Source organism: Salvia splendens, chromosome 1 (assembly GCF_004379255.2).
Source record: "Salvia splendens isolate huo1 chromosome 1, SspV2, whole genome shotgun sequence".
NCBI lineage: Eukaryota > Viridiplantae > Streptophyta > Magnoliopsida > Lamiales > Lamiaceae > Salvia > Salvia splendens.
Genome location: NC_056032.1, coordinates 12,031,495 through 12,103,214, shown reverse-complemented (window position 1 = coordinate 12,103,214; position 71,720 = coordinate 12,031,495). Strand labels below are relative to the sequence as shown.

The window sequence follows — 71,720 nt, the reverse complement described above, 5'->3', positions numbered from 1 at the left end:
ATACTATTATTTAAATTTAAATAGATTAGAAGAATGACCAAATTTATGGTTTTTGATAAAATGTCAATATAGTATATAAAAAACATCAACGTGATTCCTTGAATATGTCAACACAATTTTGCATTGAGATTATATATATTATATTGACATATTTTGATACCTACAGTTACATTTATCTGATACGAAAATTAAAAAAAAATATTCAAATTTCGACATCGGAACATATGCAAGTGAGATCTCGTTAGAATCCTTATAAAATTATCTTTAATTTGATATATTTTGTGTAAAAAAATAATATAAATTGAGATAGTAATAATCATTTAAAGTTTTGAGATATTTTTTAAAAGTTGGTTACAACTAACTTTTTGTTATTGATATTAAGATGCATCGAGCACGTCCGTGCCGGCGAGCAGCCGTTGGCAATTTGATTTTTTTTTAAAATCAAATTTTAATTAAAAAATCTGATTAAAAATAAAAAAAAATGTATTTTCCCACTTCCCAAAAAATTATATCCGTTTTCTACCCACTTTTAATTTATTTTTCAATTTTTTTCCCCCAAAATGCACATTTTCTTCTATAAATACCTCCACTTCCACACCAAAAATTCACACCACACTACACTATTTTCATCTAAATTCTCTCATTTATATTCTTACAATTCTCAATCTTTCTTTCACTCACAACAAAAAAATGTCCGGCTCCGGCGATCACCCATCCGGCTCCCACGGTTGGAACCCCGATTGGTTCGGTTCACAACCATTTCCTAGTCCGGAAACGGAATATTCGGCCCCTCCTCAAACCCAAGGTTTCCGTTTCCTAGTTCGGAAACGGAATATTCGGCCCCTCCTCAAACCAAAGGTTCGCAAGTTCCGAGTGGCTACCGGCCTTACCCGATCGACGACCAAGATGCCCCCGAAGGGCAATACGGGGGGACACCCGAACCACCCGTACCTAGAGCGGGAGGGATCGACCCCTCTCAAACTCCTCCTCTTCCTACTCGTGGTGTCCGCACCCCGTACACTCCGGGGGAGATGGAACAATTATTCAAAGCGTACTTGTCAATCTCCGAAGATTCGGAGCTTGGCACGAACCAATCCGGTGACCATTATTGGTGGCGCATCTGTCCCTGGTACAATCAAAACCGGCCAGCTGGAACAATCAAGCGCAACGAGAGTATGGTGCGTAATGCCATATATACAGAGCCAACGAAGAAATCTAAAAGTTCCAGGGGTATTACCTCCAGGAAGAGCGGTCAGCGGGGAGCGGCCGGAGCGAACTTGACATCATCAGTTCCGCCTTGGCGACCTACCAATCCATGAACTACAAGCCGTTCAAGTACCTCAACATTTGGCAGGAGACGCGGGCGCATCCAAAGTATAGGGGAGACGTATCATCCTCCTCTAGCTCCTCCTCCAAACGGTCGAGGTCGGTATCCCTATCCGACGCCGGCTCCGAGGATGTGGCTAGCCAACTTGCCGGAGCTAACTTGGGTAGCCCCGATGCCGGCCCGAGCAGTTCCCTACGCCGGCCGCAAGGAAGGAAGAAGGCGGCGGCCAACCGCCGTCGCGCCGCGACTCCATCCGCCCCCGCTCCCTATGTGCCACCTCAACCCCCCACCAACTCGTTGTGGGGGATTTTGGCCCAACTCAATTTGGCCGATAGGTCAACTATGACCCCTGAGCAATTTCGACCGCATGTGGCGATGATACGGGGTCTCCAAAGAACATTGGGGGTAGAGCCGGAAGAATAGTCATCCACAAGGGTAATTTTTATTTTTTAAGTGTTTAATTATGTAATTTTTAATTTTTAGGATTTTAAATATGTAATTTTTAATATTTGTATTTTAATTATGTAATTTTTAGTTTTTAGTATTTTAATTATGTAATTTTTAATTTTTTTGTAATTTTTAATATTATTCCGGGTATTTTTAATGCATTTTAATTTTGTGAAAATGTTTTTATTTAAATTGAATAATTGAATGGTGGGACCCTTGAGCTTATCCTTGCGGAAGAGCACGGATGTGAGTGTTGTGCTCTTGCCTAAGAGTCGGGAGTAAAAGTGGGACCGGGCCCACATCCGTGTTCGTTGGCAAGAGCACGGATGTGGATGCTCTAATACCTTAATTGACATTTTTTTTTGCGTTGTATTGATATTCATGAATGAATGATCTTGTACCTTGATTTAGTGATCCAATGCCTATCATTTAGTTGTAGTTAGCAATTTAAGTGGGAGTTGGTAATATAACACAACCCAAGGAAATTAATATATATACTCCTTTGGTCCCATTAAATATAAAATATTTGTTTTTCAACTATAAAATTTTATACAATATTATTTTGAGTGTTAAGTGGAAATAATAAATTAAGAAAAAAAAAGCCGAGATGTCATTTTCATTTTAAGAAATATATAATTTCCAGTAAGTTAATGCTAAAAAAAATAATTCATTATTAATAGAACAGAGGGAATATTTTATTAAAAAAATATTATATGTTAAATATTAATTTCACACTCTCCATTTCTAGATCCGCCACTTGTATCACTCGATTCATGTCTATGTCGCGCTTAGGGTGTCCACTATAAGGTGGACACGCCCAATAGCCCCGCCCCAGTTTTTTGTCCATAGCCCCAATTTTTTGTCCATAGCCCCAAAATTCTATTTCCGCCACTATAGTGGACAACTCCAATAGCCCCAAAATTTTATAATCAATTTTTATTTTTAAATATTTTTTAGTTTCAATCAAGTGTAATTTAAATAATCACAGTGTAAATAACTAGAATACGAGGTAATTAGGCCGAATATTCGTTGTATTGCATACCGGTAAAATTATACAACGAATAATGAAAATAAAATACAACAACAAAACTCCGGCACCGTCTACTCGGTGTCGGAGTCGGCTTCCTCGTCTTCCTCTTCTTCTTCTTTTTCTCCTCCTCCTCTCTTCGTCTTCCTTTTGTAGAAAGTGGGTGTATGGATGTTGTGAAAATGGGAGTGGGGGAGGAGGGAGAGTGGTATTTATAGATATGAAAAACGAAAAAAAAAAAATCCGAACAATGCGGCTATAGCCACGGCGGATTTCCGCCACTATAATAGCCGCGGTTATAGCCGAGCCTATACACTACACGCCGCATCCTCGCCCCACTCGCGGCGAAGCCTCGTCCGCCGCCCTCCACCCCACCCGCCGCGTCCACCCTCGCGGCGGACACCCCATCCACTATAATCGCCGTGCCTTCCGCCCCGCCATCGCCCCGCTCGCGGCGACCGCCGCGTCCACCTTATAGTGGACGCTCTTAGAAAGGATATCCTTACAAATGCATGAGCATCCATTTGTGAAGTTTATTTTTACGTTCAGCTTTGGAAACAAATGCTCGCACTTAGAAAGGAAATGAATTTTCAACATACGCACATAAGTCATCTGTAAACAGCTCACTACGAAACTGTGACTTTCCTCTTCAACAGTTGTATGTACTCTGTAATCATGGAACCAAAACTTGTTCCACTACCTATTATCATACACAACACACTTTTACATTGAACATTTACATATGATATGTCACGAATCTTCGAGATGGTGATCTGTTTCATCGAATATCTCTTCCTGAAACCGAGGGACCAATCAATCAATTATTGAATCCAAATCTGTGGTTCCAACTTACTTGAATTTACCTGTAAGAGCTCTTCAATGACATCTTCCATGGTTATTATCCCGCCCGCCTCTTCCTCTTCGGGGTGCATTGGGAGTGGATTTTCATCTATCTGCAGGATATCAGAGTACATGTTTTTTGCCCACTTCTTGCTCCTTGGTGTACCTTTGAAGGAATTGCTTCCTGTGTTTGGTAAACTCTTCCATTTCTGCAGAGGTATCTTCGACACAACATTTTTATTCGATGAACCACCAATGTCGACTCTCACATCTTTGACTGCATCTACACCCACAAACACTTGGACAGTGTTGCTGAATTATAATGTACTATTGACATCGAAATTTCATCAGAAAACCAAAAGAAAATTACCTCCTGCGGCATCTGTGCTAGGAAGCTTGTCCACAACCTTGTTACACTGCCTAACAACAACAGCCATGTGACTATGCCCCTTCTGGAATTCATTCAAGATGTCATATAATGGCATAGTTTCAGGAACCCTAACAAGGAAAACAAAGAGAAGAACAAGTATCATCATGAGGTGCCAATCACCGAAAATTATGATGCATAATACATGTTTGCAGGTAAAGAATAGGAATTCAACTTCATGGTTGCCAGCATATAATACACCATGGTCAAGTAATAGCAATGAGTTTCATTACTTAAAGCTATTATATCCAGTTCCAGTAACATGCATTTATGTTCTGAAGCATCAAGATACCTTGGAATTCTGCGAATAGTGACACTTTTCACTGGGACTTCATCCTCAGGATGAATCGCCAACAAGTTTTTCGCCTACAAATATTAGGAAAAAAACAGATGTTTCAGATAATCCATTCCAACAGGAATTCTTGTAGCAAATATGAGCACAGGAGGAAAATTGACTGAAGGAACCTCTCTTTAAAAAATTTAGTAAATTAGAATTCATTAGGATAGCCTAGTGTTATGTTCCACGCAATACAGTTGTCCTGATGTAAGATCGTATCTGGACACCTTATTAGGCAAAGACAAGACATATAAAGCCCACCAATGCCTTTTGCAGCACTAGAGGAGCAAAAATGCTTATAATAAGATGTACCAACACCTAAATATAAGGGAAAACAGTCTTTGATTATAACCCAATGAATTGGATAGTTCAAAGAGAACTTGGAAATCTATTAACCGTCTGAGATAAACCTAACAGAGAATGTATTCAACTCAGAGATTATAAAAACAAATAACTAGTTTATTAATGGAACTGAACAGAAGATGAATACCAGAATAAGCCCAATGATATTTGTAGGTTGCTCGTAGTAGACAGGGACTCTGCTGTGTCCTTTCTCCAAAATTTCATTCATTAAAACCCTTCACCGTAACACACAAACAACTATTTCAGCATTTTACAATTTATATAAGGGCAAAAGACTACTAAAGCTGCTGATAGAACCTGTCGAGCTTAGCATTAATATCAATAGCAAAGATTTCAGATATTGGCGTCATTGCGTCGCTTGCTGTTTTGTCACCGAGTTCCAATGCCCCTGCAATGATGGTCGTTTCATCATGTGTGAGCTCTCCGCCTTTTCCAGCCTGCATATAAGCAGCTAGTGGAGTCACGGTACACATCAGAGCTTTTCCAATATATCATAATTAAACAGCAATACCCAAAAACAGCAAAACAAATTTACTAAAATTCTATACACACAGCTTCTGTAGAAAAAGATAAGAAAATAAAAAACCAAGATAATCATATGGAAACCAACCATTTTTTATTTCCTGTACCTCATTTCCATGTAAATTAACAAGGGTTTTCAACTCAGCACGTCGAAATAGTGCTCTATGTCCATGGCCAAGTAGTGAATCCAACAACTGGAAGTTGGACAGATATATGCATAAAAGTGTTAATGGAACCAGCCAAATTTGAATGAACAATAAACATAATTGTACCTTGCTTATGGGATATGCAACTGGAAAACAGATCCAGACAAGGACACGAACCACTGGGGCCACAGTCGCACCAATAGCTAGCCCATGTCTGGAACAAATGGACTGTGGGATGATCTGAAAATACAACATATCTGCTTTCATATCAATCTAGCAGATAATCATTTGGTCTTGCTTCCAATTTCCACATGACATGTAGCTACTTCGATTTATATTCAAATGCTCCTTCAAGTGTGTTTTGTTTGTCAACATGCTAAGAATGGGGCAAAGACAAAAGGCTTAAGATGTGTTTCTATCACGTCTGAGCTTGACCATCAAATGATTATGGGAGTTGCAAGCACCAGCCTTATATTCCATGTTGACATTTGAGCTATGTAATGATAGTTGCAAGCTTTCAATCTCTTGGGGCAATGAACAATTATATCACCACACAAACTACAACTAGATATACTATGTTTTATCACATGTACAGAAAGCTATAAAATGCTTTACATTCAGCCTTCTGTTTTGGTTCATATAATATGAATGAAAATCCAACTTCAAGTTTGTATATTCTGTGATTTCATACACTTTGCAACACTCAAAAGTAGTAAGATGAAATCACGTGCAAGGGGATACAATTTTTGAGGAACTGGAGAGGAAATATTAGATAGAAGCTATTCACTAAGATTTGATGCCATTCTTTGTCTGTCTCCGTGAATGGACAGTGTGGGCAACATAAATTGTGAATCATCAGCAAAGCAAAGTTGTATAATAAGGGGTTGTCGAGGAATTCTTTACCTCACCAAACAGAAGTATCAATGTCACGGAAATCAGGATTGCCCCCCAAGCTGAGATGAGACTGTCAAGGAAAATAGGAAGAGCCTGCAAGGTAAAGTATCCGGCACTTTAAAATAAACTTTGCAATAACTAACTAGCTTTTGAAAGTGTAACACCTCAACTTATCATTACCTCCATAGCAGCAGCATTGCAGATAAGCAGTGTGCAAAGCAACAAATGCTGATTCTTAACAACGGGCAATATCTTTTCTGCAAAGTGAGTTACATATAACAGAATTACGAATCGAGACCAGCAAAAGCAAAGCAACCGTCAGAGCAGGTATGAATATGAGAAACACCAAACATTTCAAGCTCGCCGATATATTTACTAATAATATTCGCATTTAAAATCTGGTCACATCCAAATATTGATATTTTAAAACTACAAAAGGGAGCATTCATCCATCATGCAAATAGGCTAGATGCATAAGCAGAGCAGAACAGCCTAATCAGACTAATTTTGCCAATAACGAAGAAACGCAATTAATCTCCACAACAGCCTAATCAGACTAATTTTTCCTTCATCGGAAATAGGTAAACGGTGGATACCTAAATTTTTGGCAGAACTCAATCATCAATCCCCAAAGACGAAATTGATCATAAACTCCAACTTATAAATAAATAAACAACATCAAACTAAGCAGCCGCGCTTGAATCGACGAACTCAACCGAAAAAAAATTATATAAATAAATAAGGAAGAAAAAAAGGCAAACCAGCATGGTTGCGATCCTTGGGAGTGCCGGAGTTGGCGAGAACTTCAAGGTCGACCAAGCTGAGAGACATGAGACCCAAAGTGAGGCCGGACATGAGGCCTGCAAAGAGCACCAGAAAAGCCACAACCGCAATGCGAATGAAGAACCCCGCCTCGCTGTTGGCAATTGAAATTAAAATATAACATATAACTGTCCCACATCGGTGTCAAGATAAAACTAAAACTAGTATATAAGTCTCATGGGCCCCTCCTCCTATCACCAATTGGTTTTAGGATGAAACCCATAGATTTCTATCATGGTATCAGAGCAGGGGTGAGACTCAGAGTAGTCTCATCACTGTCTCGGACCAATCCCGAACCCTTCGACTAAAACCCGGCAGATCCTGCCAAAACCCCAAACCATGTCAGAAAGCAATGAACCACCAAAGCCATCGGAAACAGAGCAATTTGCTCGAATGTTTGCCGAATTCATGCGCACAAGTATTGCGCACAGCCAGAGAGAAATAGTTACCACGGATGCCTCACCAAACCAAAAATTTGAACCCCACAGAATCGATTCATCACCGTTAGTTATCGGAGAAAAACTAAACGGCGAAAACTACTCCACATGGGCCGTCGTCATGAAGGCGGCAGTCAGCGGAAGGGGATTGATATCTCACCTCACGGGAGTTCCAATTCCCCCCGCAAGGACCGACCAAGCCTTCGAGAGATGGCAGCAGGCAGACCACTGCGTTTTTACGTGGTTGATCCAAAATGTCGAACAAAAATTAGTCAGCCGTCTGACTCAGTATCCAACGGCGAAAGATATATGGACGAGTTTGGAGATCACATATTCAAGCGGAGGAGACAAGATTCAAGTGTACGACCTGTACGCAAAGGCAATAACGTTAAAACAGAAGGAAGAATCCCTGGAGGATATATGGACGACGTTGAATGATCTATGGATCTCCATTGATAGGAGACAACCAAATCGGATGAAATACACCGAAGACATTGAGATTTACAACCAAGAGAAACAAGAACAAAGGCTGTTCCAATTGCTCGTAGCCATAAGCGGCAAATATGAAGGCATAAAGAAAGAGATATTGAGGCAAGAACCACTTCCCTCAGTGGAAGCCGCATATGCTGCCCTCCGGCGAGAAGACGCCAGATCCGCAGTCCTACAGATCGGAGACTCCGGCGCACAGGGGATTGGGGCCGGGTTGGCAGTAACCCAGCCGTGGAAAACCCCGGCAGCACACCGCAACCCCCCTCAACGAAGCGGCGAGAATGGCGGAAATTGGAGCAGACGACCGGAGGAAGACAAGTCGAAAATGCTGTGCACTCACTGTGGGAAGCGAAAGCACACACGAGAGACGTGCTTCGAGTTACACGGCTACCCGGAATGGTGGCAAGAAAGAAAATCAAAGCACCACTCATCTCCGACGCCATTCAAAGGGGGTCGGGCAGCTGCAGCCGTGGCCGGAGGTGAAGGAATCCCTGCCGCCGCCGCTACTACCAACCGGAACGGAACGGAGGGAGCGGCGGTCGGGACAGCAGCGGTCGGGACAGCGTCAATCGCCAGAGGAGAGGCCGAGCCGGATGTGGAGGCGGTAAATCTAGACGGAGGTACTTTTAGGGTTAGAGATTTAATCTCTAATCCTCAAACTTCTAATTTATTACCCCAGAAACCCCACATCAAAAATATTACTCAAATTCACCCCCATGACCCTGGAAAACCGCAGAAACAACCCTCAACTCTTAAAAATTCCCAAATCGACCCTAGAATCTTGAAAAATGCCAAACCTAATCCTAAAACTTCAAGATATCCCCAAACAGCCCATATATCTTGTGAAAATAGATTTCAGGTCCTCGAACATCTGCCCACAGCTTACGCCCTATCAGCCTCCTCCGGAAATAAAATTGACAAATGGATTTTTGACTGTGGAGCCACCGATACGATTACTTATGATATTGCTGATATTTCTAACATGCATAGGGCACCAAAAACTCATATCCAAACGGCCAGTGGAGAATGTACTTCTGTGGAAGGAGCAGGAACTGTCAGAATTTCGCCTGCTTTGACTTTATCCAACTGTTTATATGTTCCTTCCATGTCACACAAATTATTATCAATTAGCCATGTGACAAAAGAGTTAAACTGTACTCTCCTGATGCAACCCAACTTTTGCCTTTTGCAGGATATCAGAACAGGGGTAATTATTGGACGTGGCACTGAAAGGAACGGGTTGTATTATGTGGACGAGATAGATCAACAGGGAACTGCCTTGCTTACTCGTGGATCGTCCGAGAGGGAAGCTTGGCTCTGGCATCGCCGTTTAGGACATCCATCCTCGGGTTATTTAAAAATTCTCTTTCCTAAATTTAGTCAAGAAATGTATTGTGAAACCTGTGTGTTGGCCAAAAGTCATAGACACTCTTATAAATCCAATAACACCCGAGTTGATTCATTATTTTCTCTAGTCCACTCTGATGTGTGGGGTCCATCTCCGGTTATAGGGGGACAAGGGTTTAAATACTTTCTTCTCTTCATAGATGATTGCTCTCGCATGACATGGGTCTACTTTATGAAACACAAAAATGAGGTCTTCGATCATTTTAAACACTTTTACACCCTGGTACAAACCCAATTTCAGAAAAACATACAGACCCTTAGGTCCGACAACGGGGGAGAATTTGTAAACTTGAGCATGAAAACCTTCTGTCACGATAAGGGTCTAATCCATCAAACTACATGTCCATATACCCCTGAACAAAACGGTGTATCTGAGAGAAAAAACCGTACTCTTCTGGAAATGGCACGTGCAATGCTAATTGAATCCAACACCCCCAGAAATTTTTGGCCCGAAGCTATTGCATCATCTGTATATCTCACAAACCGACTACCCTCTAGCACACTAAACCTCAAGACACCACTAGAAGTCCTTTCAACACAAGCACATATTCCGTTGCCCCTAACTCTTCAGCCTCGAGTATTTGGATGCTCCGTTTTTGTCCACATCCCTAAGCATGAACGTACCAAACTATCACCTTGTGCCATAAAGTGTGTTTTCGTGGGATATGGGGCTTCCCAGAAAGGATACCGATGCTTTGATCCTAAATCTAAACGCATGTTTACCACCATGAACTGTGATTTCCTCGAAACAGACTACTTCTTTAACCGCCTTACTAGTCAGGGGGAGAGTGATAGTGACCTACTAAGTCGGTTAAATCCTTCAGCAGCAGGCCCACCAGGCCCACCAAAGGAAGTCATCAACGAAATAGTACAACCCGGACCACCGATCAGTGACATCGCCCAAGAAAACCCTTTACTGATATCCGCTGTAAGTACTCTCGATACTCCTTCTGATGGTGGAAATATCGGTGACAATGTTCCTACATCGTATGAAACTGACCCTGGAACAGATAATGAGTCCGAACCAGACAATGGAGCTGAACCAGAAATCTGCGACTTACTAGAAGAACAGATGAATGAAGGAGTTGGAGGATACAAAATACTACCACCGAGATCCAACCGAGGAATTCCACCAAAAAGATACAGCCCTGAAATATTAGGCAAGAAGGCTAAGTACTCAATTGCAAATATGGCAAAAGGGCAACTATCCGAAATGGCACATGCATTTGAAGCAGCACTTTATGAGGAAGAAGAAATTCCCTGCACGGTGGAAGAGGCTTGGAGACATAGGCATTGGAGAGAAGCCATGCTAAAGGAAATGGGGGCACTAGAGAGGAACAATACTTGGGAAAAGTGCATGATACCAGACGGAAAGAAGGCAGTCGGGTGTAAATGGGTGTTCACTATCAAACGCCGACCAGATGGTTCCGTAGAAAGGTACAAAGCACGATTGGTAGCAAAGGGGTATACCCAAACCTATGGGGTAGACTATGATGACACATTCTCTCCAGTAGCAAAGATGAACACGATCCGAGTGCTAATGTCCGTTGCTGCAAACAGAGACTGGCCACTACATCAATTTGATGTCACAAATGCTTTTCTCCATGGGGAACTAAAGAGAGAAGTATACATGGAAGCACCACCAGGATTCTCACATGGGTACAAGAAAGGAGAAGGGTGTCGACTGAAGAAAACTTTATATGGACTCAAGCAATCCCCAAGAATTTGGTTCGGAAGATTCACCGAGGCGATGACAAAATATGGGTACAAACAAAGCCATTCGGATCATACATTATTCCTGAAGAGGCGAGAAGGCCGGATTACGTGCTTGATCATCTATGTGGATGACATGATCATAACTGGAGACGATGAAGAGGAGATCGAAAGACTCAAGGGAAGTCTGTCCCAAGAATTCGAGATGAAGGACTTGGGAAATCTTAAGTACTTCTTGGGAATAGAGGTACTCAGATCTGAAGGAGCGATTTTCCTGAGGCAGAAGAAGTATACACTAGACATCCTAGCTGAGACAGGACTTCTGGATTGCAAACCTGCGGATACACCAATCTTAGTTAATCATGGACTGCAGATCTCCGAGGGAGCTGAGCTTGCACACCAAGGTCAATATCAACGTCTGGTAGGGAAGCTCATCTACCTATCCCACACTAGACCTGATATCGCCTACGCCGTCGGAATTGTGAGTCAGTTCATGCATCGACCACAGAAGGACCATCATGAAGCCGCATTGAGAATAGTTAAGTACCTCAAGGGAACGGTCGGACATGGAATAATGTTCAAGAAGAATGAATCCCGAGGAGTGCATGGATACACGGATGCTGACTGGGCAAGCAACCCAGTTGACAGAAGATCGACAGCGGGCTATCTTACCTTTGTTGAAGGTAATCTAGTCACTTGGAGAAGTAAAAAGCAAAAAGTAGTGGCATTATCAAGCGCCGAAGCGGAATTCAGAGGGATCAAAAGTGGGCTAATGGAAATACTGTGGCTAAGAAGACTAATGAAGGAGATTGGACTCACTTTAGAAAAGAGTCAACTCTTCTGTGATAACAAAGCAGCCATCAGCATATCCGAAAATCCAGTACAACATGATAGGACGAAACATGTCGAAGTCGACAGACATTTCATCAAGGAGAACATTGAAAATGGAGCAGTAGAGCTACCATTCGTTCGATCTGAATATCAACTAGCTGATATTCTCACCAAGGCTGTTAACTCGAGAAGTCTCACGAGCGTATTGTGCAAGTTGAGTTTTGGAGATCTCACCACTCAACTTGAGGGGGAGTGTTAAACAAGGGAAGATTGAGGAGTATCAATTATGCTAAACAAGGGAAGATTGAGGACTATCAATCACCAATGATACTGCAGAAATCATGGAATAGAATTAGAGGAGTAGATTGATAGCATTAATAGTATTCCATATATGAATATTGTATGACACCTATAAAAGGGGAAGCATATGTAGAACATAATCATCAAGGAATATACAATAAACACTTATTCTTCTCTATTTTTCCTAACCATGCCCGATATCCATTTGAAGATGGTATCAGAGCGGGTCGCCGACTGTGGGTCATATTTAACTGACCCAGCAGTATATCTGGGCTGAAACCGAAAAAAATGACTGACCCAGCAGTATAACTGGGCTGAAAATTTGGGCCAAGTGGTCCCAACCGATCGAAAAAAATTGGACCGATTGTCCAATCGATTAGAAAAAAGTCCAACCCCTCCAAGGTTCACCTTGAAGGGTTTGAGGTAGGGTGTTGGCAATTGAAATTAAAATATAACATATAACTGTCCCACATCGGTGTCAAGATAAAACTAAAACTAGTATATAAGTCTCATGGGCCCCTCCTCCTATCACCAATTGGTTTTAGGATGAAACCCATAGATTTCTATCATTCGCAACATCGGTACTCCACCGCCATACAACCACAACTCCTAAATCACACAGCCGTTTCGCCGCCACCCGCAAACTTTATCTGCCTAATTTACGCCTCCTGTTTCTGAATTCTTATACTCCTAGAAGCTATCAGAGAATAAATTATGAACAAGTGCAGGATTATGCGGGAGAGTAATGGTATTAATACGTGTGTTTATTCTGCTGCCGATGTGCCGTCCACCCTTTTACTGCTATCGTATTATGTTATTTAGAGGGTTCGTATTTAGTTACGTTCTGTTAGGAATTTAAGGAATATGAGCTATATTATCAAAAATAGTAAAAAAAATAAGATTATAATGGTGCTCAAATGAAAGAGAATATTTGTGTCCATTAATGGATGACAGAGGGAGTAGTACTGTAGTAGATTATTAGCACTGTCACAAATGATTTAGTTAGCCTTTACGAATAACTAAAATATTATGATTAATTGATTATCAAACCTATATACACTCAGGTCCACATATCTACGTATTTGATTGCTCTTCGAGTATAAATTCACGAATCTATGTTGAATCTCGTCCTCTTTTAGTATCCAATATACATATGATATTTATTTAAATTCGAATTCTTGGTGCGGCAGCTGATTCTTTTACTAGTTTAGTAAATTAATCGTGAATTCCATGTAATCGCAAAAGGCTTATGATAATAAATAATAGTACTCCATTAGTAGTAGACTCACAAAATCAAGATAAGAAAATAGTACTCATAATAACTGATGCGAATATATTTACGAAAAGTGATTCATTTCTAAACACTAGAAATATCAACATACCTCCATCGGTATACATTAAATCATAAGAATGACTATTTTGAAAGAATCGACTAGAAGACATGATTCAAATAATTGACGCTAAAATCATGGGATTTTAATACGTCTGCTGACTGCTATGTCAGCGACCGCTCTAATAGAGATATACTTGGTGACGTTCGATTGCCCTGACTAATATCATGAGACTATCCATCTAGGATTAAGTTGTGAGATTATTTTAGTTGGAGTGGGAGACTATAACTAATTATCATGAGACTATCCATCTATGATTAAATTGAAGGGTTCAATCTTATGAACCAAACATGATACATATTTAATCATGAGATTTAATCTTACCAACCGAACACCACCTTAATAACTAAAGTTAGTATTGAGTTTCATATTGTTGACTGATTGGTAATATTAAAATCAAGACTTGCATATTAAAATATTTGTTATTTTATAGATTAAACTATAAAAAATGTAGTACCACTATTTTTTTTATTTCTAATACAGTAGTATTTTATCTATCATTTGGTGTCTCATTTTATCATTATGATCCTATTATTGTAATTCATTTTAATTTTACTAATTTTCATATGCAAGTCAAGTTCTACAGTTCGTTAACTCATTTTATTCTTATTTTATTTTGATTAATAGTATTTATATAAAAGTAAGGCCACATTTCAATATTTGTTTATATTAATATTTATTCACAATTTAAAAATCCGTGTCAATTGCAAAATATAGTGAATGGGGAGTAATTTTGTTTGGATATATTTATACTATCATTTTTAATAAAATAATTGAATATAATTAAAAATGTTCAATGTTAACTTGTTTGTTTAATTAATAAATTGTGAATGAAATTTTAGTTAATTTCGGTTCCTTTTGTCCCAAGGGTCAAACACATGAGTCATGACGCCTCTCCATTCTCTCATCACCACCTCACGGTTGCCGCCAACCGAACGCCACAAATCCACACACATCCGCACACCTCCCGGAAATCCAAAAATCGAACACAATCAACAAATTGAACACGTAGTATATTTTTCTACTATAATTTATACTATACTAATATATAAATTCCCAATCAGTCACCTCTTGTAAGAATACTAATTAAGCAGTGATGGGATACGAACTAAACAACTAAACAATAATTGCGAGCCCAATAGCAGTGACGGCCCATCAGCCCAAAACCCAAGGAAGAGTATCAGTTCGGCACAACCAAAGAGTTCGGTCACAGCCTATAGCTCGGTAAAAGCCGACCAATCGAGCTCAACTCTCAGATCGGCAAAAGCTGATCGGCAAAGTTCAGCAGTTCGGTCCAAGAAAGAGTATCAGTTCGGCACAACCAAAGAGTTCGGTCACAGCCTATAGCTCGGTAAAAGCCGACCAATCGAGCTCAACTCTCAGATCGGCAAAAGCTGATCGGCAAAGTTCAGCAGTTCGGTCTCAGTATTCGACCGAACAAGGAGATAGTGGACCCATGCAGGATCTCCACGACCTCCATTACACCCACGATCTATTTAGTGGTATTAAGCAGTTATCAACCTGCAAACCACGATCTTAGTTCGAATGTATAAATAGAACTTAGATCAGATAGACGAAGGTTAAGCTCTCTAGATCCTGAATCTTATAGCAAATCAGTATTGTAATCTGTAAGCGAGACCAAGCAATACAAATTTGCCCTCTCTTCTTCCCGTGGACGTAGATTTACCTCAGTAAATCGAACCACGTAATTTTCCGTGTTGTGATCGTTTATTACTTGCATTTATTCCCATCAAAAATTCGCTACATCATCACTGGCGCCGTCTGTGGGAAACAGAGAACCAAAACTGTGATAAAAGCGAGTTTTTGATCCTTTTCCACCAAAAAATGCGTACCAGATCACATAATACCCATACTTCCGTCCGTGATGAACGTGAGGAAGCTAGTCCAGCCCGTAGGTCTGGAAAACAGCCTCGGGAGAAATCTGCCTCCAGTTCTCACGGTGAAAGAACAAACCACTCAAAAAGTCATCGCACCGAGCCTCCCCAGCAGCTCGCTTTGAATGAGGCTGTCAAGTTGTTCTTGGCTGAGAAGCAGGATGAGTTCTTAACATTCCTGCAAAAGAGCCAGAAGCCGGAGAAGAAAACGGCGGATTCTCCCTCCCCCTCCAGACATGAAAGTCACTACCGCAGTAGTGTCGTATCTTCCAGGAGAAAGAATCCTCACCACCGATATGTTCCTTCTCCTCCTTGTTACCGAAATCACAGGAGAACTCCATCTCCACCATACCGTAGAGATGTCGGATTCGCTATGTATGGAGAGCTGAAGACTCCATTTTCGGATGATATCACCAAAACTCCGTTGCCACAGAATTACCGAACTCCGTCAGTGACTTATGACGGGTTAGTGGATCCTCATGATTTCCTGGGACGCTATCAGTATAATATGGCGAACCAAGGTCTCAATGAGGTTCATATGTGTAAGCTGTTTCCCGAGCTGCTCATCGGGAACGCAAGAAGGTGGTTCGATAGCCTCCCTCAAGGCAGCATTAGATCTTACAGAGATCTAATGGATGCTTTTCATAGGAGGTTCTTCCAGAAAAAGGAAACCTGAATCACTTCGGCTCAGCTGCTTTCTATACGTCAAGGTCGCGATGAAAAGATTAGCGACTTCATGACAAGATTCCACAAGGAATGCCTACAAGTAGATGATCTCAATGATCTACTTGTCATTTCGGCATTCCAAAATGGAATTCTGCCAGGAGCTCTCTACAGAAAGCTCGTTGAATGCAGTCCGCAAACAGCTCAAGAGATGTGGGACATTGCGGACCAGTTTTCTCGGGCTGATGAGGCAGACCGTCGAAAACGGTCTTTAGACAGCTCTTCCAGAGGAGACAAGAGGAAGCCCGATCATAGCGATCAGGGGCATCCTCGCCGAACTCCTTTTGAAAGAATTCAAAGGGCACTGGTACAAGACAGGTTGGGACCACGTCTCAATCTTGAGAAACCCCCCGCTCAGTTCGTACCATTGAACAAGTCGAGAGCGGAAATTTTCGAACTGCATTCTGATATGTTCGAAAAACCAAAGCAGATGACGAAATCGGCCACGCGCCGAAGTCAGGATAAATATTGCTCCTTCCATCAAGACCACGGTCACGATACCGAGGAGTGCCGAAATTTGGCAGCAGGTATTGATGTTCTTGTGAAAGCAGGGACGTTAAAAAAATACCAAAGCAAGCCGCCGAAAAAGAATAGGAAACAGAGAAGTGCGAACTGCGCTCCTCAGGATCCTAAAAGGCAACAGGATCCCGAAGACGATGACGAGCCGCAATATGATGGAGTGATCCAGACTATTGACGCTCTCCCAGCCGGGAAGACTAAATCGTCTCTAAAATCAGAGCGCAGAGGCTTCAATCGAGAGGGGCCAACACATAAAAGGCTGAAGAAGGAGGAAGTAATTACATTTTCAGATGCAGATCCCGTCCCGGCCATTTCTCCTCATCAAGACGCTATTGTCATTCAAGCTGGAGTGGCAAACAAACTGATCCACAGAGTGTTTGTGGATACAGGAGCGTCGGTTAGCATTCTTTTTAAAGAATGTTTTGATAAACTGGAAGTGGATCCAGCTCGACTCAGTCCGGCCCCAATTCCTCTGAAAAGTTTCGCCCAGGAGGACACCCGCCCTGAAGGTATTATCAGCCTTCCGATTACGGTAGGAAGAGCGCCTACTAGCTCCAGTACGGTGATCGAGTTTTTTGTGGTAAAAGCTCGATCCCCGTATAACATTATACTGGGAAGAGACTGGCTCAACACAGTTCGGGTCATTTGCTCTACTTATCACCTCACAATCAAGATCCCCACTAAAGGAGGGATAGCAGTCATCCGAGGTGATCAAAAGAGAGCAAAAGAATGTTTGCAGATTGCGCTTAAAAGTGCCGAACAATCAGATCGGCACCATCAAGCATAGCAATCACAGCAGCCGGAGTCAGAGGCAGACGAAATGAACGAAGTCACACCGGAGCCGAACTCGATGAAAGTTCAGTTATACGAAGATGATCCATCCAGAACGGTCAAGATCGGTTTCGCTGGAACACCTCTACTCCGGGAAAAGACCATCCAGCTCCTCAAAGAGTACAAAGATGTCTTTGCGTGGTCTCCGTTGGACATGACTGGAGTGTCTCCCGAGGTAATTACACATCGGTTAAATATTGATCCTTCAGTCCGGCCTATAAAACAGAAGCAAAGACTCTTTGCGGCAGAAAGAAATCAAGTCATCCATGACGAAGTCCGCCAATTGGGGTGTATTATTTGAAGTAAAATATCCTTCTTGGGTGGCCAATCCTGTGATGATCAAGAAAAAAGAAGGAGGATGGCGGATGTGCATAGATTTTACGGATCTAAATAAGCATTGTCCTAAAGATTGCTACCCCCTTCCCAACATAGATAAAAAAGTAGAAGCTCTGATAGGCTTCGAAATTTTCTGTTTTCTTGATTTGTATAAAGGATACCACCAAGTTTTAATGGATGAGAATGATGCTTCAAAAACGGCTTTCATTACTGACTTCGGTGTTTTTGCTTATAAAAAGATGCCATTCGGTTTAAAGAATGCCGGAGCCACATATCAAAGGATGGTAGATAAGCTATTTCGGCACCTGATCGGAAAAGAGGTTGAAGTATATGTTGACGACATAGTTGTTAAAAGCAGAAGCACTTCGGAGTACGAAAACAATCTCAAATCCACTCTCGACGTGCTCAAAAAAGCCAACCTCAAACTCAATCCCCAAAAATGTACCTTTTTGGTAGATTCGGGAAAATTTCTGGGTTGTTGGGTTTCAAAGGAAGGACTCAAGGCAAATCCCCTAAAGGTTCAAGTTGTTCAGAACATGGCAATGCCGAAGTCCATACATGATGTGCAAAGGCTAACTGGATGTCTAGCCGCACTGAATAGATTCCTTTCCCAAGCAGCCGAAAAGCAAATGCCGTTCTTCAATGTTTTGAAGAAGGCATCAAAGTTTGAGTGGGGAGCCGAACAGAAAAAGGCTTTTGACGAACTCAAAAGTTATTTAACCGAACTTCCTACTCTCTCTGCTCCAACAGATGCCGAAGTGATATTCTTATATTTAGCAGCATCAGATCAAACCATTAGCGCGGTGCTTGTGCGAGAAGAAGGCCTAAAGCAGCGTCCTATCTACTTTACAAGCCGAGCATTAAGAGGTCCCGAAACAAGGTATCAACCTCTGGAAAAAATTGCTCTGGCATTAGTAAATGCAGCAAGGAGACTGCGGCCATATTTCTATGCTCACAAAGTATGCGTCTTAACCGATCTTCCACTTCGGCAAGTTTTGACTAAGCCAGAAGCATCAGGCAGAATTGCCAAGTGGGCCATAGAGTTGGGAGAACATTCAATAGAATATCTACCTCGGAAAGCCATCAAGGGACAAGCCTTGGCAGATTTTCTTGTAGAGGCAAAGTTCGATCAGGCAATCCCTATTATTGCCGAACAGAAAAATCCTACCAATGACGAACTAACACAGCCCCAGAAACCCGAAGTAGAGCCGCCGGACTGTTGGATTGGATTCGTAGATGGAGCTTCGAATAAGACAGGAAGTGGAGCTGGTATTCTACTTATCGCTCCCGACGGACACGAAGTAACTTATTCACTTCGGTTCTTATTCCCGACCACTAATAACGAAGCCGAATACGAAGCCCTTCTTGCCGGACTTCAGTTAGCGCAACGTCTACTTGTCAAATCTCTCAAAATTCATTGTGATTCACAAGTCATAGTGAATCACATGCTGGGTACAAGTGAAGCCCGTGGTGAAAGGATGAAAAAATACTTGGACAAAGCGCAAAGTATTAGCCGAAATTTCTCTTATTTTCGGATAATCCACATTCCCAGCGCGGGAAATAGCCGAGCAGATACTTTAGGTAAGTTGGCCTCATATCCGAGCTCAAGGGTGGAGGAATTACCGCACAGAAGCATTGATGAAGCTGAAGTACACTCAGTAACCAGTTCACCAAACTGGATGACGCCAATATTAAAGTATCTAGATCAAGGACAACTGCCCGAGGATAAGAGAGAAGCAAGGAAAATCACATGCCGAGCACGTCGGTATGAACTTCATGAAGGAGTCCTATATAGAAAGTCCTACCTTCAACCGTTATTGCGATGTGTAGGACCAGAAGAGACGGATTACATCCTTAGAGAAGTTCATGAAGGATCTTGCGGTAGCCACATCGGAGCTAGAGCATTAGCTAAAAAAGTTCTGAGATGGGGATATTATTGGCCAACTTTGGTACAAGAAGCAGTACGGCTAGTTAAGAAATGTACGAAATGCCAAATCCATGCAAATATCCCAAGGATGCCGCAGACTGATCTATGTGCTATGCAAAGCCCTTGGCCTTTTATGCAATGGGGCATAGACATAGTAGGACCACTACCACAAGCTCCCCGGCAAATGAAATTCTTGATCGTTGCCGTGGATTACTTCACAAAGTGGGTGGAGGCTGAACCATTAGCTACGATAACGAGCTCAAAGGCATTAGATTTTGTCTGGAAGAACATAGTTTGCCGATTTGGCATACCCCATATCCTCATTTCGGATAATGGGACTCAGTTTACTGACAAAACATTCAAGAATTGGTGCCAAGAGTTGAATATTCAACAGCGGTTCACTTCGGTCTCTCACCCACAAGCAAACGGACAAACGGAAGTAACAAACCGTATTTTGGTGAAAGGATTAAAAGCTCGGTTAGAACAAGCCAAAGGACAATGGGTAGAAAATCTTCCTCAAGTCCTATGGTCTTACCGAACTACACCAAAAACCTCCAACGGTGAAACTCCGTACAGTCTAGTGTACGGCACTGAAGCCGTAATTCCGGTTGAGATCGGCATACCCAGCCCCCGAACTCTTAATTTCTCAACAGAACTGAATGACGACGGACTGAGAGCCGAACTAGATCTTGCCGAAGAAAGAAGAGAATTGGCCTTCATAAAAGAAGCCAAGTACAAGGAGCAAGTAACCCGGTATTATAACCAAAGGGTGAAAAAGCTGCAGTTTCAAGTGGGAGATCTCGTATTGAGAAACAATGAAGTAAGCCGAGCAGAAAAGCTGGGCAAACTTGAACCCACATGGGATGGTCCGTATCGGGTGTCAGAAGTCCTGGGAAAAGGGTCTTATAAATTAACCCACATGTCAGGAGAACAAGTACCCCGAACATGGCATATTTCCAACCTCAAGAAGTTCTATTTGTAAGAGACAAGGTCCGGTCAGTCTTGTGTCTAGTTCGGTCCTAGGGTTATGTGCTTTCTTTTATTTTTTGTTCTTCATACTTGTCGTTTTTTAAAAGGTTAAAATCTTTTTCGTCCTTTTTATTTGTCTCTCTATGTGCGTTTTGTCTCTCTATGTGCGTTTTGTCTCTTATAAATGTTACTGAGGTATATTGTTCTTTAAAGGCTGATCCCCTTTTTTAGATCAATTATTAAAGACAATTGTGAGTCCAAGCTTCTAAGGAAGATACAAGACTCCACAATTCAGCTTAAGAAACAAGCAATTCGTCTGAAACGAACTGCAATAAGCCGAAAACCACTTCGGTTAACTAGGGAAAGTCCAATCCAAGCGATAAAACTCGCCAAATAAGGACACAAACTAAGTCCGGTCAAAGAAGAGTTTACTTCATAAGACCAAGGACGAGTACACAAACTAAGTCCGGTCAAAGAAGAGTTTACTTCATAAGACCGAGGACGAGTACAAGGAAAGTCCAATCCAAGCGATAAAACTCGCCAAATAAGGACACTAACTAAGTCCGGTCAAAGAAGAGTTTACTTCATAAGACCGAGGACGAGTACAGTAAATGAAATAAAAAATCGCTGAACTGTAAATACGCAGTGATAGAAGCGAAATGAAAAAATTTCATTTACTAAGTCTTGTTGGGCATACAATTCCGCTGCCCTACGAGAATGCGTTACACCATTACAAAGGACTACTCTACTGTCTACGGTTGCTAAAGTTGAGCCACCTATCCAAAAAGTCCTCATGATGCTGAGTTCGGGCGTTCCGAGCAGTTGAAGAATCAGTAGGTGGACGAGATGCTCTGATCGACCTACCGCCTCTTCTCTGAGTCCGGGAAGTTCTAGCACCTCGGCGGCGAAGAGTCTCTTCACGAAGCATTCGCTGATCTTGCTCACTCATATTCACCACTCCTCTACGAACTTCAGGGCGTTCTTGTCTTGACGTTTCCGGTTGCTCCTGAGTCCGTTGCTGACTTAGAGTAGGTTCTTGTCTTGACGTTTCCGGTTGCTCCTGAGTCCGTTGCCGACTTGGAGTACGTTCTTGCCTTGACGTTTCCGGTTGCTCCTGAGTCCGGTGCTGATTTGGAGTAGAAGTTTGAGTAAGTGGATCCGAGGTTTGAGTTGGAGCGTGAGCGTCTGTTAGCGGGAAACGGCTAAGGAATCTCTCGATCGCGGGACGCCGGGAAAGAATGATGTCGTACAGAGAAGCCAAGCGCCGCAATGATTTCACAACTTGTTGGCAAGCCGAGCTCTCCAGCACATTGTTCTTCCGGAGTACATGAAGCTTCTCCCACAGTTCATCAACTTGATTCTGAACTTCGGATATAGTCATTCCCCCGCGCCCGCTGATGAAGTCTTCATATGCAGTCCTCTCAGCGATGACAGTATTCAGCTCGGCCTCTAGATCTCTCCTTATGGACTCTAAGTCCTTATTGTTGGACTCCAGCTCCACTAAACGAGCCAAGAGTTCATCATACTTCATCTGGTCATCTATAGCTTTTTTCTCAGCTTCATTTAAAGCCGAAGAGTATAGCCGCTTCCAGTGAAGTACCTCCAGCTCCTTAGAGTAAAGAATACGAAGCAGCTATGTCAGTTCGGCATTTCAGTTTACTGAGCAGGCAGTAAACCACAATAGGAGTAAAAGAGATTAAGAAAAGCTATAAAGAAGACACGAGTGTAGAAAGGAGAATTTTTTCATTCAAAGAAAAAATTTACACAAGGAGGGCTTCAAGGCCATTTCACAAATAGAAAGAAACTAAACTAAGAGAAGGGAGACGAAATCATACTCCGCCAGTTTCGTCTCCGGCTTCTCTGTGGGTTTCAGCTTCTTTCTCCTTGTCTACCTCGGTCTCAGCCTCGGCCTCCCTACTCCCTCCCTCCTGCTCGGCGCCCCCATCGCCGGTCTGCTGATCCTCCTGCTCGGTCTCCCGGCCGGCCTCATTTTCCTGCTCACCCTCTTTGAAAATTGAAGCGGGTGAAACAGGCCCCAAGGAGGCAAAGATGGCCTCCATGTTCTCGTCACGGTCAGCACGGCAATTACGGACTCGTTCAGCAGAAAGCAGGACCGATGAAGACGCAAGCTCCTCAAGGAGCGGCAGACTCTGGAGGCGCGCTGCAATCTCTCGGCCATACAGCGGCAAAACGACTTCGGGTTCCTGTTCAGCGTTATCGGTCATCAATTTCAGCAGATCGCCGATAAGGGCCGAAAATTGATTGCTCAAAAAGAGTTTCTCCGTGTAAACACGGAGAGCCTCCCCCTGAGCAACCACGGCAGCAGCCTCCCTCTGTTTCGACTGCTCTCTCTGGATGATGAGCTGGTTTTTGGCACGCTGGGCTTCATCCTGAGCCGAGATCCTAGCGGCCCTTGCCTCCTCAAAGTCTGCCCGAGCCTGTTCGGCCTGGTGACGAGCAGCATTCAAATTCCTCTGCATCTCATCATAATCGCTGGACGCTTTAGAGAGTTCAACTGTGACGAGCTTGCAGAGCATATTGTTCCTCTGAAAATGGAAAAAGGAAAAAAGTCAACAGAGGGGCCACAAAAAATATAGGAAAGAAGCAAAACCAGAAAATCAAGAAGGAAATTCACCTCTACAAAGTCCTTTGGCCATAAAAAGGGCTCAGAGATATGTTCCGAAGTGGCCGTAACCACTCCTGATCCAACACCCCCCTGGACAATGTCTCTCTCTGGCGCTTTTGGGGGTTTCTGAGTCTTCGCCGTCCCCCTTGCCGAGGTCAATCCCGGCTTCTTTGGATCCGAAGACTGACTCGAAGAGGTCTTCTGCCTCTTCGGATTCTTCTCGGCATCAGACGCCGAGCTGGTGTTTTTCTGTTTCTCCGGCTCCTTTGATTCGGAGGATTTGCGACCAAGCCTGCTTAGCATGTTCACTGCCAAAAAGCAAGAAAACAAAGTTAGTTTTCGCCGCTAAAGCAGTAAAGCATAAAAAAGAAATCCTCACCCTCAGTCTCTTCGTCCGAAGACGAGGAGTCGAACACGAAGTCACCCTTGACGAGTTCAGATTCCAAATACTGTTTCCTAATCATGGGAATCTTATTGAGCCCGCCCTCGAGCTCGTCCAACGGTTCTACCCGAGGATGAGGAATTACGGACTTCTGCCCTCTCCAGGAAAAGTCCGGAGCCGCTGTCCTATTGTAAAAAAAGAAGCGATTTTTCCACATCGGCCATTTGGTTTTACAGAAGGCTCTAAAGGGCTGTAAAGGGATCAAGTAAAACCAGGATCCCTTTCTCTTAAACTGAAAGAAATTAAGGATTGCCCTCAGAGACAGATCCTTTTCTAGTCTACGCAGCTCGGCAGCAAAGGCCGATAAGTGCCTCCAAGAATTTGGAGTCACCTGACCTAAAGGAAGTTGAAAAAAATCAAGAAGCTCTACAAAGGCAGGGGGAAGAGGGAAACGAAGCCCGCATTCTAAGCAGGCTTCGTAAACGGTGGCATAACCCTCCGGCGGCGAGTTAGCCCTATGAATGTCGTCGGGAATCACCACTAACCCCCCAGGAAGAAAATATTTTCCGTGTAAGGATATCACAGTATCCTTACTCAAAATGCTGTGAAAATATTCTACCGTCTTTTCCCCGGACCTTTTCCGGCCAGAAGACCCCTTACCCCCCTTCCTACCACTACCTGATTCAGAAACAGATTCAGAAGAAGAAGACATGATTCTTACTCTTTGATGGTCGAAAGTCTCTGAAGAAATTCTTGAAGAAGCGGAAGAAAATTTTACGAAAAAGAGAGAGAATGCAGAAGAAATAATCGCAAAAGTGCTCCAATGATGAAGAAAGGAAATATTTTTCAATTTCTTCGCACCGTTTCAAATCCCACTTTTTCTGGATTCTCTGGCCGGATTTGCTGTCACATTTAATGCAGACACGTGCAGAGCACGTCCCCTGACACTTATCCAAAATGCCGAAGTGATTCACTTCGCTTTTCGGGGGGGGTAGTGATGGGATACGAACTAAACAACTAAACAATAATTGCGAGCCCAATAGCAGTGACGGCCCATCAGCCCAAAACCTAAGGAAGAGTATCAGTTCGGCACAACCAAAGAGTTCGGTCACAGCCTATAGCTCGGTAAACTAAACAACTAAACAATAATTGCGAGCCCAATAGCAGTGACGGCCCATCAGCCCAAAACCCAAGGAAGAGTATCAGTTCGGCACAACCAAAGAGTTCGGTCACAGCCTATAGCTCGGTAAAAGCCGACCAATCGAGCTCAACTCTCAGATCGGCAAAAGCTGATCGGCAAAGTTCAGCAGTTCGGTCCAAGAAAGAGTATCAGTTCGGCACAACCAAAGAGTTCGGTCACAGCCTATAGCTCGGTAAAAGCCGACCAATCGAGCTCAACTCTCAGATCGGCAAAAGCTGATCGGCAAAGTTCAGCAGTTCGGTCTCAGTATTCGACCGAACAAGGAGATAGTGGACCCATGCAGGATCTCCACGACCTCCATTACACCCACGATCTATTTAGTGGTATTAAGCAGTTATCAACCTGCAAACCACGATCTTAGTTCGAATGTATAAATAGAACTTAGATCAGATAGACGAAGGTTAAGCTCTCTAGATCCTGAATCTTATAGCAAATCAGTATTGTAATCTGTAAGCGAGACCAAGCAATACAAATTTGCCCTCTCTTCTTCCCGTGGACGTAGATTTACCTCAGTAAATCGAACCACGTAATTTTCCGTGTTGTGATCGTTTATTACTTGCATTTATTCCCATCAAAAATTCGCTACATCATCAAGCAGCAATCAATCAATGATGTGCGTGATATTATGGCAATCTTTAATTTGTAGTGACAATGAATATTATGATATATATACTATATATCGGAAAGAGAATTAATTATATTTAAATATATTATTTTTCTTCTAATAATATGTTAGGAACCCTACTGACACCAGTAGCTGAAGTACGAGAGGAGGCGGCTGGCAAAGACGGAGAGAACATGCCAGCCGACGAGGAGCAGCGTGACCCGTCGGAGGGAGAGGAGTCGGAAGGTGCAACAGAGGGGACGACCACGACAAGGATGACCTTGAGGCCGAGAGATCAACTCAAAGCCACAGATCGCTATTTTAGTTAATTAGTTTATTTTTCTTAAGTATTTTATTGTAATTTATTTTTAAAACTTATTGGTGTCAAGCGTTTATAAGCTCTGTCGGATTTTCTTCATTGGTTCTTTCCCAAAGTCTAGGTTAAGTCGAACCAACCCTAGGGTCCTTAGTTTTATATAAATAGGGCTATACATTAATTCCGCAATCAATTAATGAAGAATTATTTTTCCCAAACCTTACTTGCGTAATACTCTAAACCTAAACGCTGCCGACAGAAGCCTTTCCACGCCAACACTTGTTTGTCCGCCGACCCTTCTAACTAGGGCGCCAGAATTGTGGTGTTACTCACGTAGAATTGGAAGGAATTTCTTCGTTAAGATCTGGTGCTTTCATCCTGTACTCATGGATACCAACAACGATTCGAATTTTTCTCCGGGGCCGGTATTGACGGGGGAACACATAGGAATTGGTGATCGGCCCGTCCCACCTCCAACCGACAGGCACCCATCGTGAGGTCGTCGGTACGTCACGGCCTCCGCCACGCGACAACAATCGCGATGAAGGACGCGCATCGGGCGCCGAGTTCGTCGATCCCTTAGCTCATGGTTTCGATCGTATCATGTCACGTTTTGATCAGTTGGAGTTACATATGGATAACTCGGACCGACGGGTTGATAAATTGGAAGGTCCCACTCTACTGGACGTGGATTCGCCCGACAACGATTACGACTCCGACGACAGGGAGTACCGCTCTTACCGAGATGCATATATGCTGCCACGGGATTGAAACCCTAGATACCAACAGTTTGGGGGTCGCGGAGGGAGACATGCACGAGGCGGCCGTCGAGATGGATATAACTTCCGGGACAACAAACGCCGGGAGGGGGGTTCCCCACGAGATCGCAAACAGCGCCAGGCTACTAGCTGGGACCCACCGGCGACTCGCCAGGGAGGAAGGCACAACCGTCGGCGTACGACGTGTTGGGACGGCCCACGCCAGCGAGGCCAGGGTTATAAAAGGCAGTATGGTGATGACAAAAATGGGGTTAAAACGCGGGAGCCACACTTCGATGGCTCCGACGCTACGAACTGGATTTCCCGGGTGGAATACTACTTTGATCATCTCCTTATGCCGGAGGAAGATAGATTACACTACGCAGTTATGTTGTTAGATTAGAATGTGAGTGAAATGAGTTAGTGGAAAGTAATGTTTATTTATCTTTTTTATAGTAAAAATGAACCAGACTTCTAATAGCGGACGAACTAAAATAGTAAAGTGAGACTCCAGTGGACGGAGGGAGTAGTGGAGTACTAATAAATTTGCCGGGAGTGCTGTGCCGCCAAACGACGACGTTTCCACTCAACTTTGACAAATTTATATCTATCCAAATAACTTTAACTAACGGTGCACTAACTATTCCATTGTAATCATTATTTTAGTTATTTACGCTGAACTATTATTTCACTATTAAATAACAATTCATTAGGAATTTAGGAGTATTGAATTAGTCATTATAATTTTCAGAGATATTATGGAAAGTTAATTTTAAATCATAGTTAGATGTCATCACTCGTCAGTTGCAATCGGGAGTTATCAATTGTAATAATTTATTTTTATAAAATGTGTTAATCTCAATTATTATATACTCCCTCCGTCACATGTTACTCACACTTTTCTATTTCCGGCTTGTCCCAAACTACTTACGCTATTTATTTTTTTAGTGATAATTAGAATATTTAATTAATATATTAGAATTAATTAAGTATTTCCTTAATAAGTGATCTTTCATTATACTTAAAATACTAATTTAATTACACTAAAAAATTGATCCAAATTTACAACCTAAAAAGAAAAGTGCAAGTAACATGAGATGGATGGAGTACTAATTTTATACTAAAAAAAATAATTGAAACTTCTTTTGTATTATTTTAGTGTAAATTAGCATCTTATAATTGAAAAATGATAATTTTAAGAGATAATTGTCATTAAAATTACTATTTTTAGAGTGTTAACTAAAATAATTTGATAATAATACATGGTTTTGTTGCCATATCATACTTTTGATTTTTCCAAATTCATTTTAATTTTAACCATCATAAGACAATTGGGAAAATTGAAATGTTATATTCGAGTTCCACACTTATGAAATTAGTTAAAATTTAATGAAAGTTATGATAATTGAGATTAGCACATTTAAAACTACCTACTGATGTGATAAGGTTTTAATTAAAATAAATTATAACTACAATTGCTAACTCCCGATTGCAACTGATGACATCTAATTACTATGATTTAAAATTAACTTAGCATAATATTATACTTTAATAATATTGAAATAAGCATGAAACTGAATATTAATTTATGAAATTTTAGTTAGTAGTAGTATAAAAAATTCGTAAAGCACTCCTAATTAATCGTTATTTAATAGTGAAACAATTGTTCAGCATAAATCACTAAAACAATGATTTACAATGAAATGGTGTTATTTAATAGTGAAATAATAGTTTAGCGTAAATAACTAAAATAATGATTACAATGGAATGGTTAGTGCACCGTTAGTTAAAGTTATTTGGATAGATATAAATTTGTCAAAGTTGAGTAGGAACGTCGTCGTTTGGTGGCACAGCAGCCCCTGCTACTGCTGTGTTGGCCACGCAGATAAAGGATTTAAGTCTCTTAACTGCATTTCATTATACTCCATCTGAACATCACTGATTAAGCAAAAATCTAGCATCAGTAGATCTAGATCCGTACTCCCACTTCTCCCGCTTCCCTCTTCCTGCTTTCTATTTTAGGTAAAATGCATTTTTTTGTTTCATTCACCTCTCTCCATTTCTGTTTCATCTATTTTCCCGTTTTAATATGCAAAAAGTGATGCTGCGTTGTTCTGTTGATGTGACTCAATCGGTTCTTTCTTCACGATTTTGATGGTGTTTGAGTCAATTTTGAACTGTTCCGTCATTTTGTTTGGTTTTTGTTGTGCTGTACAATGCCATAATTTTGGTGAGCGTGGTTTGGGATTCTGAGTAGGGAGTTTAGTTAAAGAATGTAAACTCTGGGCCAAATGAATTATGTACAAGTGTTGGAGCTTGTTCATCGTCATGATTGATGTTGATGCACATTTGTGAATAATTAACTTGTTCTAAGTTATCTATTGATTCACGAATCACGGTATCATATGCTTGTTTGGGAATTTGCTATTTCTTTTTAATGTTTGAGGATTACGAATGAACGAGGGGCGTGTTTTTTCTTGAAAATGTGCAGTGCATAGCGACTCTCACATTCTTATCTAATTCATGCTAGTTTCCAGTGAGATGATATATTGGTGAAGGCTATTCTTACTATGATGATAATTCGGTAGAAATCACCATGCTTTCTGGCCTAAAAGAACTTGTCCTTATCTTATGCTCCCTTCAATCCTCAGCAGGTTCTTCAAACTGTTAAGCGATGTCAAGAAGACCCAATGCTGCTCGCCGCATTGGAGACGATGTGAGCATTCCTTTCGATGGGGCATTGCATTCCACGGCCCAGACATCTCCACTGTTATCCATTGGAATTTTTGTTGTGGTATATCTACTTGCTTCTTTCACTTCACCGTGTCTTATACTCCACATGAGAGAGCACACATATTTCTATGAGTTATTTTCCATCATTGCATTTACACAGTGGATAGGTGCATGCATGTGTGTGTTTAGATTCCTTTTTCCATATTGTGCAGTCATGAAATTCAGTCACACTTACCTTGTGTATCTGAATTAGAAAAAAAAGAAGAAGAGGAGATGGCTTAAGGATGGTGCTTGTCCACTTCTTTCTAATACCTGCGGTGATGACCCTTGTCACAAACTGATAAGCTACACTTTCCAAATTTCAGGGAGCTTTGCTGGTTGTTGGTTATTTTTATCATAGTTCAGGTTTGTTCTGAGTCTTTTTACACCCACCGCTACATCTGACCCCATTAAATCAATCTCACACACTTGTTAATTGTTAAATAAAAATAGTAGGAAGTTGACAGGAAAAATATGAGGATGATGTAAGCATTACCTTTAATAAGTGACTTTAGTAAAGAGTTTTTGGAGGTATATTGAATTATTGAAGTTATACCAGTTTTCTTTTGTTCTTGACAGGTAGCAGGAGTGATGACATAAGTAGTTTAAGCAGACTTGAAGGTAAGTATCTACGATTTAGAAGCGTAGTATCTTTTACTACATACAAGAGCCACAAGGCGATCGTAAGTTGTTATTCAGCTAGTTTCCTGATTTTTTTGGTGAATCATCAATAAATACTGCATTCGTGGATAGAAGGCTTCATTTTTTGTACTTGTGAGTTGTGACCATTATTATAAGCTTCAGAATTTCTTGGTTTAGAGCAGGCACTGGAATTTTTACCTTATTTTGTGATATTCTGTAGTGCCAATATGCATGCTGGGATTCTGTTATAAGTAATCTCAAGTTATGAAAAGAGCTTTACAGTCTCTGTATACTATTGCACTTCTGATCAATATACCTCAGACTTTTAGATAATAAAAAGAAGCTTGCCTGATGTTTATCTATTACCAATCAGTCATTTCTCTACCTTATCTTCTGCGGCCTCATTTATATGAAATATGAAAATTTTGCGGTTGGATGAGATGCATTTTGTTAACCCAATAACGTTTATGCAGGAGGTGTTTCGTGTTCTCTTGAAGTTCAGAAAATAATACCTATTTTAAAGAAAACATATGGTGACAGCATGAAAAAGATATTGCACATTGGTCCTGAAACCTGCTCGGTGGTCTCTCAAATATTGAAACAAGTGGATACAGAAGCCTGGGGTATAGAGCCTTATGAGTTAGATGATGCTGATTCCAGCTGCAAGAGCCTTGTTCGCAAAGGCAGTGTGCGTGTGGCTGATATTAAGTTTCCCCTTCCGTACAGGCCCAAAACATTTTCCCTAGTCATAGTTTCAGATGCACTGGATTACTTGTCTCCTAAGTATCTTAACAAGACTGTTCCACAGCTAGCGAGGGTAGCTTCTGATGGCTTAGTTATATTATCTGGTAATAGTACTACAAAACTTAATTTTTAATATGCTTGCATAATTCTAAGTAAAAAGAGTGTGTGACCTAGACTAAATATCTTTTCCATCTCAATGTTTGGAAAAGTTATACACCATACACTCTTTTCAAATGCCTTATAGCAGCTCTTAGTATTTCACATGTTGCAATTGCTTCCGGTCTTCTTTTGTAAATTTCTGAAGTTAGAAGGCAGTGTTACTAATTATTGCATAAATGCTAGCAGGTTACCCTGGTAAGCAAAGAGCTAAAGGGTCAGAGCTTTCAAAGTGGGGGCGCCCGGTAATTGTCAAATTTTATTTATTTTTGGCACTTACTTTTGGCCTCTCTTTTTGAAATACCTAATAGAACGATTCTATGCTTATGCTATGTATATCTATGCATATACAAGTATTTATAGCCGATCAATCTATGATAGATATCTTACAACTTATGGAAATTTTGGCTAGTCAGATACCTAATATCATGTTTCACGATTATGGTAACAAATGTTGTAAACTATAGAGTCGGCAGTTTAAGTAAATGGTGACATTCTGTGTTCAAACTCCACAGATAATTCTCACTTCTCAGTTGATCAAAATATCTGTAAACAAGCACCTATATCTCAAGTATTTGCATATTGATCTGCACTAAAGTTAGGTGGTTGTGTTTTCGTTGAATAGGCAAAACTGCGGAGCTCAACTTGGTGGATAAGGTTTTTTATTCAAACCAGCTTAGAAGAGAATGAATCTGCGGTGAAGAAGTTTGAGCAAGCAGTATCCAAGAACCCTTACAAGTCAGCCTGCCAAGTTTTTCATGTCAAACCATTGCATTAATCATCTCACTGAACAAGGTATTTTTTATGGCACCAACGCATAGGAGCACCTTTACTTCTTCAAAGTGTTAAATTAATTATCAAGTGAGCAAAATGTGTTAGTTAATTTGGTTTGATGTAAAATATTTGACCTAATTATTGATTTAAATTTTTGCTGGTCCGATTTCTCAATTAACAAAATATATCCTCATTAGCGCACTTATTAGTATTATGCTGGCAAAAAGTGCTCAGCAGAATATGAATTAATGTACTTTTCTTGATTACTCTAGATAGAAAATCAAAATCAACAGAGTATTTCATATAACTGGTGAAGCAGCAATTTCTCAACATATTGCATAAGATCATTAGTCACTGAAAAAATAAAGAATATCCGGATATTAAATTTTAAGGAGCAAACATTTGTATTTTGATTGTTCTAAAAATTACAAGTGAAATAATAAAATAATGATGTCTGTCTAGGGGCCGGTGAAACCCCTAACATTAGCTGCACTGATTAGCCGATCGGTTCACTTAGATCCAATAGTTTAACCGGCTAACTGAAAATAGTCTCACTAAAAAATGCTCCCTCCGTCGCACAATAAGAGTCACTCTTATTGTGGGCATGAGTTTTAAGAAAGGTAAAGAATAGTACGTTGGAAAAGTTAGTGAAATATGAGACCCATTTTTTTATATTGGTTTTATAATAAAATGTGAATGAAGTGAGTTGGTGGAATGTGGAGCCTACTTACATGGGACGGAGGGAGTAAGTAATAAGTATAACTAATTCTAATTCTTGCTAGAGACTATTTGAATTTCCCATGAGCTAGTTATGGAGGAGTACATTTTATAACATGAATCACCTTTTCCATTTGTCTCTTTTTTCGGATACACTTTTTTTGTTTTAACCTTTGTTCTACTTCACTTTTTCGAACTTAAATCAAATGGAAATTAAAACTTTTTTTGAAACTGCATAACATGCGGAAGGTGTGACCTAGTAGCCTGCATGAACATCAATTGCAGGTTTCAGCTCACACTTAAATAGTTAAATGTCAAGTGAATCAAATTGATTCTGAGTAGTCTAGGGTCGTTTCTAGTTGATGTTAATATTATAGTGCTAGTAATCAAGAGTGGTTTCAAATTGGAAATTATTAATTTCCCAATTAAATTCCGAAAAACAAGAAATCGCATTGCATGGTCAAAATGTTACTGAAATAAGGTTGGAAAAAAATGGAGAAAAATTACTCTTCTGAAATAAGTTATAAACGCTCTTATATAAAAGACACACAAAAGCATCAACTATCATAAAAACATCTCTTATTCATAACATTTATTCATATCTCATCTTATTTACATATTGAGAGGGTCTCCTGTGCACATTTACACATATAATTCTCTTAAGTTCTTCTTGGTACGATACAATGAAACGTGATTCATACTTTCCATCGATATTCCATCAGTTGTACTGTTCACCGACAGAAAAATAGAAATTACCGACGGAAAATCCGTCGGTAAAATTACTATTTTTTGTAGTAGATGGAGTGAAGGAGGGAATGAAATGAAAATGCAAAAAAATTATCAGTTCATACATATCTTCGTTTTATTTCTACATTCGTTCCATTCCATCATACCATGAGAAATCTTACTTATTTAATTCGAATTCCATCATACCATGAGAAATCTAAATCTTACTTATTTAATTCATATAGGTGATAAGTTAATAGTTTGTTAGAACTATCGAAGTGTCCTAAATGAGTGTTTTTGAAGATAACAAAATTTATTTTAGGTATAAGTGTTAAAATATCTTCACCTTTTTGGATTTTTTGGGTTTAATTACTTTTAGTGAACGGTAGAGCTAGCATGCCCGGCCCCTTAATTTAGTGAAGATATATTTTTTTTAATCTCAAACAGCTAGTGTTATTATGAAACTATACCTTCACAATACAAATAAAAGAGGTCTCAATCTCGAATTAATTTATTGCAAAGTGGTAGTTAGCTTGGCTCGTCTGTTTGTCAGATATTGACGCTGGTTCACATGACTTTACCTGTTAACGGATATATCGTTGGTCTATATGAGAATAAAATCAAGATTCACATGATGATAATACATTTAAAATTATTTTTTATTTGTTTTTACTTTTTAGAAATGCAAGCACAAATATATTATCAAAGGGAGCATCTTTTTGTATCATATTAATACATATTATGCTCTAACTACGTTAAAGCTATAAGAAGAAAATTTACTCAACAAAATCAGAACATGCCCATCGGTGCCCTTGAGCAAGGACGACGTCCGTGCCGTCGGCAAGAGTAGACCCCTGCTCACCGTTGTGCTCTTGCCAACGGCACGGCCCTGCTCGATGCATAAAGCACGTCCGTGCCAATGGCAAGAGCACGAGCAGCCGACATGGCATGCTCTGGTTGGCCGTTGGTGTATCATTTATTATTATTATTTTTTTAAAAAAAATTGAAAAAATCTGAAAATTTCAGAATTAATAAAAAAATATTTTCCCACTTCCTAATAAAATATATCCATTTTCCCACACTTTTAATTTATTTTTTCATTATTTTAACCCCAAAATTCATACTTTCATCTATAAATACTCTCATTTCAAACACAAAAAATGACATTATACCAAACAACTCTCTCAATCTCAATTTTTAGGATTTTAACTATATAATTTTTTATTTTTAGGATTTTAATTATGTAAGTTTTAATTTTTTAGTAATTTGTAATAGTATTTCACGTATTATTAATGCATTTAATATTGTTGAAATGTTTTTAGTAATTGAAGTATTTAAATTAAATAATAGAATGGTGGGACCCTTGAGCATGCTCTTGTGAAAGAGCATAAATATGAGTGTTGTGCTCTTGCCAAAGAGCAAAGAGTAAAAAATTAATAAAAGTGGGTTCAGACCCACATCCATACTCTTTGGCAAGAACATAGATGGGGATTGCTCAACTTTTTACGAATAATTTATAGTTTGGATATTAATAAGATATTTAATGTGGCTTCTAGCTAGATTTCCTTTTTGAGATATTTATTCATTTGATTTTCGGCAAAGTGGTTGTGATTATTAGGGCATCCGTAGTGGTGCGGATGTCCCGGTGGACATCCCAAAAACACCTCCAGCCACGTCATAAGGACTTCCCACTGCATAGTGGCGGACATTCCCAAGGACATCCCGACGGACTTCCCACATTAATACAAATTTACAAATTCACCAAATTAAACAGTTTATGGAATTAAAATTTCGACACGAATACGGAGAAAATGCAACCACTTTATTTAAAAAAACATACATAATTTCTAAAAAATACATAGTTCAACGAGCCGTATATATTGTTGGTTATTTTAGTGTAATTAGATTAACTTGATTGATCAATATTGTCATAATAAGATATCATATAAGTTTGGAAGTGCGGAGTGCACGCTTGTTTGAATTCATTATGATTAAACGGGGGTTCGGGGGCAGTGCCCCCGAGTAGCGGGGTCCAAGGGGCAGAGCCTTGGCTAGGGTCGAAGGACTGATTTACAATGTTCGAAACTCCTTAAAAATGTCCATATCATATATAGAGTATTTTTAAAAAATAAAATAAAAAATCGGGACGTCCGTGCGGACGTTCGCCGTGTCAACGCAATGGCGGACGTCCCGGGAACGCCGCGGAACTCCGGTGTCCACAGTGGACGTCCGTATCTGTGCCTCTCTCGCCTAATGGCGGACATCCCACGCGGACGTCCGCCATTGCGGATGCTCTTAGATATAATCATACAAACTATGCAAAAATGGCTCGTGGATTTGCACTGGTGGGGTTTTTGATATGTAATGGAGGCAAGGAACCAAGTAGGGATGTCAATGTAGCCCGCAACCCGTGGACTGACCCGAATAGCCCGCCAATTTTATAGGGTAAGAGCTGGAAATTTCTAACCCGATAAAATTAAAACCCGATTAGCCCGCACCCGATTAACCCGCGACCCGTTAGGGCTAGACTCGAAAACCCGATGGTCTGGCCCGAAAACTCGATAAAATTTCTATTATTCTATTTTTTACTCCTAATTTGACACTTCATTGATTAATTTTATAATATAGATAACTGAAAAAACAACTTTCAATTTTATATTAAATATACAAATTATATATTGAATTTTTATTAATATAATAATTGATAAATAAATTAAAAACTTCAAATTCACTTAAAAATATTTAAATTTCTAAAACATGCATTAAAATTTCACGAAATATCCCAAATATTAGTATTTGATCATATTTATGATTGAGTTTGACCATATATCTCAAATTTATCATAATTAAATATTTTACATTTTATGAATATAACTAATTTTTATCATTATTTATTGGATTGATCGCATATTAATCTTATCAGTAGCAACCCGATTAACCCGCTGGGCTAGCCCGAAACCCTAGCTTTTAGGGTTAGGGTTGAACTTTTACAACCCGAAAGAATCCACAACCCGATTAGCCCGCACCCGATTGACTCGATGGGCCGGCCCGATTGACATCCCTAGAACCAAGTGTACGGTACGTACGTATTTGGATGAAACGTAAATTATTAAAGTGAAATATTTAGATCATGAAAATCGCCATCATTCACCAGACGCGTTATCTGTTTGCCACATTCCAATCAACATCGGCAGTAGACCCCATCAACATGAAGCACTTGCACGATACATCCATCTTCGGATTAAATTAATTTCAATTTCATTTATTAATATCTCAAAACATATATGGAATGATTTCCATCTCTATAAATAGAGCAACACAAACACACTCGCCACCAAAAAAAGCAGCACAGAAAATGGAATCCATTCTTGTTATGTTGTCTTTAATGGTGGCCGCAGCAATGGCGGGCGCCGGGTACGCCCTCGTACAAGAGGTACGGAGAGTGCGAGATGGAGCACTCGATGGGGCCGTACGGAGAGAACCTGGCGGAGGGATGGGGGCGTCTGTGTGCGGTGGGAATGTGGGTCAGCGAGAAGTCGTGCTACGACCACAGCTCCAACTCCTGCGTCGGAGGGGAGTGCCTGCACTACACGCAGGTCGTGTGGCGCGATTCAACCCATTTGGGCTGTGCGCGCCGACAGTGCCGCAGCGGATGGCTCTTCTCATCTGCAGCTTGATCCGCCCGGCCAGCGTCCCTACTACAACTTATTACTATTACTCTATTTAATGCATTAATTATATATTTACAACTATTATGATGTAACCTTATAGTCTTATGTTTATGCTGTCATGCTTAGTGGTGCTATATAAATTGTTGTTTTAATTAATGGTTAAGAGGTAAACCATGTTGTTTTTACTTATGTGGCTAGACGTCTTCTTTGCAAGTTGCCGGAAAACTATGGAGTTTGGTAAAATTTAGTTTGTCTCACAATTTTGAAAATCGGTCCATAAAATTTTGAACTTTAATATTTTATACTCATTTACATGTAATATATTATTGATGTAAAACATACATATATCAAATTGATGATGTGACTTACTGACGAAGTATAGTGTTATCAAAATGTTGATGATTTTGAACCTGAAAGTTCAGATAGATTTACAAACCAAAATTTTGGCTACCGCATCATATACAATTCTACTCAACTCAAATCACATGGTACAATTGTAAAAAATTTGAACTTCAAAGTTTTTGGATGGATTTTTAAAGTTGTGGGATGCATCAAAACTTTATAATTTGATCTGTGATAAATTCAGTCTTAGATGCTTAATAGATTTTAAAATTTTCAGTCATTTGGTTTTCTAACTGAGATATATGCAATATTGTTTGTATTATTGTAGTAATTATCTATACAAACTCCCTATTTTTTCTCTTTTCAAATTTTGATTTTGCCCGAGGCTATAAATTTATTATCATCAACCAATGCAGATCAAACAATATATTTTCTCACTAATTTTTTTTATAAATGTCCACATCAGGATGGTGACGCGCATGTGTTCAAATGACTTTATACAGATGAGGAATATAGCAAATTAATCAATTGCATGATAAAAGATTTTTGAATTTTATATATATTGTTGGACTTTAGCGCCGATTTATTGTAGTAATTATCTATACAAATTCCCTATTTTTTCTCTTTTTAAATTTTGATTTTGCCCGAGGCTATAAATTTATTATCATCAACCAATGCAAATCAAACAATATATTTTCTCACTAGTTTTTTTTTATAAATGTCCACATCAGGATGGTGACGCGCATGTGTTCAAATGACTTTATACAGCTGAGGAATATAGCAGATTAATCAATCGCATGATAAAAGATTTTTGAATTTTATATATATTGTTGGACTTTAGCGCCGATGGTTGGATTTACTGTGAATATATTATCATCGATATGTTTTAATTTGAATATTTTTGTTTTGCATACAAGTTATTGACACGTTATTTTGAAAAGGAAAAGGTTAAATACACCCTAAATGTCATAATACTCCGTATAAAGATGAAGTAGCCCCCTAATGTATTTCTAATTACAAATTAGTAAAGTTTTAATTATGTAGATGTTGGCGATTGCAACTAAAATAAAAACACAACTATCCCACATCAGTGTAAAGAGAGAACCAAAACTATTATATAAGTCTATGAGCCCCTCCTATCACCAATTGATTTTAGAATGAAATCTATGAAATCCTATTATGGTAACGAGAAGTATATGGACGTATTGATGTTGATTGAGGAAAAGTGATTGCATTATCAAGTGCTAAAGCAGAATAAAAGTTGAGAAGGTTGATGGGAGAAATTGGAGTTATCCTAGTAAAGAGCCAACTCTTATGTGACAATGAGGCATAATCTTATTACATGGAGGAGTAAGAAATAGAAAGTGATTGCATTACTTACGATAGAGAATATCTTAAAAGTAATCTTTTGTTTCTATTCCATGTTTGTTTCCGTGTAAGTACACACTACTTATTGCTTGCCCATTTCGTGTATTTGTTTGCTTGCCCATTTATATAGCTTGTCCAAGTAGTGTACTACTCCCTCCGTCCCCCAATTTGAGTCACTCTTTGACTCGGCACGAGTTTTAAGGAAAAGTTTGAATGTGTAGTGTAATAAATGGAGTTAGGTAGTGAAATGTGGGGCCCCTTTGACTTTTGATGTAATGAAGAGTAATTTTGATGTCCAAAAATGGTAAGTGGGAAGAGTGACTCTTATTGGGGGACGGCCCAAAATGGAAAAGAGTGACTCAAATTGGGGGACGGAGGGAGTATCACTTAATTCCATTACTTAGTTGCATGCCTGCTCTACTTGCGTTTATTTATTCACAGCATTTTGTGTAGACCCTGAGTTTGTCATCTCTTTCACTTGCTCATGTTCTTAGTTGTGATCTAATTTTAGGTAACTCACCCAAATTCCCACTACGTAGTTGGTTAGTTTAACTCATGCAAGTAGTCAGTTCCCAACCTAATTTGAATCGTGGCTGCATGACCATACTTAGCAGGGTTTCTTGGGGTTTCGATTTTGTTGTTATTATCCGACTTTGATTTCTCGGGGTTTCAGTTCAAGAATTTGTCAGTTAGTGAATTAGGAAGGGTATGTGGAGTTTCTTGATTCATACTTACTTAGCAGGGTTTTGATATCTAGCTATGACATTTTATATTCTGTTATTCTGTTTCTTGGTACTAAAATCAAGAAGAGATGATTAAAGTTGACGAAGAGCTGAAAGAGCATTGTGATTGAGAATATGAGGAGTTTATTTAGGGTATGATGATTAGTTCTCTACATTCTCTCTCTCCAGCTAGTTAGTATTGTGGTGATCGTCGATAGAAAAAGCAACGAAAAGGAATGATGCGTTTTGTTTAGGATAATTAAATCAGCTTAATACGTTGCTGCACGTGCAGTCTGTTCAGTCAATAGCAACTGCATGTTGCTGGAAATGTTGTCGCCAAACATTTAGATACAAGAAGCAACAATGTTTTTCTAGATGATCGATCACATATTAATTGAGAGCATCTTTGATCATGTAGTAGAGATTACTTGTAGGATGAATAGATATGAGAAACCTCCTACTAGTTCTCATGTTTAAATAGGTGATGATATAAGAAGTATGCGGAGTATTGTGATCAAGACAGAGGTGATAAGAGTGACCATACTCCACATACTTGGATGATGGTGCATCAGGTTCCCTGACTCATGATAACCACACTTGGATAGCTGAAAATGAGGAAAGAGTTGAGGTAATCTCTGATCAACAACACCTTGAACAACACATTTTGGAACAGAAACACACAGAAAATTGTGGCGAGGAATTCCAATCCATCAAGTGCAACACAATTAATTTGTGACTAATACTGCAACCGAGGAAAACAATTCTGAATCTTTTTTCCAATTTTGCAAAATCAAGTGGAGTATTGAATACTGACAATTAATGAAACCCTATATTGACGCTCAAATAATCATTTCAACTCGACAGAAAGAAAAAGGGGGAATTCCTGTCCACACAGCAGAGAAAATATTCATGCATTAATGTTTGCAAAAAGATCATAAGGAAAAAAAAACCTAACAAATTTGATAAATCATAACTTGAATAAAATTCCTGGTAACTGAAGCATGCAGGAGAAGTTTTCTCTTCGAAACAACCCTTAATTAGGAGCAATGCAATTCTAGTGATCCAAATTATTCCCCATCTGATTCTGCGCGGAGGCGACCGCCAGCGGCTGCTGCAAGTAGGAACTCATGAGATCATTAGCCCTAAGATCGGCCTTCTTCGACAACTCATCCAGCGCCATCGCGAACTGCTCCATTTCATCCAATTCCATCTCCTCCACACCCTGATTCCACCAAAACACATCCCCACCCTCCTCGGCCACGTCCCTCCGCTTCTTCTCCAATTCCAACTCCTTTAACACGTGAGAGTAGCAGTGCTGGTACAATTCCTTGGTGTTGACCGCAGGGGCGACGGCGTCCCTCTCGTGGTCATCGCCGCCGCCTAGGTAGCGGTCGATGACGGCGTCGGTGGAGTTGTGGCCGAATGAGTGGACGTGCTTGCCGAGGGATTGGACGATGATGGCGATCTCGGTTTCGCACAGAAGGCAGAGCTCGCTCGCTTTCTTGAACAGCCCCAAGCGCCGCTTCGAGAAGGTGACTCGGCGGTTGCTCAAGCTCTCGATCTTCTTGATTTCGATTTTCTTTTTCCCCTGCGTCTTCTTCTTCTTCTCCCCTTCGCTCGACATCACCATCTCTGTCTCCATGAATTAAGTTTGATTTCAAGAAAGGGAAGGTTGATATTTGGGAGAGGATTAAACGAACTATGGGTTGATATTTATATCTATATATCGTTAAGTGCTCACTTGCAAACTTGTTTTTTATCCAAGGAGCATTTCCCCAATGGAATTATAAATTACTGATCTATATACTTGTAGGGTTTATTTCTTTATATTTTGAATCTACGGAGATATTTTTAATTAATTCTATTGTGCTAAATATATGAAGAAGAGTATGTGTGTGTGCGATTTTACATATTCAAACTCTGTATATATGTAATTAAACAGGTGCTATTGCTAACTTTTAAATTGTTAACTCATCAATATAGTGTATTAAAAATGTCATTGTATTGGTATTTTTAATACACTATGAAGATAATTAGCTATGATAGAAATTGGGTATGAAGATCATTCTATTCGATGATAGTAATGTACATAGAGTATGCAACTTATATAGGCTACAAATTACATAAATAAGGTAAATTTAATTTACATTAATTGTATTCTATCTTTGGTAAATATTCTTGTGTATAATCCTCTTGATTTCTTCCTGATTTCTTGCTAACACTCCCCCTCAAGTTAAGTAACGGGATTCCCGATACTCAACTTGCCTAATACGTCTCGGAACGACTTTGAGTTCACGGCCTTCGTCAGAATGTCTGCCAACTGATCTTCAGATTTAACAAAGGGCATGTCCACCACCTTAGCTTCAATGTTCTCCTTGATGAAGTGTCTATCAACTTTCACATGTTTGGTTCGATCATGTTGAACTGGGTTTTCGGATATACTGATTGCCGCCTTGTTATCACAAAATAGCCTACACGGCTGTATCGGGCGCAGGTCCAACTCTGTCATAAGCTTTCTCAGCCACAATACTTCTGTCAACCCGCTTTTGATTCCTCGAAACTCTGCCTCTGCACTGGACAATGCTACTACCTTCTGCTTCTTACTTCTCCATGTCACAAGATTTCCTCCTACGAATGTAAAATAGCATGCAGTTGACTTTCTGTCGTTTGGATTTCCGGCCCAATCAGCATCAGTGAAACCATGGACCTCCATGTGACCATGTTTCTCGAACATAATCCCGTGCTCCGCTGTCCCCTTCAAGTATCGAACTATTCGAAGCACTGCCTCCCAATGCACTTCTTGGGGTGCATGCATGATCTGACTTACTACTCTCACTGCATAGGCTATGTCTGGTCTTGTGTGGGAGAGATAGATCAATTTCCCGACCAACCTCTGATATCTCCCTCTGTTTGTCTGTCTCGCTCCTTCCTTTAACTGTCGCCCGTGATTCTAAATTATGGGGGTATCTGCTGGCTTGCAGTCTACCATCCCAATTTCCGCCAATAAGTCCAATATGTACTTCCTTTGATTGATGAAGATTCCCTTCTTTGATCGTAGCACTTCTATTCCTAGGAAGTATTTGAGCAATCCCAAATCCTTCATCTCAAATTCTTTGAACAAGTTCTTCCTCAGCTCACCAATTTCTTCTTCATCATCCCCTGTAATGATTATGTCATCTACATATATAATCAGACATGTGATCTTACCTCCTTTCTTTTTGAGAAATAGGGTGTGATCCAAATTGCTCTGCTTGTACCCATATTTCTTCATTACTTCTGTGAATCTTCCAAACCAAGCCCGTGGGGACTGTTTCAACCCGTAGAGTGTTTTTTTCAACTGACAAACTTCACCATTCTGGAATTCTTGAGCAAATCCTGGGGGAGGTTCCATGAATACAGGCTTCGGCAACTCTCCATGGAGAAACGCATTAGTTACATCGAACTGATGAAGTGGCCAGTCCTTGTTAGCGGCGATGGAAAACAACACTCTCACAGTGTTGATTTTAGCTACCGGAGAGAATGTTTCAGCATAATCTACACCATACGTCTGAGTATACCCCTTTGCCAAGAGTCGAGCTTTGTACCTTTCTATCGTGCCGTCCGGCCTTCTCTTGATTGTGAATACCCATCTGCACCCAACGGTTCTTACCCCTGCAGGTAATTTGCCTTTTACCCACGTGTTATTCTTCATCAAAGCCTTCATTTCGTTTAACATTGCTTCTCTCCAGTGTTTATGTTCCATTGCTTCTTCGGCCGTCCTAGGGATTTCTTCCTCTTCATATAATGCAGCGGAAAAAGCCCTTGCCATTTTAGACAGATTTCCCTGCACAAAGTTCGCCACTCCATATCGGCTTTTCTTCCCTATCTTCTCGGGGGAATATCTTTTTGGCGGTATCCCCCTTGTACTCCGTTGCGGAAGTATATATCGTCCAGTGTCCCCGTCGATTACATTTTCCTCCACTTGGGTTTCTGTGTCAACTTGGTCAGTGGAAATAGGTATAGGAGACTGTTCTGAGTCAGGTATTACCTCGGATATCGTCAGAGGAGGATCTTGAGTTAGTGGTTGAGATGGCTCTTGTGGTGAGACCTGCTCGGCGGTAGTGACAACTGGTTCTGTTGGATCCTCAATCGAAGAGCTTGACAATGGCACAACCCAACTTAGGTAGTCACTTCCACCTGGATCACTCTCCCCCTGGCTACTAAGGTGGGTTTGGTAAAAGAATTCGGTCTCCAAGAAGTTACAATTCATAGTAGTGATGACCTTTTTGGTGTGAGGATCAAAACATCGGTACCCTTTTTGGTTTATCCCATATCCTACGAAGACACATTTCGTCGCACACGGGGACAATTTGGTCCTTTCATGTTTCGGAATATGCATGTAAACGGTACAACCAAAGATTTTGGGCGTGAGGTTTAGGTGTTCTGGGATTTTGGCAATTTTGGACAAGGTATCAAGAGGTGTTTTCATTCGAAGGATTTTTGTAGGGAGTCGATTCATGAGGTAAATAGAAGTGGAGACTGCTTCGGGCCAGAAAGAGGTCGGGACTTTGGATTCGATCATCAGGGCTCGGGTCATTTCAAGTATTGTTCTATTTTTTCTTTCGGCTACCCCATTTTGTTCGGGTGTATAGGGACAAGAGGTTTGGTGGATGATGCCTTTTTCTGTGCAGAATTGGGTCATGGCATTATTTACAAACTCCCTCCCATTGTCAGATCTAAGAGTTTTCATAGTAGTGTGGAACTGTGTTTGGATAAGTTTAAAAAAAGGATGTGAACCTATCGAATACCTCAGACTTATGTTTCAGGAAATAGACCCACGTCATTCTAGTGCAATCATCGATAAATATCACAAAATATTTAAAACCATTTCCACCCATAATTGGGGCTGGACCCCACACATCAGAATGCACTAAGGAAAATATGGAATTCATTCGAGTATTCGTAGGTTTAAAAGACTGTCTGTGACTCTTAGCCAAAACACAAGTTGCACAAGAAAAATCAACAGGAATAGAGAGTTTCGGAAAAAGTAGTTTAAAATAACCCGGGGAGGGGTGTCCTAGTCTTCGGTGCCAAAGCCAAGTTTCTTGTTTTGTGGATCCGTGAGCCAGCATTGCACTACCATGTTGAGCTATCTCGTCCACGTAGTAGAGTCCTTGCTTCTCAGTGCCACGCCCAAGAATCCTCCTCGTCTGAATATCCTGCAAGATACAAAAATCGGGGTGCATCAGGAGAGTGCAGTTCAATTCCTTAGTAACATGACTAATAGACATCAGCCTTTGAGACAGTGTAGGAACATATAAGCAGTTTTTTAGACGAAGAGTAGGGGAAATCTCAATAGTTCCAGATCCGACTACAGTAATCAATTCCCCATTGGCCGTTCTAATATAGGATTTATCCACTTCACAACTTAGATCAACAAAATCATCTTTTTTCGGGGTCATTGTATCAGTTGCCCCACAGTCAAAAATCCACCCCTTCGCATGTGTATCAATCATATTATCAACATGAAATGCAGCGGAAACCTTTTCTAATGATGCAAACGGGTTTTTAGACAAATAATCACATAGGATTGGGGCTGATTTGCAATTTTCATCAATATAGGGGCGCATTTGGGAGTTTAAATCGTCTCTGGGGTCATTTTCTAATTTATCAGGATCAGGGGGTTCAAATAAAATGTCATGGGGTCTGTTTCGTAATAAAGGAAACTTGTGTGGGGGAAAATATAATTTGTGTAAATTATTAGGGTTTGGTATAGCACCAAACCCTTTACCTCCTTTATTTGAGCCGCCAACCCTTCCGTCTGTTCCTCCCGCTGTTTCCGTGCGTCCGGTGAAATTGCCGGCTCCCCGCACGTTGCCGCTGCCGGGTTGAGCTCCTGGGTTCACCGTTGGTCCGTTCCCACCATTTCCCCCATGATTACCGACGCCAATTTGCTTCGGTATCCCTTCCTCGCTAACTTCGACGGTTAATTTGGCCTGGAATTGAGGTGCTCTCGCTTTCTGCCTTTCTTCCCACCACTCCGGGTACCCCAATCTCTTAAAACACGTCTCATACGTGTGCTTCTGTCTACCACAATGTGAACACCAGAGCTTCGACGTATCTGGTCGATTCCCTGGTCGGCCGGTGGCTGCGGGACGCGGTGGTTGTCCGTGTCGCGGTGGTTGTCCATGTCGCGGAGGGTGTTGGCTCTGGGCAGCGAACCCGCTCCCAATTCCCCCAGATGATGTATCCCCGGCGTAATTGCCGATGGCTTCGGTGGGTGGAGACGATGCCGGTGGCATGATGTTTCGTCGAGCCGCCTCCGTCTTCACCCAACCGTAAGCTGCTTCGACTGATGGGTAAGGATCTTCTTTGAGGATCTCTCGTTTGATTGAATCGTACTCCCGATTCAATCCGGTCAGAAACTTGAATAGTCTCTTCTCATTCGAATGGACTCTGTATTGGTTGATGCCCTTATCGCAACACGTGATGGGTTGTTTTTGGCATCGATCAATGTTGATCCATAATCCATTGATTCTTCGGTAATATGTCTCTAAATCAAGATCTCCCTGTCTGATTGTTATTGCTTTCTCCTCCAAATCGTATATTAGATACTTATCTGCTTTATTCTCGAACGTGATTGCGAGGCTGTCCCACAATGCTTTGGCCGTCAAGTGGTGTGCGAAGTCGGCAATTATCTCGTCTTCAATGTTGTCGACGATCCACGAAAACACCACCAAGTCGTCTTCTTCCCAATCGTCATAACCCTTGCTCCCGGGTTCTGGGGGTTCGCTTCGGATATGTGAATAGGCCCCTCGGCCTCCGATCTTGACTTTCATAAGTCGAGACCACAACGGGTAGTTCTTTCCATTGAGCTTGAATGCCACGGTGACATTCTTGCTGTTCTTCAAGTTCGTCGGCTGATCTGGTTCTGTATTGTCTTTCACGTCCTTTGTATCTGACATGATTTTGTTGTAGGTTTCTGGTTCTGGTTCGGGTAATCTTGGTCTATGCCCGGAAGGTCGGGATTGGTATATTGGCTATGATGAGAAATTTTCTGAGCCTAAGAGCTTCCTGCTCTGGTACCATGAAGATAATTAGCTATGATAGAAATTGGGTATGAAGATCATTCTATTCGATGATAGTAATGTACATAGAGTATGCAACTTATATAGGCTACAAATTACATAAATAAGGTAAACCTAAATTACATTAATTGTATTCTATCTTTGGTAAATATTCTTGTGTATAATCCTCTTGATTTCTTCCTGATTTCTTGCTAACACACTACATTGATGAGTTAGCAACTTAAAAAAGTTAGAATGGATCACACCCCTATGTAAACATATATGCATGGGGATGTGCTTAAAAAGTACTCCCTTTGTTCCATATGCATTTCTTTTTGGCTCAGAGTTTAAGAATAATGTGTTAAATGGATAGTGAAAAAAGTAAGAGAGAATAAAGTAAAAACGAGAATTATTTTTTGCCAAAAAATAGAAATGACTCAATTAACTTGGAACTTTCCAAAATAGAAAAATGACTCTATTAATATGAAAAAGATTGAGTAACTAATTTTAAAGTTACAACTTACATCCAGTCTCTTGCTGTCACTTGGCACGAAACATGCAATATTGTAAATACTAAAATGCAACACACATTTGTAGAACAGCCAGATGGATTTCAACAGATTGTATTTTAGTTATAGGCATATTGTATTTTATATTATTGAGTTTTGCATTGTAGACATAGATTACTTAATTTGCATTTTATATATAGATGAATTGCATTTATATATACTCCCTTCGTTTTTTAAAAATAGAAACATTTGAAACGGCACAAGTTTTAATGCATAATTTGGTAAAGTAAGAGAGAGGGAGAGAAAAATTGGAAAAGTAAGAGAGAGGAAGAGAAAAATTGGTAAAGTAAGAGAGAGGAAGAGAAAAAAGTAATGGAATTAATGTTAGTAGATTATGGGGCCCACTTTATTAGTGGTGTAAGTGGTAAATAAATTGATATATAGGGGTGTAAAGATTTCTTAAAATAGAAAGTTTGAAAGTTGCTATTTTTAAAGAACGGACTAAAATGAAAAGAGTTGCTATTTTTAAAAAACGGAGGGAGTAGTTTATTTTGCATTATAGACAATTTAGGTTAAATACAAAACTCAACAATATAAAATGTAATATGCCTACAACTAAAATGCAATATGCGGAAATCTATCTACAGCTTCACAAATGTATATTGCATTTTAATGTTTACAATATTGCATGTTTCATGCCACGTGTCAGTACGAAATTGGATGTTAGTGGAAATCTATCTAGTGCTTCACAAATGTATATCTAACACTAATGAAATTAATGTTAGTGGATTATGGGGCTCACTTTATTAGTGGTGTAAGTGGTAAATAAATTGATGTGTAGGAGTGTAAGAGCACCCACAATCGTGCTCTTGCCAGCGAGTATGGTTGTGAGCCCGACTCCACTTTTTCTGCCTGCTCTCTGGCAAGAGCACAACACCCAAAGCTGTGCTCTGCCGCAAGGACGAGCACAATTCAATTTAAAATTCAATTAAACAAAAACATTTCCATAAAATTAAAATTCATTAAAAAACCACAATAAATATTACAAATTACAAATAAAGAAAAAAAAGACATAATTAAAATCCTAAAAATTAAAAATTACATAATTAAAATACTAAAAATACCTAAAAATAAAAAATTACATAATTAAACTCCTAAAAATTAAAAATTACATAATTAAAAGCTAAAAATACCCCCGTGGACGACTACTCATCCGGCGGCACTACCCCCAATTGTCTTTGGAGGCCCAATATCATGGCCTCGTGCGATCGAAGTTGCGAGGGTGTCATAGTGAACCTATCGGCCATATTGAGTTGGGCCAAAAGCTGCCACAACGAGTTGGTGGGGGGTGGAGGTGGCGCATATGGAACGCGAACGGGAGCGGGAACTAGAGCATCGGCGGTTGGCCGTCGCCTTCTTCCTTCCTTGCGGCCGGCGTTGGGAACCGCTCGGGCCGGCGTCGGGGCTACCCAAGTTAGCTCCGGCAAGTTGGCTAGCCACTTCTTCTGAGCCGGCGTCCGATAGGGATACCGACCTTGACCGTTTGGAGGAGCCGCTAGAGGAGGATGTTACGCCTCCCATATACTTCGGGTGCGTTCGCGTCTCCTGCCAAATGGTAGGTGCTCAACGCGGCAGTGATGATGTCGACCTCGCTCCAACCGCTCCCCGCATTCCGCTCTTCCTGTAGGAAAAGGCCATTGAACTTGCCAATTTCATCGTTGGCTCGGTAGATGTCATTGCGCATCATACTCTCGTTGCGCTCGATTGTTCCCGGCAACCGGTTTTCATTATACCGGCGAACGATGCGCCACCAAAAGTGATCGCCGGATTGGTTCCTGCCAACCACCGGATCTTCGAAGATTTCCAAGTACGCCGTGAACAATTTATCCATCTCCGCCGGAGTGTACGGTGTGCGGACACCGCGAGTAGGAGGAGTCGGAGTTTGGGAGGGGGCGGTCGGCCTAGGCTCCGGTGTCCACCCGTATCGCTCTTCGGGGGCACCTTGGTCGTCGATTGGGTATGGCCGGTAGCCACCCGGAACGCCCGAACTTTGGGTTTGAGGAGGGGCCGAATATTCCGTTTCCAGACTAGGAAACGGTTGTGAACCGAACCATTCGGGGTTCCAACCGTGGGAGGGCGGGGGGTCATCGCCTTGGCCGGATATTGTTATGTTGTAGGAGTGGAAGAAAGATTGAGAATGGATATGAGAGAATGAAGATGAGAATGAGAATGAGAATGGAAATTAGAGAGTGTAGATGAGAATTGTGTAGTGTGGGGTGAATTTTTGGGTGTGAAAGTAGGGTATTTATAAATGAAAATGTGTATTTTTGGGGGAAAAAAATAAAAAAAAAATAAAAAATGATGGAAAATGGTATAAAAACGGATATATTTTTTTTGGGAAGTGTAAATTTTTTTTATTTTTAATTAGTTTTTTATATTAAAAACCGATTTTTAATTTAAAAAAAAAATTCAAAGGCAATGGCTATGTCGTTGCCCAATCGCGTGCCGCCACGTCAGCTGCTCGCTGGCACGGACGGACGGACGCCGTCCGTCCACTGTTGCAGATGCTCTAAAGATTTCCTAAAATAGAAAGTTTGAAAGTTGCTATTTTTAAAGAATAGACTAAAATGGAAAGAGTTGCTATTTTAAAAAAACGGAGGGAGTAGTTTATTTTGCATTGTAGACAATTTATGTTAAATACAAAACTCAACAATATAAAATGCAATATGCCTACAAGTAAAATGCAATCTGCGGAAATCTATCTACAGCTTCACAAATGTATATTGCATTTTAGTGTTTACAATATTGCATGTTCCATGCCACGTGTCAGTACGAGATTGGATGTATGGTGTGACTCTAATTTAGGATTGCCTTAATGCTCCCCATCCGAGGAACAATTTACAAACATATTGACCAAGGCAGTCAACACGAAAGTCTATAGAGAAGTTTTAATCAAGTTGAGTATCGGAGATGTCGTTGCTCAATTTGAATGGGAGTCTCAAGCAAAAAATGAAACAATATGCACAAGAAAAAAGTATACTTAAGCAAGAAAGATATTATGTACAAATTAATATGTAATTTATGTAGTCCAGAAATAAGATTATATTATTCCTTATTTACTCTATTTTTCTCCTATAGAAGTGGCATAAATATTGTATGTTCTCTTCTATATGAGAGAGAAATATTGAACACAAAATATACAGAAATACAACCATATTATCTCTCGGATATATATCTCTGTATTACCCTCTTATGAGAAAAGTGGTAGTAGTACCTAATTTTTTAACAAATGAAGCTCTTTAAAAATTATAATCACGTGTATGACTTAATATTCGTGTTCGAAGCTTCGTGAATATATTAATAAGTTTAAATATATTTTATTGTTATAGCAGCTGATAGACTTGAAAAATTAGTTGAAGTGATATAACAGTAAATATAACTGCCGCAAAACTTGATCAAAGAAAGATGATGAGTGCGAAAATGGGGGTAACGTTTCTCCAACTTGATTCCACCGCTTTTCACTGAACAAGCAAGCTCAATAACAAATTGCCCGCGTTAATTTTCACAATCTTATCTGCCGTTGGAGTTTGTAGCCACCGGCAACCTCTTACTTGCTTCTTCAGGTAATTTTCTTCCTCATTCGGTTTCTGTAAATAAGAAATTATTGATCTTCAATCGAGTATTTCTGTAAAGTTTCTCTAAATTAAATCTACTGTTTTACTTCGAGTTTTTAGTATGTTAAGTCATCGGCTCGTTTCATGTTGCTGAAATTACATGTGGTGCCCTTGATTTTTTGTATTTGTTGTTATTATCCGACTTCGATTTCTTGGGGTTTCAGTTCAAGAATTTCTTAGTTAGTGAATTAGGAAGGGTATGTGGAGTTTCTTGGTTTACTTTGCAGGGTTTTGATATTCTGCAATTTTTAATGCGTGTGACATTTTTTACACTGTTATTCTCTGTTTTTTTGGTTGACTGGTAGTACTAAAATCAAGAAGCTGAAAGAGCATTGTGATTGAGAATATGAGGAGTTTAATTAGAGTATGGGGATTAGTTCTCTCCATTCTAAGTCTCCAGTTAGTTATAATTGTGGTGATTGTCAATAGAAAGAAACGAAAGGGAATGATGAGTTTTGTTAAGTATAATTCAATATTTGATATTTCAATCAACTTATCACATTGCTGCATGTGCACTCTGTTCAGTCAATAGCAGCTGCAGGTTGTTGGAAAATGTTGTCGCCTAATATTTAGTTACAATAAGCAACAATAGTATGGTTTTTCTAGATGATCAATCCCTTATTAATTGAGAAGAGTATTCATCTTTGACATGGGCTAGAGATTACTTGTAGGATGAATAGATTTGAGAAACCTCCTACTTGTTCTCCTGTTTGAATAGATGCCTCGAAAAGCTTGTTGATGGAAACAGGAATCATAATATTCATTCTTGATTCATGGACATAGATAGATACACGTGACCGTAGAATTTTGAGCTATTGAAATTATTCATGTAGAGTTTCGCATAGCACAATCTGTGCATCTCCAAGCTAAATAAGATATAGTTGACTATCTGTTTTCTTTAACATCACTGAGAGATTGTGTTTTGTTGTGTCCAAATCTATACTATGGCCCATCAGGTGTATTATTTCTTTAACATCACTGAGAGACTGTGATTCTTATTTCCTGCTTATTTTCGGTCAGTGATTATCCTGTATTGTGCTGTAGCCTTTAGCAGCAACAGAATGCAGTGAGCAAGCAATCATCTTGGTGGAATTCATTATGTACAGGCAGTACTATAGTAGGAACCAGAGAAATAGGGGAATCAAGCTTAAGTATGCTCTGCGAATTAGCTTACTTGTTGCTATATGCTTTTGGTTGATTTACCAAGTTGAGCGTTCTCATGATAAGAATGAAGAATTTGAAGCAAGTGATGAAAAAGAGTTTCTGAACAGAGGAAGTATTGGTGGACTTATAAGGATCAGAAGGAAGACTATTCATCCCATGTATGACGAGACTGTATCTGAAGAGGATGCCACTGAAGAAGACGAGCATGAAGAAGAGAAATTAGATGCAGAGGTTGATCAAGAAGAGGCTGACATAACTGATGGGGCCAGAGAAGATGGTACTGTCAGAGAAAGTGAAGGAGAAATAGGTGATGATAGTAATGGCAGAAAGCAGGAGACGTCTGTGGATCATGAAAGAGGTGATAAGAGTAGCCATGAGGATGGTGGTGCATCAAGTTCCCTGACTCATGATAACCACACTGGAATGGCTGAAAATGAGGAAGGAGTTGTGCGAATCTTTGATCAACAACACCTTGAACACATTTTGGAACAGAAAAACAAAGAAAATCGTGGCGAGGAATTATATGATGGTGAGATAAAGAAATGGTTGAAGGTGAATGGTGGTGAAATATCTGCTGATGCCAATCCATCAAGTGCAACACAAATTGTGACAAATATTACAACTGAGGAAAACAATTTGGACAGTTCAGAGAAGGGCTCATCGTTGACAGAAGCACCTACTGATAATAATTTAGAATCAAGCAACAGCACAACTGATGTCTCAGCAGAAATTCCCAAGTCATCGGAGCAAAATTTCACTGAGAGTGTGACCGAGTTAGATCAGGACCAGAGAATTGCTACTGAAGGCACATCAACCAAAGGATCCAACTTAAAAACTATTGGTCTTCAGCAGGCGAATGCTTCTACCTTAGGCATGGAAAATTATCTCGCAGACTCTAAATCAACAGGTCACACTGAACCCAAAAGTCGGAGTAAAACAACCTTGACAATTTCTCCAAACTCTGGAAGATGGAACGAACATACAAAAGAATGATACTGTGTGATTCAAGTGACAAAAGATCTTTATAGTCTCCCTGAAATACAGGTGGAAATGAAGCTGCAGGATGAAGATATACTGTAGCTTCACATACTGCAGGTCCATTATTCATGAGCTGAAGTCATGACGCCTAGCTTTTAGATGTTCAGGTTTCATAGACAAAATGTTGTAAAGATCTCATAATACAATTTCAGGTATGTTAGGCAAGATGATGATATGTAGTTTGATTACATGATGATATAATGCTTTCATCTCTGCATAACCAATTGTTCAGTATGCTTTATGTTGATGAAACAGTTTCCTCTTTTCATTGGAATATGATATGATATGATTGTATTTGTATCTGGATATTCCAAGACCAACTCCCTGGTTATCAAATAAATGCAATTCTTATAGAAATGAAATGTATATGTAAACCTTATGGTGAGAGATCATTTTCCTCTATTATGCATTCGATATATATTGAGGGGTCGGATCTTTGGGGAGGGTTTGGATGTAGAGAACCAGCTCACATTCACTGTGCAGAGTGCAGCAGTTTTTAATAGTATAAAATTGACAGGAAAGCAACAGTTGATTAATAAAATAACTTCATCTGCCATATGAAGTTTTAGTTTCATAGGATACCTCTGCGCATAATTTTAAAAAAAAGAAGGTGAATATTAAAGAAATACGTCCATTATTAATGTAGAAAGAAATAAAGAAATGTACATTTAGAAAAACAATAAACTCCCGATGACTGTACAGAAACTCAAGATGTAGATCACAACACAACAGTCCAGAGACGAGCATAACACAACAATGGTTATGCTAAAAATGAAAATAAATTAATGTATGTAGCAACAAGGTTGCGGTCCAATAGTGACTTCATCCGAATGTATCAGTCAGTCACCCGACCCGACCCGACACGAAATGGTTCAGAAAAGATCCGGTTGCCTTAGTTCCTTCTTCAGCTTCTGCGAGAAGAGCCGGCAAGCATCCATGCTGAGATCCATTGCGGCAGCAAGGGCCACAAACGCGGCCGCATCCTCCGTGCAAGTCACGTGCTGCACGCCCACCTCCACCACCGGCTTCACTCCCCCCACCGTCGACGACATCACGAACCCCCGGTACAGCAGGTGCGCCCATGATCCTGACCCGGACGCCGACGACGACCCGCACCCGGAGCTGAAATCGAAGCTGCTGCTTGGACTAGCCATGGGGGTGGGGCCCGTTGTGATGTCGACGACGAATTTCCCTCCTGTTTTGGCGCTGACGTTGGAACTGGCGAGTGGTATCGCGTCGATGGCGCCGTCGGGGATGAGCTCGAAGCGATAGCAGACGTTGGCGCTCTCTCGCCAGACCTCGAGGCGTCCCCACGGCTTCCACGCGCTGTACCCCGGCCGTAGGATCAGCCACGACCCTGGATTCGATCTCCCCACGCTGTCGGCGCCGGGCGACGGCACGAACGGCGTCACCATCGACGCCGCCGCCACCGGCGACCCCGATAGATCGTGGATAGTGATCGACCACCCCTTCCTCTCTTCTCGAATCTCTCCTTCTTCCGAATTCGAACCCAAACACCACGCTCTCGCGCCACGCTCTGATGTCGAAATCGAGCATCTGTGATCGAATTGAATGATACTAATACAGGTTAGTAAATACTGCGACTACTAATTCAATTTATGGATATATCAATTCAAATTTGTGTTTTACCTGGATCTTGAATTCCTCTCGCTGCAGTTTCGGAAGGTGAATTTACAGGTGAAGACAGGCTGCTTGACGAGGTTCCCGTTGATCTGGAAGATCTGCGGGCTGCACTCAGGCTCTCCGTCGAACTGGAACACGAATCTCGGGTCGGGCTCGGCCCGCACATTCAAGTGGAGCTTCACATCCGCCCCGCTCCGGATTGGGATCCACCCGTTCCGGATGGGGCAGGCGCGGTTGTATCCGCTGCTCTCGACAATACTCTTGACATCCAACTGCACCTCAACGCATCCTAACATCTTACTACTCTTCATCACTAACCCACACCCGCTGCCCTCGTCACCGCTGCGCCCGTAAATCTTGATCTTCAGACGAGAAAATTTGGAGGATTTTTCAACCAGCTTCTCTAACTCCGACTTGTTCAAAGTGAAGCAAGCATGGATCCTGGCATCGGCAGCGCCGCCGCATGGGAGGTCTGAGAGTTGAGAGGGGAATCCTCTGAGCTTGAATTTGGAGTAGAAGGAGAGGTGGGATTTGTGCGGGAGATTCAAGGCCAAATCCCCAACGGCGATGAGCACGTAAGGGCAAGGATCCATATTGATTGGAGGAAACAAAAAAGAGAAGGGAAAAATGAAGAAATGAGAGAGGTGTATATAAGCATAAGCATGGGCATGGGCATGGGCATGGGCATGGGCGAGCGAGCGTGCGGGGGGATGCACGTAGCGATGAGTGCCAGCAATGGGAATCGCGGGTTTGGGTTTTGTCGTTTTGTGATGAGGATGTGATTGGCTTGTTTGAGATTGGACAGCTGCGGTACAGCCATGTGTGTTTTTTTAAGGACGACAGCTGTCTCAATTTGGGATGCCCATCACTCGACTTGATCATGCCGACTTGGATTGGGATTCCACTTTTCACCCAACTTTCTTCACTCACAACTTTTCCATGACACCAACTTAATCCCCATTTTAGTTGTAAAATTCTACTTTCATTTTGTTTTAAGTGCTAATTAATTAACAATCACGTAGTGACAAATGACAATCACACCTACATGATTTTAGCTTATGGTGCTCCGTTTTACATCATAGTAGGAGGATTATTAATTGCATCATGCATTTTTTTTATAAATTATTAGGTTTAAAAGATGGAGTACTATTCAATGCTACCAATACTCTGTATATGCCCCATTTTGACTTTAGGTTTTTCTCTTTTCTGTTTCTCTTCCTTTCTTTTTTTTTCTATTTGGAGTTTCTTATCATGTTCCTTTACATGCTCGATTGTAAAGAGCGGATTATCATATTTCGAAAATCCAGGATCTCTTTCTTATAAATTTCCCAATCTGACATGAACCATTACAAAAATAACGAAAACTTGTAGCAAAATATATTTGTAAGGAACAACGGAAAATAAGGTGCCATGTTATTGCTATAACTCATTATCATAAGATTATCCTTCTAAGATTAAATTGTTAAATTATTTTAGTTGGAAGATGTGACAATGACTATTATTATATGATTATCCATCTAAGATTAAGATTTAAGATTCAATCTCATAAATCTCATAAAATATATTTCACGAAATATATTTTTTCAGCTACTAAAATGAAAGCAAACACCATTTGTTTAGCTAGTACTATTATGAAATACTACTAATATTTTAAATGTAAGGCTTTGATTAGGCCGAAGACGACTTTATTGACAACTATCCCTGGTTGTATTCTTGTAATAATAAAACCCTGCGGTTGTCCTCAATTCATAAAGCCACTGGTCCACTCATTTTCAATCATTTCCGCTTAGTTAGGGCTTTTCAGAAATAATACTACTATTTGATAGTACTCCATATTATTAGAAAACGATAGTAATAATGTGTGCGTGGTATAAACTTTTAATTATTAATGATTTCGTCTTGTGCGTAGTTCAGAATAAAGAAATAGTACTATAATATAGACGATTTGGAAACGAATAATGGTACTAGCCTAGCTCATCTTTCATGTATGTTTAGTTCTTTGGATTTGATCAGTGCTTTTACTATCGCTACATGTACAAAAACATTTTCTAATGTTAATCAAGACAACATTTTATAATGTTAATATGCATGTAGTTAATGATTTTGACAGATCAGTTGAGTATGTCTTATAAAAATGAAAAGTAGAGATTTATTTAAACGAATAAAAATGTAGATGAAGATGTAGAAACAGAACTAAAAGTAACAATTTAATGTGTGTAAACTACACAACTTAGATAAAAGAAAATGTAACTTCACAACTTCGATAAGAGAAAGACACTTCGAACACATCATGATGTTCTTATCTTGCAGTCTCAAAATTCCTGACCATAATTAGTTTTGTCCGTAAAAACATGTCTACCGCCTAATATGCTTAACACTTAACAGAGTATAATGAACTAAAACTCTAAAATTATAGAGTACGAAACATATACTCCTATATACATGTACTGGATTTCATGCGTTTTCAAATATTCTGAAAATAGTGTGAAATTTTAAATTCACTAAACTAACTGGACTTAATCTAAAACATTGACCTCAATAAAAAACGTAATTAACGGAGTACTAATTAATCAAAGACAAATCGTATGATCCAAACTTCAAATAATCAAACATAACAACTCTTTTGAAAAAGTATGTCACATCCTAAAACTCACACAATCACACACTATAATCGGAATAATTTTTCAATTTAACGAACATCTCGAAAATCAAGTAATAGGGCTATATATTGAATATTGATATTAATTAATGAAACCCTAGATTGATGCTCTGATAACCATATCAATAGAAAGAAAAAGGGGGAATTCCTGTCCAAACATTAATACGTGACATTAATATTTGCTAGAAGAGAAACAGATGCATAAACAAATTAGAGAAAACATAACTTGAATTAATTCCTAGTAATTGAGCCATGCAGGAGAAGAAGTCTTCCTCCCTTCAAAACCGACCATGTCCAGCCCTTGATTAGGAGCAATGAAATTCTCGTAATCGAAATTATTCCCCATCTGATTCTGAGCCACACACAGCCCCCCCGCCGCCGCATCGTCGGAGGCGACCGCCGACGGAAGCAAGTGCGAAATCATGAGATCATTAGTCCTCAGGTCGACATTCTTCAAGAGCTCATCGAGCGCCTCCGCGTACTGCTCCAATTCATTCAATTCCATCTCCTCCACACCCTGATGCCACCAGAACACTTCTCCTCCGCCCTCCGCCCTCTTGGCCTCCTCAATCAAGTCCCTCCGCTGCTTCTCCAGCTCCAACTGATTGGACACGTCAGAGTAGTGGCGGTTGAATTCCCTGGTGTTGACCGCGGGGGCGGCGTCGAATTCCCTCTCGCCGCCGAGGTAGCGGTCGATGACGGCGCCGGTGGAGGGGTGATTGAAGGAGAAGACGCGCTTGCCGAGGGAGTGGACGACGATGGCGATCTCCGCGCCGCACAGGACGCACAGCTCGCTCGCCTTCTTGAACAGCCCCAACCGCCGTTTCGAGAAGGTGACTTGGCGATTGCTCAAGTTCTCAATCTTCTTGATCTCGATCTTCTTCCGCCCCTGCGTCGTCTTCTTCCCGCCGCTCTCTTTCAAGATCACCATCTTTGTTGTTAACTTATTTGATTTGGAGGATTTGGAGAATTTGGAGAAATGGAAGGTTGGTTTTTGGAAGAGGAGTTAACAAACTAAAGGTTTAGGGCAAAATTAGGGGATCTTTATAATCTTTGATTGCAAGAATAGAACGACTGTGTAAATGGAAACAAATATTTGAGTAATTAATGCAGTTGATTCTGTCCAAATTTACTCGTTTTCTTGCCAAGTGTTAAATAATTGCAGTTTACACCCCGCTTTCAAATAAACTCCAAGATTGGAGTGTAGATACCACGAATAATGAATGGCTAACTAAGGGTTTAAATTCAAATGAACGTTGAGTTAGGTTCATCTACAAGGAATGGATATTTAGAGTATAGATCGTTAAGTTCTCACTAGCAAACTTTTTTTTTTAATCGAAAGTCTCAAATGGATTTACTCCGTGTAATTTACTGATCAATGTACTCTTTGTAGTTTTTTTTATTTATTTATTTTGAATCTACGAACATATTTTAATTAATTCTGTTATGTTAAATATATGAAGAACAGTGTGTGTGCGCTTTTACAAATTCAAACTCAGTATGACTGTATAAGCATGTTCTGTATCGCTATATACACTATAGTAATCCAGTTTATAATAGCTAGTCTTGAAATATTAGTTAAACTAATAATACATAAATGGAATATAGAAATGTAATAGTTGTGATTACATAGTTAAGGAAAGGTAGAAGGGATATGGTCATTAAGTGGGAGCTACAAGTTTTGAAACCAAGCTATATATATGGCAAAATAATGGGGTCGGGGAGCAGAAATCATATGTTACAACTTAAACGCCTGTCAGAGATTATTCGCCTCCTCACAAAAAACATTGCGGTCATTCGTCCTATTTAAAACAACCAAATTCTTAACTAGAACTAGATTTTAGATTGAATTGCTATACTTCATAAAAGATAGAAAAAATAATTAACTGAATTTATTTTAGCGAGGTGAGAGAAAAGAGATTTTTGAAATATAAAATGGACATTTAACAGAGTAATAAGAAGATATGGACATCTTAATAAATGGGACATATGGAGTATATTTAATAACATGTAATTTAACAAAAACTAAAAACAATTTTTTTAAGGACACAAAAATTGAGACACAATAACTGGATTTGAAATTTTTTTAAAAATAACAACAATTTGAGACGCAAAAGAAAGTGTTCCTAAATTAAGGACAAATTAACTTAATCTTTTATTTTTTTGGAACGATTTCATTTGCGTCCTCAAATTTTAGTTGGAAAACTACCAATAAAGACGTTTTTTGAATCGTTGGTCGTATATTTAAAAAACACAAATTAGCATCCTTAAGTGTATTAAAAATATCTTTAGCGGTTTTTTTGTTGTAGTGAAAATAAAAGGATTTGACATTAATTAGCAATGATTTTTTTCCTTCTATAAATTAGGGTTTCTTAAATTAATTCTTTAAATATTTTAATATTTATTTGCTTTTCTAGTTAATTAGAATAATAAATGGAATGTTATTGACCAATATTAATTAGTTTTGATATTCTTTGCTCTCCTATCAATTGTGAATCTCTTTTATTTTATTTCTTTCCTATTTTGTTTCCTTTAGTTTTATTTTCTTATGTCTTAGAATTAGCGTCTATATAAAGACCCCACCATAAGAGATGGATGAAAAACAAACATTTATCAAAATATTTTATCGTGAGTTGATCTCTCTTGAATCATCAATTGATTCAATTCATTGTTACTTTTAACTGACTTACAAAACAAACTCACACACTCGTTTATGGAGTCAGTCATTTCCATCCACGACTTATTAAACGGTTCATCCACCTTGTTTGTGGCATCATTCATCCGTCTGTATCAAGTCTTCTGCAACACATTCTTAGTTTGCTGGTGAATGAGAAAAGGCGCAACTTATGTGAAGGAGGAATATTTGGGCTCAACCAAATTATTCGATGTATTGGGCTCCAAAATGGTTGTAAATTAATGGCCCATTTTTTGTAATTACTTTGACATTTGGACTTTGGTTTAATTTTACTTGGGTCAGCCCAAGTTAATAGTTTTATTAATTTGCTTTGTTCGGTTTTCTCTTGCAACAAACATGCTTCAAAAATTAATTGACGACTTGCTAAACATCGTTCTCATTTATTTCCACAAAACGAAATTTTCTTCATCGTCCTTAAAGTAGAAGAAACAAATGCGAAATTCGGTTACTCCCTATCTATTCTAATAAAATTTTCGTCCCGAAATTGTACTGATACTCCTTAACCCCTTCCAGTTAATTCTCATCTACCACATACGTCCTCTACCAGGGACAGAACTAGAACAGAAAATGAGCCGGTGCTGAAATTTTACAACAAATATGGCAGGATGCGTGATGCATTTCTTTTCGGCACAAAGATTAAGAAAAAAGATGTATATTAAATAAAAAGATACTCACTACATCCCACAATAGTGGGAGTCACTCCTATTGTAGGCACGAATTTTAAGAAATGTAAATAATGGTAGATTGAAAAAGTTAGTGGAATATATGACCCACTTTTTTATATTAGTTTCATAATAAAATGTGAGTGAAGTGAGTTAGTAGAATGTGAGACTTACTTACTATTTATGGTAAAAATGAAATGTGACAAATGGAGTAATAAAGTAGGAAAGATGAAAAATTAAAGATAATAAAATAGGAGAAAGGGAAAAGTAAGAATGAGAAAATGTGTTATCTTTAATTAAAAAAGACTCTTATTATTTATGATTGGGGAAAGTAAGAGTGAGAAAATATTTAACAAAATATCGTAAACAAAAAAATTAATAAATAAATTGATACGTAACATTTCAAATGATACAAGTAGTAATTGATTCTTAAAACATTTTTTAAAAATAAGAAGAACAAGATGGCAGTATATTCATAAACTAATAATCACAATAATTAAGAAATCATATATATACTCCTAATCACACAAAACAAGAAAAGGGATATTATAAACGAGTGGTTTCTGTTCCCTAGGTCATAATTATACTCCTCTGTTATTCTTTTCCTCTTTCTCTCTTTTGCATCTTCTTTCTCCCGTCCATCTCTCTTTAGAAACAAAATCCAAAAACATTATAGATGAAACAAGGAGGACGGCGGGCCAAGCCCCCGCTGAAGCGGCGGCTTCGCATATGCTATCTCCGTCCCTGTCCTCTACTTTCCAAGCAGCATTGTCGTAGCAATGGTATTGTTGTGTGTGTGGGGGCGAAGTCGGGTCCTCTCTTGGCTCGGCCTGAAGTGCCTGCAGTTGTTGTCGATTTCTATTTTTTGTTAAAATATAAATACTCTTATCTACTTTATTTTCTCTTTATATCTTTTATTATTTTCTCCATTCACATAACACACCACAAAATATTGTTCGACCATCAGTACACATAATAAGGTGGACAGAAGCACACATTTCATAGAGTTGAGTAAGAATTGTTAGACTATACTAAACAAGATATATGTCACTCAAAAATAGACTAATTTTACTCTTTTAAATAGTCCACCAAAAGTAGATTAATTTTAAAAATGAAAAATTTTAAACACTACTAATAGTGTGGATCTGACAATCCACTAAATACTACTTCCATCATTTCCCCTCTTTACTTTTATCAATTGTGTATTAAATCTGGTGTCATTTACCAATTTGTATAAGTTAAATATGTGAATAACGATAATATTTTGTACTAAACAGATAGTATAACATAATCACCAATTAATCACAATATGTACATATATACAAATACAGAATCGAAATGATATAATTTATTAATGTCAACCAATCCAACAATCACGATCGCGACTGCAGAAGCTCGAAGGTTCTGAGGGAGTGAACAAGCCCCCTAATAGACCCGGCGCCAGCGAGCAGCGAAGCGACAAGGCAGAATCCGCTAAGAACCTGCAGGAAGAACCCCCGGCACGACCACCGCGAGATCTTGGCCCTCACCATGTACATCTCGATTGGGAAGAACACCGCCAGTGGCCAGAACGATATCGCACCCAGCAGCCCCACAAAATCATTGAAAAACGGCAGCAGCATCGCCACCAGCGTCGTGAACACCACGTACACACTCCGCCACACCACCCGAAAAAGATTCACCCTCAATCTCCCCAACTTGTGCTCCTTGCTCACGAACGTGTTCCCCGGCCACCTCCGCCTGCACCACCCCTCCACCGCCCCGAAGACCGGCTGGGCGAAAACCTGGTACGCCCCGAACAGGTGGATGGCGATGAACAGATTCGCCGTTAAGATCAGCCAGTACGGATCGTAAAAGCCGTACCCGGTCAGGAAGTTCCCCGGAGCGGCGTTGCCGAAGGCGGCGTACCCTAGCACGCCGCACAGCATGTAGAAAACCGTCGAGATTAGGATCCCGACGACGGAGGCGCGTTTCATCACCTTGCTCTCCGGCGCTCCTGATCGGATCGTGTCTTGGATCTCGATCAGGACGACGGCGAAGGCGTAGGCGAATGCGATGTTCCCGATCGCGGCGAAGCAGCTCCACATCTTCTCCTCGGCGGAGTAGGAATCGGTGATCGGTTTTCCTGTGATGCTAGTGGGGGCGTGTTTTTTCCCCGTGATCTTGGCGATGGAGAGGCCGAGGCCGATGGAGGCGTAGCTGAATGACATAATGGCCGCGATGAAGGAGAGAAATGCGAGCTCGTGAAAGTTGGGGACTTGGGAGATAACTATTTGTATCAATCCGAATAGCACAATGAAAGGATTGTTGGACAATGTGCAATCATGGTTGTGTCCATGCTTGTGAAAGCACAATGATTTTTTCATCGCCCTACAAAAACAAGAGTAGTATCTATGAAGAGAAAGTGAGAGACAAGAGAGAAACGCAAATTGCAGGCTTACACCAAGCTGATAGCGGTTGTGATCGAGTATCCAATCGTCACACCGACAAGATAGCTGTATTGAACCACCCCGCAAAACTTATATTTGATGCCTCCTGCATCACATCAGGTGATTACTGTGAGATTGTGAAATGAAGCATTAGTGAGATTTTATTTTACCTAGATAGGATTTGACGGCGTCTTTGTAGACGTAATTTCTGGTGCCGTCAGCGGCGCGATAGCAGTCGGCGAGTAAGGTCGAGGTGAACATAGTGATAATTGAGAAGGCCAGGAGTACAGTCAGCCCTACAATCCAACCCATTTGAGCGATGGCCCATGCCAATGTCAATACACCCGACCCGATAACTGCTGTTATTATGTGGGCCCCTGCTGACCACACCGTTCCTTTTTCGCACTCCAATAGAAACCACCGATTTAACAGATTGTTTTTATTGAATCATACAGAATAACAATAAAATCATTTGCTCAGAACCAAATATACAGAGAACAAGAAAATTATCAAATAAAAATAAAAATGAAATTTACCAGTTCTTTTTGGATGCCCATCTTCATCGAATTTGGATGCATCATTTCCCGGCACCGGCGGGGCTTCGATGTTCGAACTTTCTACATTCATAATTCTCAATAACTGGAAGATAAAAATAAATGAAATATGAAACGTCGCACGACAATTAAAATAGAGGAAGATATTCATTGTGAAACTCACTGATTTTTCACTCTCAGATTTGCATTAGTATTAGAACTAACATTTATTAAAATAAAATGAAAAATAAAGCCAAATGATCACCAAATTGGGCTTAACTATAGGTAGGGCTTTTATGTAAGCTAGCTCTTATTTCAAAATGGGAAGGTTGAAACATGGAAGTGAACGAATTTATCTAAAGAGTGAAAATTTAGGAAGAAGGCTAGATTGAAATGAGGCAGCTTTGAATTATCATAAACCTTTGTATCTGCAAATTTTGTGAACCGATGGATGCATGCCTATATTTATTGTTGGATAGATGCATGATATACGGCGTTAAGATTTGGTTACGGTTAATTAATTCTTTTTTAATAATGTACTTAATACTTGGTCTAAGTGTATTATTCACCACTCATTTTATTTGCTCAATCTATGAATGTATCCAATGTCTCATTGACACTTGATTTAGACAAAAGTATCAATTATTTTCTTACGTTTAACCTGATCATTTTTATGATTTATACCCTATATATATTGTAGGGCTGTGATCGATGCAAAATTGAATCTTAATGAGCTGGATAAACTAAATACAATGATTATTTTTAGATAAAACGGAACTACATACAATGGTTATTTTTAGATAAAACGGTGATCATTTTTAGAACATCCACAGTGGGACAGATGTCCCGACGGACTTCCCAAAAACACCTCTTGCCACGTCATCAGGGCATCCCACTGCACTGTCACGTCATAATGACATCCCACTGCACAATGGCGGACATCCCCAAGGACATCCCGACGGAGATCCACAATAATAAAAATTCACAAATTCACCAAATTAAATAATTTACGGAATTAAAATTTCGACACGAATAATGCAACCACTTTATTTAAAATAAAAAAACATACATAATTATTAAAAAAATACATAGTTAAAAAAAAATCGGGACGTCAGCCGGGACGTCCGTCGTGGCACCGCAATGGTGGACGTCACGACGAACGTCCCCGGAATGCCGCGGAACTCCGGTGTCCGCAACGCACGTCCACGTCCGCCTCTCTGCTGCCTAATGGCGGACGTCCCGCGCGGACTTCTGACACGCCGGTCGGACATCCGCCGTGATGGCCGCCGTTGCGGATGCTCTTAGTTTGTTTTGGATTATACTAGCTATTAAAATATGGCGGTTATCTTGAGATTTTTGTTTATACGAAATAGTATAAAACAATCTTTTAATAAATCGCAAGTGAGTTGTAGTGACCTATTTTGCATATATTGAGCTAACAAAATGGAGCATAATGAAAATATAATTTGGTGCATTTTTTTCTGTTTCCATTATTTTATGTTTTTTCAAAATAAATGTAAAATAATGTGTACATATGATCTTCTTATTCTGTTTGTGGACGATCTTATATTAGTAGGATGTAGGAATATGTTATGTATGGGAATGAAATTAAACCTGTCACTCGTGTATATTGTTAGAAAAGTGGAGTACTCTATTAGAAAAAAGAATAGTAATAATGTTGTCGCTTATCGAAAATAAAATTTTTGTCCACGAATTTTCAATTTTAATTAACAGAATATTATGTGTAAATTAATCTAAGTATAATTGAAACATAATTTTTAAGTTTCCTTTCATATTAAAATAATGTTACGTAATCGAGATGTTACAGTGATATAATCATAATTAAGAACCCATTTCCTTTTTCCACTTATATATATATGCATGTTAGTTAACCTTCAATTTCAACAACACAAGTCTAATACATTTCAACAACCTTATAAAAATTAATCATATGATTCAGAGACGTTAATTGGGAAAATATTATATCGATTAAATTATGAATTTTCTTTATGAATTTGTAAAACGTCAATTAAAATAAATCAAAGTATAATTTAATTTCCTGGCCATATCATCTCGAACATAGAATATATGAGAGCACGAATTAGAATCAGCAATAACATAAAATCGAACAGCACTCATAATTAAGAGAGTACCAAAATGATGGAAAATACACAAATAGGAATTAGCCATATTATAAAGTTAACATGAAATATGAATAATATAAGGTAGCAACATGTTTCGATTAATACCTCAGTTATATTCTTTCAACAAAGGTTTATCCCCTCCAAGCCAAAAAACTTGCATTTTTGTTTGAGTGATTAAGGCGAGGGACAACATTTCTAATATATTCGTGTATTGAAAGTGTGGAATAGTTTGGCTTGATGGGAACTCCCAACTTGGCCTAATTGACAAGCCTCATTTACCCAATCTTATGGTTGGATTAAAACACAACGTGATCAAAATATTGCCAAGCCCACTTCACACATTTAAATCTTACAAGCTTTCCAAACTAAAAAACTATATGTACTACATTAATGGAGTACATTGAACAAGTATTTTAGAAAAAGAAAAAAAAAAAGCATTGAATCACTTTTGATCATATTTTCTCAATTGGGATAACATGGAATATTGAGCTACTAAAAAAAATTATAAATATACCAAAAATATACTACTCCACTATACTACTACTAGATTCAATTCAATGACTAAAGAAAGAGAATAATGAAAGGAGAAACATCAAATGAAAAGAACTCATGAATTGGGAAAGTGGAGAATTACTGAATTGGGAAAGTACACAATTCTTCAGAGATAAATTACTGAATTGGGAAAGTGGAGAATTATAAAATTTGAGGGAAATTGCTCGTATAAATATAATGGTGCGTTTTTTCAGTTTCGTGTCATCATCCAAATTAAACCCCTCTTTCTAAACCTCATGAATCTATTCCCAACTCATGTCAGAGTCAATCGCTCGCCATTTATTTCTATCTCAATCACCAATTATTCTCTAATTAGTTATATGTCACAACCGCTGTGGCTGCGTTCGCAAACGTGGCTTCCTCGTTTCTACTCCAATTTAGTCATTTATCTCGACCGTGTTTCATTGAATGGATTCATGAATGATGGAAGGAATTAGAGCATAAATTTGTTTTTTTTTAATTTTCCTTCTTGGAATATGAAAATTTGCCTTTTATTTTATACAATGAATTGCGTGTATGCTTTTGAGCATTATCATATAACTGCTATGAGCAAGACAATACTAACAATTAGTATTATTTAAGTTTTTTTTCAATGGAAAGTGGTGGATATCTTGTTTGGTGGTCTCGATCAGTAATCCATCTTATGAACTTGTGTTTTTTTATGTAACTTTAGGATGTAAGGATTGAAGTGAAATTAGTGTTTCTGTAAAAAGGAAGAAATCCTGAAAACTTTGGCTAAGTTGATTGTTTCCTATATTAGAAGTGGGGAGTCTGGTCTTTTTACTTTTAATTTCATCCAATTTCAGATTGGGATATGTCAAGTGAATATATTGCCATTGAGTATATGCACCCCTGCTGTGAATCTGTGATTAATATGGACATTGGTAACTCAAGTCACCTCTTAGGTATAGGAAGATTAGAATTATTTATGAAGATGCATTTTACTTGTTATGGGTTTGCTTCTTGATTAATAGGTCCTGTCCTATCTTTCTTGTCTCCCATTTTTCTAAATCTATGGTATTGGACCATATGCGGCCACCTTTTCTACATTTTTTGGTGTTTGTCAGGAGGAAAAGATGCAACCGTGACTAATAGTATAACTTCGTAAATATTACATTACTGATCATTCTGCTAGCTTCTTGCCAGTTTCATAGCTGATCTAGTCTAATCAACATTCTATAAATTACTCTGAGGTTGTTTTTTTGGATTGTCAGTTTCTCCCACTATATGAATATTCAAATGACTGTTGACTGTTTCAAACTAATATGATAATTTTTTTAGTGTGTTCCATTGTTGTTTCAGAACTTGGTTGCAGGTAAGTAATTCGAGATGCTTTTATCATATATATACTGCTCTCAGACCTTATTCAAAATCTCTTTGTTTAACCTTTATACCTATGGTGTCACATTTCAAGGTTCTTAAATATGTTCCCCTGATTCTTTAGCATGTAACTTTTAATATATAAGGAAGTCTGTAGCTCAAGGTAGGACCACAAGATGCTTTTCCTTTTAAATTTTCAGCTGCTCTTTCTAAGATATCTTGCTATTTTTAGGATAGTTTGCTTTTACATCCTTTTCCTTCTCTTGTATACTTATGATGCTACATTCTGTCCTTAGTTCTTTCCTTGCTACTGATTACTTTTTCTCATCAATTGCTTGCATATGGGCAAAACCTTTCCAGCATTGTATAATTGGTCCAAGTTCTCTTACACCCATGTCAATGCAAGTAAGATAATCTATTTCTTATTTCTATGTTACTGTTAATTCATTAGAACTGCTTCCCTTATTCTTTTGTTCCAGTTAGGCATGCACAAACCGACCCGGCCCGGCGGTTAACCGGCGGTTCGGAACCGCCGGTTCATGAACCGGAACCGGGCCCGGAACCGGCGGGTTGAACCGGCAGAAGGGTCGCAGGGTCATAAGGGCCGGTTCAGGTTCGGCAATATCTTGAACCGTGAACCGGCGGTTCAAAACCGGCGGTTCGGCGGTTCGAACCGCCGGTTCAAAGGGTCGAACGGCATAGGGTTCGTAGGGGTTCGTAGGGGTTCAAAGTAGGGATTGGTATGAACCGGCGGTTCGCCGGTTTTGGGCGAAAACCGCCGGTTTGAACCGGCGGTTCCGACCGGTTTCCGCCGGTTCCGGAAGCTTTTCAGGCGTAGGGGCTAGGTGAAGTCAGAAACCGGCGGTTTGTGTCGGAAAATCGTGGACCAACCCGCCGGTTTTGTGGAAAAACCGCCGGTTTTGTGGTTGAACCGCCGGTTCAGGCGGTAAACCGGCGGTTCGGCCGAAAATTTGAAAATTTGAAAATTTGAAATTTGAATTTGGATGAATCAAGAAGTAAGCTCTCGGCGAAAAATATGGAAGCCGTGATGTTACTTGATGATTGGGCCAAAGCTGACGTCCGAGAACAAGAAAATGATTGGAATGATCGTCAAGAGGGATCACAAGATGAATTCTCCGGGGATGAAGATTAGGCCAACCGTCAACCGCCGCCGGCCAAGCCAAATAGGTAAGTAAGGTAAGAGAACTACGTGGACTTTGATTCCCTAATGCAAATGAGCAATTGGGATACGTAGGCACCCCAACTTAAATTTTTTAATTTAAGTTGAGCTCAAGTCCTTTTTCTTTTATTTCTTTTTTTTCCCATTAATTCCTACTTTAAAAATATGCAAATACAATTACATAATTGTATTTGTATATACTCTAGTCGATGAAGTATATTTCTCTATACGGCTAAATGAGGGAAACTTTTGACAATTCTACTATAATTGTTGATTGTTAGACGAAACTCAACATTTAAAGTTGAATTGCTAAAGGTGTCCTTAATTTAGTTATGTAGAAAGATCTTCTTCGCCGGTTAAGAGTATATATATAATACACTTATACGTTTAAGAACTTCAACGTCGTTTCTTGTCATTTGTAATTAGTTCTTCACTAGTAGTCTCATTTGTATTTAAATTTTGTTTAAGACTTCAAGACCGCCATATGTTTTCAATTTGTAATTGTTGTAACTTGTAACGTGTAATTTGTAAACATGCAATTTCAATAAAATTGCAACTTTAGCCGTATTTTTTTCAATTTTATTTACTCACATTGCATACAAAAACAAACTTGAAAAGTGTAATTTAATTTGATTAAAATTGAAAAGTTGAAAAATGCAAAAAAAAAAAAAATCGTCGAACCGCCGAACCGGCCCGGAACCGGCGGTTCAAGCCGAAAACCGGCGGTTTTGAACCGCCGCGTAACCCGCCGGTTTTTTTAACCGGAACCGGAACCGCCGGGAGCTAGGCGGGCCGGTTCAGGTTCGGCAATTTCTCGACCCTTGAACCGCCGGTTCGGACCCGGAACCGGCGGTTTACGACCCTTGTGCATGCCTAGTTCCAGTATCGTCCTATGGTTACACCACCACAACAGCATCTAGCCAGGTGGACGGACAGCCAAACATAGGGATGCCTCCTCATCCTTCCCAACTCCAGTATCCTCAAGCAGTTCCACCTCTACCATCGCAGCTGCCTTTACCATCTCAGCCACCGCCACCAAGAACTGGTCTTCCAGGGTATGGTTGACTCGTGCTAATTTAGCAATCAAAAGCGTCACCCGCAATTGTACGGTGGCAAGTAAAAATTTTCGATCCTCGAAAACCAAATGCTGGAATGAATACTATGATGCAATGTCAAACACTATTTAAACTAATTAAGGGGGGTTTTGATTTTTATTATCTAAAGACAATAATAAACTAAGTAACAAAGACAATTAAAATCAAATAACCAAAAACCAAAGAAAGCAAATAAACAAAGGTTTTCAAACAATATAGGAAATGAAGGTCGGGACGATTGGATAGACCCCATCTCGGGTGCATCTAACACGTTGATCGGACTCTAATGTTGGAGTCTCCTCCCAACACTTCAAGTCCGACTCCCTAATTCTACGGACCCAAGCCCTCTCTCTAGCTATGCATCTCTCGATCACATAAAACGCACGGAGTTGTTGATTACTTAACAATCTAATCAAACATTTCTCAATGCTAACGCACTGAGTTGTTGATTATTTAACAATCTAATCAAACATTTCTCAATGACAATAATTAGAACTGATAGAAATCCATGAGTTCCATATTAAAACCAATTGGTGATAATGCATCTATCGATCACATAAAACGCACGGAGTTGTTGATTATTTAACAATCTAATCAAACATTTCTCAATGCTATGCATCTCTCGATCACATAAAACGCATGGAGTTGTTGATTATTTAACAATCTAATCAAACATTTCTCAATGACAATAATTAGAACTGATAGAAATCCATGATTTCCATCTTAAAACCAATTGGTGATAAGAGGAGAGGCCCATGTGTCACGGCCGCCCTTACTAAGGATAGGAAAGACGGGGAAATCGTGACTAGGGAAGGGACTAAGGAGCGGGGAAGAAGAAGGGGAAAACAATGAAAGACAACATCTTAAACAAAGCTTCAAAAGAAAAGTTTTAATCGATTAAACAATTAAGCAGCGGGTTAATATCTCAAGGTAATTAATGTCATAAAGTAGTGTAGAGCAAAACGAAAGACTTTATCAAGAACGATTCGAAACAAGGCAGCAGAATAAAGGTGTCTAGAGAGTCATAGGGAGGCGCCTATGTATGAAGACACGACGCATCCGGAATTTCTTAAGGCTCGACTCAACATCCGCCGCAACATCACCGCTCAACCTGCACATAAAGAAAATATATGCAGAGCTGAGTACTTGACATACTCAGTGGACACACACCAAAATATTTGATAAAAGTTATGTCATTCATACCATAGTGAACTCGAGTTTTAACATTTTAGAAAGAATATCATCGAGTATCACAAAACATTTTCGTAGATTGGTCAGTCAAAACAATCTCCCCACTTTCTCCACAATCAATCAATCACATCCTCTTACCATAGTGCGACGAAAGTGTGGCCACACTATTCGCCCACGAGACCGGCCGACTAGCAAGGAAGGCTCCCGATCCCATCTGTGTACACAGCCTGATAGGGTTTGCGGCCCTACTCAGACCCGAATTTGTTTCACACATAGCCCTATAGCCTAATGGAGCAAGCTCAAACGAACTAGACATCAGACAACAATCTCAACATCACACATAGCCCTATAGCCTAACGGAGCAAGCTCAAACGAACTAGGCATCAGGCAACAATCTCAACATCAAAACAATCATGGCATGACATAACACTTTAAACCACCCTTATAACACTGTATCATACTTTTGAAAGCGTAAAAGAGTTTAGTAAAAGAAAGTCCACCTCGATTGCTTACAAACAAGGTTCACAACTTTATTGAAATCCTTGCTCTTCGTACGCACGTACGCACAACAACCCTTATCAACATCATAACCACATAATACAACACAATCAGTTTTCTATCAACACATTACTCATGCATGCCCTATCGTTCCTTTCATCGTTTTCCCATATTGCCCATCCCAAAGTTCACCATCATAAACGATACGAACCCTTTGGCATACATCAACGTGAAACGCATAATCACA

The 71,720-nt window shown here is 39.8% G+C and overlaps 7 protein-coding genes across 10 annotated transcripts; 2 read left to right on the top strand and 5 right to left on the bottom strand.

Annotated features, from left to right (window-relative positions):
- Nucleotides 1–3,372: 3,372 nt before the first annotated feature.
- On the bottom strand, nt 3,373–7,263 carry LOC121796168 (DUF21 domain-containing protein At2g14520-like; the record flags this gene model as incomplete). Its single annotated transcript, XM_042194967.1, has 11 exons — nt 3,373–3,596; nt 3,665–3,924; nt 4,012–4,139; nt 4,361–4,434; nt 4,896–4,983; nt 5,066–5,205; nt 5,398–5,484; nt 5,563–5,676; nt 6,340–6,423; nt 6,511–6,587; nt 7,092–7,263. Coding segments are annotated over 11 exons (1,269 nt in total), but the record flags the coding sequence as incomplete, so codon positions are not given.
- Nucleotides 7,264–28,672: 21,409 nt separating this feature from the next.
- On the top strand, nt 28,673–32,078 carry LOC121795990 (probable pectin methylesterase CGR3). 3 transcript variants are annotated; one of them, XM_042194685.1, is made up of 7 exons: nt 28,673–28,829; nt 29,462–29,601; nt 29,906–29,945; nt 30,159–30,200; nt 30,695–31,069; nt 31,311–31,366; nt 31,747–32,078. In XM_042194685.1, the coding sequence occupies exons 2-7, from the start codon at nt 29,482–29,484 to the stop codon at nt 31,897–31,899; spliced, it is 786 nt and encodes a 261-aa protein (XP_042050619.1). In that variant the 5' UTR covers nt 28,673–28,829; nt 29,462–29,481; the 3' UTR covers nt 31,900–32,078. The 3 variants fall into 3 exon arrangements, with proteins under 3 accessions (XP_042050619.1, XP_042050611.1, XP_042050624.1); XM_042194677.1 differs by having other exon boundaries at nt 28,674–28,829; nt 29,459–29,601; XM_042194690.1 differs by lacking the exon at nt 28,673–28,829 and adding an exon at nt 29,794–29,827 and having other exon boundaries at nt 29,477–29,601.
- Nucleotides 32,079–40,337: 8,259 nt separating this feature from the next.
- LOC121804484 (agamous-like MADS-box protein AGL61) lies at nt 40,338–41,175 on the bottom strand. The gene has a single exon (XM_042204043.1). It carries the CDS (start codon nt 41,081–41,083, stop codon nt 40,496–40,498), a length of 588 nt encoding a protein of 195 aa, XP_042059977.1. The 5' UTR covers nt 41,084–41,175; the 3' UTR covers nt 40,338–40,495.
- A 9,231-nt stretch (nt 41,176–50,406) lies between these two features.
- Nucleotides 50,407–53,172, top strand: LOC121795977. 2 transcript variants are annotated; one of them, XM_042194658.1, is made up of 2 exons: nt 50,407–50,619; nt 51,715–53,172. In XM_042194658.1, the coding sequence occupies exon 2, from the start codon at nt 51,769–51,771 to the stop codon at nt 52,825–52,827; it is 1,059 nt and encodes a 352-aa protein (XP_042050592.1). In that variant the 5' UTR covers nt 50,407–50,619; nt 51,715–51,768; the 3' UTR covers nt 52,828–53,172. The 2 variants fall into 2 exon arrangements, with proteins under 2 accessions (XP_042050592.1, XP_042050601.1); XM_042194667.1 differs by having other exon boundaries at nt 51,691–53,172.
- A 315-nt stretch (nt 53,173–53,487) lies between these two features.
- On the bottom strand, nt 53,488–55,140 carry LOC121803015. Its single transcript, XM_042202721.1, has 2 exons — nt 54,523–55,140; nt 53,488–54,429 (listed from the first exon to the last, which is right to left on the bottom strand). The coding sequence occupies exons 1-2, from the start codon at nt 55,107–55,109 to the stop codon at nt 53,745–53,747; spliced, it is 1,272 nt and encodes a 423-aa protein (XP_042058655.1). The 5' UTR covers nt 55,110–55,140; the 3' UTR covers nt 53,488–53,744.
- Nucleotides 55,141–57,413: 2,273 nt separating this feature from the next.
- LOC121796086 (agamous-like MADS-box protein AGL62) lies at nt 57,414–58,106 on the bottom strand. The gene has a single exon (XM_042194852.1). It carries the CDS (start codon nt 58,104–58,106, stop codon nt 57,414–57,416), a length of 693 nt encoding a protein of 230 aa, XP_042050786.1.
- Nucleotides 58,107–61,905: 3,799 nt separating this feature from the next.
- LOC121804302 (amino acid permease 8-like) lies at nt 61,906–71,189 on the bottom strand. Its single transcript, XM_042203801.1, has 5 exons — nt 71,173–71,189; nt 63,498–63,544; nt 63,132–63,356; nt 62,974–63,067; nt 61,906–62,902 (listed from the first exon to the last, which is right to left on the bottom strand). Exons 1-5 carry the CDS (start codon nt 71,187–71,189, stop codon nt 61,906–61,908), a joined length of 1,380 nt encoding a protein of 459 aa, XP_042059735.1.
- Nucleotides 71,190–71,720: the final 531 nt, after the last annotated feature.

Bases quoted from the DNA above. Each gene is read 5' to 3' on its own strand.
- LOC121795990 (XM_042194685.1), top strand. From the start codon at position 29,482: ATGTCAAGAAGACCCAATGCTGCTCGCCGCATTGGAGACGATGTGAGC. The intron at 29,946-30,158 runs GTTTGTTCTGAG...TGTTCTTGACAG, and splicing joins TTATTTTTATCATAGTTCAG to GTAGCAGGAGTGATGACATA. The intron at 31,070-31,310 runs GTAATAGTACTA...AAATGCTAGCAG, and splicing joins TGGCTTAGTTATATTATCTG to GTTACCCTGGTAAGCAAAGA.
- LOC121804484 (XM_042204043.1), bottom strand. From the start codon at position 41,083: ATGGAGACAGAGATGGTGATGTCGAGCGAAGGGGAGAAGAAGAAGAAG.
- LOC121795977 (XM_042194658.1), top strand. From the start codon at position 51,769: ATGTACAGGCAGTACTATAGTAGGAACCAGAGAAATAGGGGAATCAAG.
- LOC121803015 (XM_042202721.1), bottom strand. From the start codon at position 55,109: ATGGATCCTTGCCCTTACGTGCTCATCGCCGTTGGGGATTTGGCCTTG. The intron at 54,430-54,522 runs GTAAAACACAAA...ATTCGATCACAG, and splicing joins GAGAGGAATTCAAGATCCAG to ATGCTCGATTTCGACATCAG.
- LOC121796086 (XM_042194852.1), bottom strand. From the start codon at position 58,106: ATGGTGATCTTGAAAGAGAGCGGCGGGAAGAAGACGACGCAGGGGCGG.
- LOC121804302 (XM_042203801.1), bottom strand. The intron at 63,068-63,131 runs GTAAAATAAAAT...GATGTGATGCAG, and splicing joins CGCCGTCAAATCCTATCTAG to GAGGCATCAAATATAAGTTT. The intron at 62,903-62,973 runs GTAAGCCTGCAA...TTGTTTTTGTAG, and splicing joins ACAACCGCTATCAGCTTGGT to GGCGATGAAAAAATCATTGT.